General features: G+C 40.2%; 2 protein-coding genes across 3 annotated transcripts; both read right to left on the minus strand.

Moving 5' to 3' along the window:
* Window positions 1-2,458: 2,458 nt before the first annotated feature.
* Window positions 2,459-19,732, minus strand: LOC311049412 (uncharacterized protein; the record flags this gene model as incomplete). The annotated part of the gene is made up of 11 exons (XM_084062984.1): window positions 2,459-3,409; window positions 5,168-5,315; window positions 6,077-6,187; window positions 6,468-6,721; window positions 7,933-8,141; window positions 14,316-14,365; window positions 14,873-15,004; window positions 15,174-15,247; window positions 15,586-15,702; window positions 18,225-18,450; window positions 19,268-19,732. The coding sequence occupies 11 exons, from the start codon at window positions 19,730-19,732 to the stop codon at window positions 3,081-3,083; spliced, it is 2,115 nt and encodes a 704-aa protein (XP_083919110.1). The 3' UTR covers window positions 2,459-3,080.
* A 522-nt stretch (window positions 19,733-20,254) lies between these two features.
* On the minus strand, window positions 20,255-50,001 carry LOC311049240 (nuclear GTPase SLIP-GC-like). 2 transcript variants are annotated; one of them, XM_084062746.1, is made up of 19 exons: window positions 49,883-50,001; window positions 48,814-49,065; window positions 46,808-46,850; window positions 46,305-46,389; window positions 44,841-45,057; window positions 44,517-44,735; window positions 43,266-43,475; window positions 42,898-43,073; window positions 42,428-42,524; window positions 42,141-42,234; window positions 41,846-41,967; window positions 40,933-41,100; window positions 39,477-39,637; window positions 39,249-39,363; window positions 39,024-39,132; window positions 21,488-21,621; window positions 20,804-20,885; window positions 20,602-20,680; window positions 20,255-20,347 (listed from the first exon to the last, which is right to left on the minus strand). In XM_084062746.1, the coding sequence occupies exons 2-19, from the start codon at window positions 49,039-49,041 to the stop codon at window positions 20,263-20,265; spliced, it is 2,424 nt and encodes an 807-aa protein (XP_083918872.1). In that variant the 5' UTR covers window positions 49,042-49,065; window positions 49,883-50,001; the 3' UTR covers window positions 20,255-20,262. The 2 variants fall into 2 exon arrangements, with proteins under 2 accessions (XP_083918872.1, XP_083918873.1); XM_084062747.1 differs by lacking the exons at window positions 46,808-46,850; window positions 48,814-49,065; window positions 49,883-50,001 and adding an exon at window positions 46,582-46,634.
* Window positions 50,002-55,577: the final 5,576 nt, after the last annotated feature.

The following is a 55,577-nucleotide window of genomic DNA, read 5'->3' on the forward strand; positions in this document are numbered from 1 at the left end:
CTAATTATTCATTTATTTACTTGGCCTATAATGATATGCCCAAAATGGGGAGGCCAGGGTTAAAGAGTTTACCTATTCTATTCTGAAGAAAACCTTAAGACTGCCAGAGGTGGCATTACATATGGCATAATGGAAGTCTATTCCGTATTTGGGATTTCAATAATTGGTCTTATCAGTACAGTGCTTCCATCGCACATTACATGAGCAAAGGGCCATTTAGGTGCAGAGGTGGGTGAGTGGGTGCGTGTCATATGGTTATTATAGAGATTGCTGGCTTTTCAGAGGACAGTGTTACTTGAGGTCTGGAGGAGATCAAGTTCTACCAGTTCCACCATACCAATCCAAAAAATAAGTTTGGATTGGTATGGTAACTTCGATAGTTGTGGTTTCTTTTCATTACATATCTTCATGAGAAATCTTCTATCATGACGAGGAAGTCTTAGACCTTGCATAGTTCTGGTGTAAGATTGTGGAACAATGGAAAAAGAAAGGTCAGACTCAAACACATTGTACACCTGTATGTACATGATGAGTGATTTGATCATTATAAAGGGCATGACAGGATTTAAAGGAATGCAGTGTCACAACTACTTTCATGCAAGGGCTCCTAACTTTAATCAACTTGGCTAAAAATAGCCACCGTTTCACTGCGATCAAGCCAGTGTTGCATTGCTGAATTGGAATGTGGTTGCACTCTATTTTAATGACGTCATGCGCACGTCGCTTAACACCTACACTACAGGTCACACAATGGACAATTCATATGCATCTTGGCTCATTCCTATGTTAATTCATCTGGTGTGAGTCGGGAGCCTTTGTAAACTTTGTTGAGGTGTGAATTTAAAGTTGTTTTAAATCTATGCATGTGCCTGCACGTGCTCCTGTTCAAATAGGTTCCTGCACGGCGTGCAAGGCTGTCCCATAAGCAATGCAACCCTGGATCAAGCCAACAGTGCCGGAGATTAGCTGTTCACAGACGGACGGACACACGGACGGACGGACGGACGGACAGGGTGCAAAACATAGTCTCGGTCATGCCTTTTGGCCTGGTGGAGACAATGACCCTCACACCGCCTACACTTGCACAATACGAACAACTTTATTTAGGCAACGTTCCGGTCAATAGACCTCCTTCAGGCATCTCTTTCTTAAGATGCCTATTGGTCTATTGACCGAAACGTTGCCAAATAAAGTTGTTTGTATGCAAGTGTAGACGGTGTGCGGGTCATTTTATTCTATTCTATTTCTAGTAGAAACAATAAAATGAAGGACAAACCAAAAACAGTTCACTTGTTGATTTATTCATTTTCAGAACATTTCAATAGAACTTCATTAAGACAGGTTCAATTTACAAAAAAACAATTGAGGAAGGAGGGAGACCACTGTACAATGCAAAAGAATAGTTTGAATGCCTTCAAACAGCTATATTTTACCACTTTTTTGTTTAGGCAAACAAACAGACTACATAGCTCAGGTTCAATTTACAAACACCTGTCAAGTTGCTATTTGCAAAAGAAAAAGAGTTTCCCGTTTTATCTCAAACTGATATAAAATAATGTAATAATCAGCTGTACAAGGTCAAGCAATCGTCAATCAGGATTACTGACTCTACAGTGGTGAACCCCCTGAACTTATTCTACACTTTCAAGGCTAACAGCGTGACAGCTACCGTGGTTGGCTCAGTGGCCATTTAAGTTTGTGAATACCAAGGATTTATGCTCATGCAAACACTTGTACAAGTGCTTTAGGGTCAAATCTGATCGGACGCACATTTCATGAATGAGGCACACTGTGCTTCAAAGTAAAAACAAAACATAGACAAAGAAAACATGATAATGTACACCATAGGAACATATAAGATAGAAGTATTCCTTAATAGGCAATGCCAATATGGAGCGCACACCCCTCTGTTGTCAGAGTTTAGTGCAGTATCCATTATCATAGTACTTGGATGTCAGTACTATGACACATTGATGACATCAGGGATCTCTATATATGGACATATATGGTACACAGACAGACAGATACAGATACTTGTGGATTTATAGATATTTCTGGACAACCGTAAACAGCTGAAGTTATGCTGTTAGTGTTATGTTAGTCTCGCGTCACCAGACTGTTGCCTCCCACAATTTACAAATGTTTCCGGCATACAGTCTGGGACTCGGAAGCTCTGATAATGTGTAAGGGGAAAGCGGATGCCCCTCCCCTACCCACGTCCGTTTTAGCATTGTGCAGTGGCGCAAAGGAGTCCGACTGGAATCAACGAATCTCATAAACATCGTTTATGTCTACTAGTGTCTTCTTTCACAGTTTTTTCGGCGTTAATTCCATGATACCTTTCTCAGTTTTCTGTGATAAACAATCCTCGCACAAATAACATGAATCTACCATATCTATCTATGACTATGCTTCCGCCTCGGTTCTGTTTCCACTGGGACTACAGGTCCACGGGCACCACATGATTGGTCGCATGTCTTTCCGGTCTGAACAACTTCCGTTACACAGCTTTCGGGAAGTGGAGTTCCAGACTCTATATAGCATTCAGAGATTGTGGAATAGTTGTCTGGTGACGCGAGACTAGCGTTATGTAAACAGCGTAACTTCCATGAGCAGTACTTCCTGTACTTCCCAAGATTAAAACTAATAAAATAACAAAAACTAGAATAAGAAAAAAAAGAATACGAAAAAAAATAGAAACACAAATAGAAACAATAGAAAACAAACCCGGGAACGATTCTGTGTTTACAAACAAACTAAAATCATAGAGAAAAATGCCCTTAGTTTTAGTCTATGACAAAAATAATGTATCTACAATCTCACAACGTGTTACGATGTGACTCGTTGTGAGTTTGTAGAACACTAATTAGTGTTTGGAGAACACTAATAAAAAACTAAACAAAAACTAAGCCTTTTCAAAAATTTAAAATAAACTAGCAAACCTAAAACTAACCTGAAATTGAAAAAAAGTCTAAACAAACATTTTTTTGAAAAAAGAAAAAAACATAATACCCTTGGTACTTCTGCTTAGAAACAATCAGTGAGCGTCACTGCCCAGCGGAGCAGATGGCTGATGATGATCAGTCTGCTCCCTTCAGCACTTCATAAAGGTTGTGATCCAGCTGATGAAGCGCGTCCATCATCTTTGAACGTGCTATGTTGCCTTTTTTCTTCAGCATGTCGAAGAAGCACCTCGCTTCCTCCTCCCTGTACCTCTGGGCTCTGATCGAGGTCATCTCCTCGTCGTTCAGCACCATCTCATCCAGCAGTTGGTCCAGCAGACTGTGGAGCACGGGCTCTGAAACTCGTGTTATGAACAACCGCCTGAACCGCAACGTCTCCTCCACTTCCTGTGATGATGTCATCGCCGTCGGCATGTTTGACCGACTGGCAGAAGCTGGGCGGCAATCTGGAGGAAAAATAATTCCTTGCTGAAGTTGTATTACACACACAGTACAACACGGTGCTTCCTATCTCTCAGTACTTCTGTCACTGTAGCTTTAACTTAACTGCTGTGCTGCCTCGGGATCCCCTGCGGGATCAATAAAGGCCTATCGGCCTGTCTGTCTATCTATCTGCATCTCTATGCTATCAAGTGTATCCTGTGCATCACCAGATTCTTTATTAAATTTGACATATTCCCCTTTTACACATTGTATGTCCCGGTGTTGAATCCTTTTGAGGGAAATGCAGCCACAAAGTGCAGACAATTTAGCTCAGGGGTCTTCAACAGGGGCACCGCCGAGCAAGCTTAGGCGAGCGAGAAAACGAGCACTCCTTTTTCAATATATATATATATATCATTATCAGACCAAAATGTCCCCTTCAACTTTTTGTCAATCCCCAAAATGACAGATGTAAACAACAAGTATCAGGTGAAATCCACAAGAAAAGTGAGAAGCAGCATAGAAGCCAGGGAGCACTAACACAGTCACAGTGTTGTTACTCAGGCTAGTAGTATGCAAATATGACTAGTTAAAATACTGGGTAACCAGAAGAGTAGGCACCTGAGAAATGGTCTGAAATATGTTAAGGTAGGCTATACATGCTTGAACATTTGACATTTAAGGTTGCCTAATTCCAACAATTGCTATAAAACCTGTGGATGTCATTATGGCATGAACAATAAGTTGAAGGGTAACTTTAGCAGAGTTCAAATCATGTTTTGAATTATTTCTTACCAATTTCCAAAGCATACTTTTATTATTTACATTTCACATAGAGGAAATATCTGCTAAACAGCTGCCAATTTCAAACTGGAAAACACACATACACAAAACATGTCTGGTGTATAGTTGAAGAATTGCATTTAATTGATTATGGTATGAATAGGACTTGTTACAACCATGTTACTGTAAGTGTAATGCAGGTGTAAGACCTGTTTTGTTTGTATTGTGTGGTATAGGTATAACTGTGCCTAAATGATTAGTTTTCTATGCATTTCAGGGGTTTTGGGGGGTGTGCCCCCCAAAAACTGTTTCGCCGGAAGTTCAGAGTTGGCAACCCTACCTCCCAGTGCGTCGAATCAGCGAGCTGGAATTGCTGAATAGAGAAAATGACATAGATGACCTTATCTTCTTTCATAAAATATATTTGATCATTCAGTGTAGGTGTGAGTAGTGTGTTCTGCAAAAATCTGTTTTGCCTCCCCTGGTGATTGGGAATTATTTAGTTTGTCACCTTTTTTGAATTGATCCTTGCCTGCATCGTCCTGCATTTGGGTCCTACTCTGTACTCATACACTGACAAAACATGTTTGTGTCTGTAACTGTCTGCTGCTGCTGTCACAAAGCTGTCATTGTTATTAAAGCTGTCACAAACACGCTTTAATAACTATATAATATGCTATATAGTTATTAAGAAGTTACATAGTACAGCTAGCTCCATCTAGGTCAATTAGTCTTCCATAAAGAGCTGGCTGAATAGCAACTGGACCCAATTTGAACCATTACATAGTTTAAATTAAATAGTTGAGTTGTAGCAGGTTCCATGCATATACCCATGTTGGTTCTGTTATTCTTGTGTTGTACATTGGAAATGAATATATTTATTATAGATTTTATTTATGTGTAATAATTAGCTTTGCTACCCTAACAATGCATTTTGACAATGAAGATCATATGTCAATTAAATTCGGGTCAGGTCTCGAGCACTTTAATAACTGTACCTTTGACTCTCAGCTTTTGGTGCTGCCAGACTTTTTTGTCCTCAGGTCCCCGCACCTCCAATGAGATGTCTGCTGTATTGAGATCCATGACCACCTCAAATGTTTGATGGTAATTTGGTCCATACTTCCGACGATAAGGCGCCGATTCCTGAAGACACATTTAACTGTTTTACTATTGCATTGTATTACCGTAGTAGTGCTAGCAGTGGTAGTAGTTGTTCAGTAAGTTGGGGTGGTAGGGGGAGGAGTAGTCCAAGACGATGATGTTTGCAAAATAGTCGTAAAGTAAAATTTAAGCGACGGGTTGAAACAACCGTTTAATTAAATATTTAGTCAGCCTGTGCCATGTTTTCCCATTCAACCCCTGACTGCAGGTGTCAGTAGACTCAATAGGCTGCTCCCGATTCAGCTGCAATGGTAAAACATGGCACAGGCTGAAAAAGCAATTTAAACGGTTGTTTCAACCAACGGTCGGAGGCACCCACACTCAACTATACCACCAGCATCCCTCCCTACCTCTTCTTCTGCTACAAAAATAGTAGATTCTTTCCTAATATAATTATATCGTATTTGCTATTCACCGTGGAGTTGTATTTTCTTAAAGGCGTGGCTATTAATAAATAGCAATTAATAAGCGAGTTGTGGTCCAGCTGTCCAGGTGACTCAAAGCAAGCAGTCATAGACTGGCAGAAGAGCTATCAAACGGGGGAGGAGAAACAGAAACCTCGCTGCTCGGCAAGAGAAGTTGGTCTTTAAAATATCGATACATTGTAGGTGATAAATGTGCTATCCATTGCTCATTCTTGATTACTTCCATAAATGCACCTATAGTACTAGTTTAAAACTTTGCTTTCATATTCGGTAAGTTTCATAGGTGGTTAGTGTGAACATAGCCTTAGTGTGTCATACCTGTGGATTCACTTCATGTGGAGTACTGTGCAGACTGTACACTTCCTTTGGGGTGAGCACACAGTCTGAGGTAGTGTCGATGTATGTATCCTCTTTATGTTGTATTTTCACCTACAATGACACAAACACAACTTGACCAATACATTTTTCAGGCTACAGGCTACTTCACCAGTCTGTTACCGTCAATATAGGGTATTTTTGACATTGCTCTTTTGTCCTTAAAACTTACTACAAACGTTGGTCTTAAATTGATTGTCACATGTGACCACACCTACAGACTAGCCTCTGGTTGTCTATTCAAAATCAGAAACAATTTAATGTCGAATTATAATAAATCTACAGAGATTCAAATTCTCTGTGATAATATGTAAGCAACAGATACATATTTTACCTCTTCAATAGTCACATTTTCCGGCAGCAGAAATACTTTCATCATAAGTCTGTCACTTGGTGGTCGAAGGAACAGCAGAACTTGACTAAAGGATGGTTCGGGGGTAGGGTCAGGTTTAAAAAAGTTGAAAATCCTCAACAGCCCAAAGAGAGACAGCTGGGTCACATTTACAACCACATGAGTCTTGGTCACTTCCACCGGTTTTAAGAAATTCACCCCCTCATCTGTGATGTGGGCCACAGAAAGGTCATCACCTGTGAAAGTTTTTTACATTTTGCAGATATTTAACATGAAACCTATTTTTCTAATTGTGAGGTGGAAGTGAAAACCAGACACAACACTCGTCAATGTGAGCCGAGTGCTGGCCTATTGAGTTTTACTTAGAATTTCCAGAATTGCGGACCATTTCGAGCATAGAAAGGAAACCAAAAATAATAAATACATTTCCCCCCTCATAGCACACACTTTAAGTTGAACATTTTAAGTTTTTGTTGATCTTAACCCATTAACTCACTTTGTGCCTTGCTATGAGCTTGTAATCTGCTATTTAAAAAAAATCGCAACACATTTTGCAAATCTTTGCAAATATGTATTTCTTTAAGCAAACAGTTTTTACTCAAATCTTTGCTTATGGGTGTCCCTGCAACAAAATATTTTTTAGATGGGGGGTCCGCGCCCAAATACATACCAAATTTTGGGCGTCCTTGACATTAAGAAGTTTTGAGCATAACTGATAAAGAAACATAAGTCTTTCAGAAAACTGGTAGGATTTAGAGGACATTTTTAGAATCTGCCTCAGGTCTTAAAGGAGTAGTTCACCCAAAAAATTACTTAGTTTCTATCAATTACCCACCCCATGACGCCTTGAATTCATATATATTTTTTTGTTTTTGTCACATTCCTAAGCCAATAATTTGATGACCGTGGAAAGATGCTAATGTATACGGTAGGAGAATCAAAGAGTCTCCTTTGAGTCTCCTACTGGAGAGACCGCCGGTCATCAAATTATTGGCTTATAGGAATGCGACGAAAAAATAAATAAATCCATGAATTCAATGGTTCATGTGGTGGGTAATTGATAGATTTTTTTTTTGGGGGGGGGGGGGGGGGGGGGGGGGGTTAACTACTCCTTTAATGGGTTAAACATATATGATATTTATTTATTTACGATTTGCATACTTGGCAAGTAGAAGTAAGTGTTCTGTCTGGTTTTCACATGACTTCTCCCTCACTAAGGATCAGGTGAATATTAAATATCGGCAAACAGTATAGATTCCATTTTACACAAAACCTCAAAAGAAGCATGTGATTCTCTCTTTAACAACATGCCTAAACCATCAAATACAACATCCCAAAAATGCACCATTTACCATATTGGATTTCAACATATTATTGTCTGTTATACTGTGTCAATTTGAACAAGAATCTAGAAAACAATTGGATAATGAGAAGAACAGCGCCTCACCGGGTGTAATTTCACAGTGTGGCAGGTGTAGCTGGCAGATGGACTCCTGAGGACACTCAATGCTAAACAAAGGGCCTGCAGGAGTCTTTCCAGTCAGCCATCTTTCAGCCCACTGAACAGTCCTGAAGAGGACTTCTCCTTCCCCTGTTGTTTTAAACTTCAACCGTGTCAGACTGCAGTGGAACAGCCCTGCACAGCGGAACTTGAAGCTGTGACACAAAACAACTATCTTTATTGATCCAATCTGCTGACTTCATTGGTCTCCTTTTGAGAGACAGCGAGATCCAAATCTGGCGGTGGCGTGCGCCGCGGCGGCCGCCGCATCCACCACGACCGCCACGGCGGGTGGCGGCCTTCGTGGCGGCCGCCACAACCGCCGTGGCAACCGCCGCGTCCGCCAGATCCCCCGCCATAACCGCCGCCTCCGCCGCGTCCGCCAGATCCCCCGCCAGATCCCCCGCCATAACCGCCGCCTCCGCCACCGGCGCCGCGTCCGCCAGAACTTCCGCCACCGGCGCCGCGTCCGCCAGATTTTCCGCCATAACCGCCGCGTCCGCCAGAACTTCCGCCACCGGCGCCGCGTCCGCCAGATTTTCCGCCATAACCGCCGCGTCCGCCAGAACTTCCGCCACCGCCGCCGCGTCCGCCAGAACTTCCGCCACCGCCGCCGGCCGCCTCCGCTGTGCCCGCCAGATCCTCCCCCGCCCTTCTGGCACGAGTGCCAAGCAAGCCTCTGCCAGCCTCCGCAGACAGAGCAAGAAGTTTTTTCCGTGCGTAATTACGCACGTGTTCTGCTCCCCCCCCCCCCTCTACACCGATAACTCTTTGCCCAAAATAGCCGATCTCCAAGCTCACACTCCGCGCATATAGTCAATAAGATGGTTATTATTATTCATATTATTATTAGAATGACAAACAGTGCATATAGTCAATAAGATGGTTATTATTATTCATATTATTATTAGAATGACAAACAGTGAATGTCTGACGGACAGAAAGCCTTCTCGAATGATGCCCCGTGAAAATAGCCGATCTCCAAGCTCACAACGCCTCACGCTGCAAGGCGGTCTGTCTGTCTGTCTGTCTGTCTGTCTGTCTGTCTGTCTGTCTGTCTGTCTGTCTGTCTGTCTGTAAGTCTATCTATCTATCTATCTATCTATCTATCTATCTATCTATCTATCTATCTATCTATCTATCTATCTATCTATCTATCTATCTATCTATCTATCTACAGTGTCGGCCCTATGGGGGGGCATTGGGGGGCAATGCCCCCCGCAGGTTAGACTTTGTGCACCCCCAGTTCAGATTGGCCAGATTTTTTAATTTAAAAAAAAAAAATTAAGCAGCGCAGCGCAGCGCAGTATAGCCTGCCTTTTTTTTCTCCCGCTGTGGAGTCTGTGCCTGTGGAGATGCAATGCCGACATTACATTAAAGACATTATAATGCTATAATTGTATTTGTTGTTGGTGCATATAGGGGCAAGGTAAATTAACTGAATTAACCGAAATAGAGTTACAAAGCACCCCAAAAATAAAATATCCATCCAATAACCGTGTGTGTGTGTGTGTGTGTGTGTGTGTGTGTGTGTGTGTGTGTGTGTGTGTGTGTGTGTGTGTGTGTGTGTGTGTGTGTGTGTGTGTGTGTGTGTGTGTGTGTGTGTGTGTGTGCGCGCACACAGACAGACATCTTTCCTCTACAAATGAGACTAACAAGTCAGTCGAATCCCATGCTATGAGCTTGTAGATCTGCTGTTTTTGAAAGCATCTCTCTGTCTTGCGCGTAATTACGCACGTAACTCTGTCTGTCTGTCTGTCTGTCTGTCTGTCTGTCTGTCTGTCTGTCTGTCTGTGGGTAAGTCTATCTATCTATCTATCTATCTATCTATCTATCTATCTGTCAATAATTACATTTCTCTCTATGAAGCGATATCAAGCGAAAATAAAACTTCGTATTTGGAAGGTTTTCTGTCCGACATCTGCTTGTGTGCGTGCGCTCACCACCGTGATGGAGTGTCTGTCTGTCTGTCTGTCTGTCTGTCTGTCTGTCTGTCCAATCCAAAACAGCGTGTGTGTGTGTGTGTGTGTGTGTGTGTGTGTGTGTGTGTGTGTGTGTGTGTGTGTGTGTGTGTGTGTGTGTGTGTGTGTGTGTGTGTGTGTGTGTGTGTGTGTGCGTATGCGCGAGCGTGCGTGCGTGCGATGCGAAGCGTTGAAAGCTTGTAGCCTAGATCTGCTATTTGCACATAGCCTAGGTATAAAATAGGGCTAAAGTGGTTAATGTAAGTCAGTCGAATCCCATGCTATGAGCTTGTAGATCTGCTGTTTTTGAAAGCATCTCTCTGTCTTGCGCGTAATTACGCACGTAACTCTGTCTGTCTGTCTGTCTGTCTGTCTGTCTGTCTGTCTGTCTGTCTGTCTGTCTGTCTGTCTGTGGGTAAGTCTATCTATCTATCTATCTATCTATCTATCTATCTATCTATCTATCTATCTATCTATCTATCTATCTGTCAATAATTACATTTCTCTCTATGAAGCGATATCAAGCAAGAATAAAACTTCGTATTTGGAAGGTTTTCTGGCCGACATCTGCTTGTGTGCGTGCGCTCACCACCGTGATGGAGTGTCTGTCTGTCTGTCTGTCTGTCTGTCTGTCTGTCTGTCCAATCCAAAACAGCGTGTGTGTGTGTGTGTGTGTGTGTGTGTGTGTGTGTGTGTGTGTGTGTGTGTGTGTGTGTGTGTGTGTGTGTGTGTGTGTGTGTGTGTGTGTGTGTGTGTGTGTGTGTGTGTGTGTGTGTGTGTGTGTGTGTGTGTGTGTGTGTGTGCGTATGCGCGAGCGTGCGTGCGTGCGATGCGAAGCGTTGAAAGCTTGTAGCCTAGATCTGCTATTTGCAAATAGCCTAGGTATAAAATAGGGCTAAAGTGGTTAATGTATGCTTCATAATATCGTAATATATGTCTGACAAGTAACTAGTAACTAAATTTTTCAAATAATTGTAGTGGTAGTAAAACTACATTATTTGCCTCTGAGCTGTAGTGGAGTCGAAGTAAAATAATTGGAAATAGCTCAATTAAAGTACAAATACCTCTAAAGCTACTTAAGTACAGTAGCCTACTTAAGTAAATGAGTTAAATTCCAGCTGTCTTTATTATTATTATTATTATTATTATTATTGTTGTTATTCATATATATGTCATGCTATTTTATTATTAATATATGTTATTATTGTTATTATTATTATTATTACCCTTATGACAATTATCACTATTAATATTATGATTATTATTCTTTTTATGGGGGGGGGGCGGGACACCACTTTGGATATAATAATAATCATCATCTGCATAAGATAGGCTATACGTACTTTTATGGATACTCAGAGAGAGACAGAGAGAGAGAGAGAATCTGACTATATAGTGGTTAATTTAATGTACCTGTTCATTAATAATCATCGTATTAATCTTAACACTGACAACAGATACATTGAAAATATTTAATATTATTTCAAATACACAACACACATTTTTTTTTGTAGACATGCATTGGAAAATACAGCCTAATAGCACAACAGCAAATGAGATGTACACATGTATCCATATTGACATGAAACGATGATTCATTTACCAAAGTCACATTGTAAGCGTGGGATCACTCGATGTACATTATACAAAACCAGCACAGCACAATAACACTCTATCAAATCTAAATAAAAAATCTATGGATAACAAGGACTTTACACAAATAAAAATCATGCCATTGGTATGACATTCAAATAAACCCCCCCCAAAAATCCAATAATTACAAATGATGTTTCATCAACCATGTACATTTTCTATATAGGTGTTAAACACTCTTTGACTTGGCTCGTAGCTTTCAGTATGAAATAAAATACAGTCTTGGCAAAACATAGTCCAGTCCTTTCCACGTCACATGTTTGGTCAATGTTGCAAGATGGATGTAGCTGATAGTAATAATCCAAATATTACTAGATCAATTCTGTTATATTAGTTAGGCACTTCATTAAATCAACACTCAGAAAGCGAGCAGCAGGCATTCATCATGGGAGTATTCAACAGTAGGCTACGTCAGTGGTTCTCAAACTTTCTCATGTCAAGGACCCCCAAATTGACACTTAATAGCCCGCAGACCCCCATTTGAAAAGATATGCCAGGGACCCCTATAAGAGAAGATTTTTACGGCTCTATAGCAGTGATTCTCAACCATTTTAATTTTAAGGACCCCCAGTTTGACATGCATTAGGGCTACGGACCCCCATTTAATGGCATTTCCATCTCTGGGACCCCAATTTATATTGTAAAATCAATGTTAATTTAACTCTGAGAGTGTAACGGGTCCATTTGGTTCCATTTGTACACTCTCAGAGTTACAGACCCATAAGGGTCCATTTGGTTCCTATCCATCATTTAGCTGGGTACCCCCTGGAACCCCCTCAAGTACCCCTGGGGGTCCCCGGACCCCACTTTGAGAACCAACGGGCTACGTGCAAATAGCAGATCTAGGCTACAAGCTTTCAACGCTTCGCATCGCACGCACACACACACACACACACACACACACACACACACACACACACACACACACACACACACACACACACACACACACACACACACACGCTGTTTTGGATTGGACAGACAGACAGACAGACAGACAGACAGACAGACAGACAGACAGACAGACAGACAGACAGACAGACAGACAGACAGACACTCCATCACGGTGGTGAGCGCACGCACACAAGCAGATGTTGGCCAGAAAACCTTCCAAATACGAAGTTTTATTTTCGCTTGATATCGCTTAGAGAGAAATGTAATTCTTGACAGATAAATAGATAGATAGATAGATAGATAGATAGATAGATAGATAGATAGATAGATAGACTTACCCACAGACAGACAGACAGAAAAACAGACAGACAGACAGACATTTGTTTTGATATCATTTCAACGGGGCATCAGTTTGTCATTCTAATAATAATATGAAGAATAATAACCATCTTATTGACTATATGCGCGGAGTGTGAGCTTGGAGATCGGCTATTTTGGGCAAAGAGTTATCGGTGTAGAGGGGGGGGGGGAGCAGAACACGTGCGTAATTACGATATTATGAAACATACATTAACCACTTTAGCCCTATTTTATACCTCGGCTATGTGCAAATAGCAGATCTAGGCTACAAGCTTTCAACGCTTCGCATCGCACGCACGCACGCTCGCGCATACACACACACACACACACACACACACACACACACACACACACACACACACACACGCTGTTTTGGATTGGACAGACAGACAGACAGACAGACAGACAGACACTCCATCACGGTGGCGAGCGCACGCACACAAGCAGATGTCTGCCAGAAAACCTTCCAAATACGAAGTATTATTTTCGCTTGATATCGCTTCATAGAGAGAAATGTAATTCTTCAAAGATAGATAGATAGATAGATAGATAGATAGATAGATAGATAGATAGACTTACCCACAGACAGACAGACAGACAGACATTTGTTTTGATATAATTTCAACGGGGCATCAGTTTGTCATTCTAATAATAATATGAATAATAATAACCATCTTATTGACTATATGCGCGGAGTGTGAGCTTGGAGATCGGCTATTTTGGGCAAAGAGTTATCGGTGTAGAGGGGGGGGGGGGAGCAGAACACGTGCGTAATTACGCACGGATAAAAAACTGCATGCTCTGTCTGGTCGGGACCAGGGGCTGTGGAGGCTGGCAGAGGCTTGCTTGGCACTCGTGCCAGAAGGGCGGGGGAGGATCTGGCGGGCACGGCGGAGGCGGCGGTTATGGCGGAAGATTTGGCGGACGCGGCGCCGGCGGCGGAGGCGGCGGTTATGGTGGAAGATCTGGCGGACGCGGCGGAGGCGGCGGTTATGGCGGAGGATCTGGCGGACGCGGCGGTTATGGCGGAAAATCTGGCGGACGCGGCGCCGGCGGCGGAGGCGGCGGTTATGGCGGAAGATCTGGCGGACGCGGCGGAGGCGGCGGTTATGGCGGAGGATCTGGCGGACGCGGCGGTTGCCACCGCGGTTGTGGCGGCCGCCACGACGGCCGCCACCCGCCGTGGCGGTCGTGACGGCGGTTGTGGCGGCCGCCACGACGGCCGCCACCCGCCGTGGCGGTCCTGGCGGACGCGGCGGCCGCCGCGGCGCACGCCACTGCCACATTTGGATCTCGCCCCTCCTGCTCCTTTTGCCACATGTTGCATCAAGTTAAGCTACAATCACAGTGGTTGGTTCAATAGAAACGTTAATGGAAAAGGAAGACTCTGGTGAGTGATCACAGCTCGGCTAAAAGACATAGGTTCTACATTGGTACCAGTGGCTTCTTAAGAAGTGTTACCTGTATTCTATAGTTGTCTGTTCTGTGTGCATACTCGGGGTAAAACGAGTCTGAAAGACAGAAAGCAGTCAGGAAACAAACAATCAGTATTTTTTCTGATGCTTAGCCTGTGCATGTGATTATCCTTTAGAGAAGTTAGTGTTACTCAAACTGGCCCTGTTTGAATGATTGACCTCATCAGAAGATAGTCTATAAAGACACGCATGCGCGCACACCAACACACACACACACACACACACACACACACACACACACACACACACACACACACACACACACACACACACACACACACACACACACACATACACACTCACTTTCTCTCTCTCTCGCTGTCTATCTTTCTCCCTCTGTACATCTCTCTCTCTCTCTCTCTCTCTCATGCTCTCGCTCTCTCCATATCACTTTGCAGGACCATTACAATGGTACTTTTTTTTTATTACTGGGCCCATTGGATAATGGTGGTTGAGTCCAATTGACAAATGTTGAGGACGTAAGTATTGTACGCCAGAGTAATGCAGAGTTGGGATAAAAATATTACTTTTCTGCGTACTCACCTCCTCTCTCCTCTGTCTTCCAGCCGTGACCTGGAAACCTGGTGTGTACAACGACAATAGCTGATCGGCCAGAGATGGTTCACAAGCCTCAAGGCCTAATTGGTCGGTGAGTGAGCCGTCCAAGTTGGCAAGCTGTGGACGACGGAATAGATTATAAATCGTGAACCAAAACGAACACCACACTGTGCATTTCAAGCAGGTGTTGAGCTCAACTTGTTTGGGAATCACTAACAAGCAGCATGGTGTGGGTGTTTTCATAATATTGCACATTACTGCGCTGCAGTGTGGAAGTTACACTTACCGGGATGTGCTTTGCTAAGGTCACATGCCCTGACTCCACTGGCGTTCGGGAGATGCTGTCAAAAGGACACATGTCTGGAGGGGAAAGACCAGAGAAAGAGTGTTGATGAATTTTGAGGAGGTGGGATGAACAGGGTTAAATGAGGTGATAAGGGAGGGTAAGGAGCTGCTAAATTGCATGCCAACACAGGCACTGAACTGAATCTGCTGGAGGCTGACGGAAATAGATTTGGAGCAAGTCTGAGATCTCTTGTGCACATAATGATTAGTCAGCTGGTTGATAATAAGCCTGTTTCACTACCTATGAAATTAAATTACACCAACATTCAATCAGCTCTTCACAACTGAGTCTATTCCAGCTCTGTTGTATTGGAAGTAGAGTAAGATCAATAGAGAATGGTCTGTGTTCTCACCTTCTGCTTGTGGGCGTCTGTCTCCTGGTTTGTCCTGTTGTGGTTGCACTGGGGAGCTGGCAGGGCTGACCATCTCAATGGCTCCTCCACTGAGGTTTTTATACTGACTTGATGACACTGCAGGACAGAATTCAAGTTACTAACTCTGGCATCCTCTCACGCGGGAGTCTTTGTATGAGGCTATTTGCTTTGATGATGGGGTAGGGGAAGGAAGGGGTCCTCACTTGTAGATATGTAAACTATTGAAAGCCCTAGGAGGGAAGGGGGGCTGAGGATGTATTATTATTATTATTATTATTATTATTATTATTATTACGGGGCCAGAGCTCAGCTCTGGACCTGTTTTATTATTAGCATTATTACAGGGCCAGAGCTCAGCTCTGGACCTGTACAGGTACAACTCATGCCCTGTTTGACCTACAGCCATGAAACTTGGATACACATATGCGTCTCCTCATGCTGAACAACTTTCACACTCTGACTTTTGACCTCTGACCTTTAGATCTCCCACCATTTTGAATTATATGAAAAACAGTCATTGGCTCCTAACTTCTGCATTTTTTCACATATGGAAATTCCGCCGCCTAGAAGTTGTCGGCAGAGGTCCAAAGTTTAAGTGTTAAACGTTTCGTGCAGATTGCTCAAAAATCCTAGGATTCCATAGATTTTAACTATTGCAGTTTTATGAAAATTATTCATCTGCGCCTAAAACATACATGCAGACTCACATTTCTTTGAAACTTTGCAGAAATGTACAGGGTCATTCCAAATATCACTGAAACCAATCTTACTCCAATTGGCCAAAGGGGGGCGCTATAGCAATTTTTTGAAAATGCAGACTTTAAACAGGCATAAGTCATGCCTCGTTTGGCCGAAAGTCGTGAAACTTTCTTACACATGTGCCTTGACTCATGAGGAACACACGTATCGATTTGACCATTAAGCTCCGCCCTTAGATTTTCCGCAATTTTGAGCAGTTTGAAAAATACTTGTTTTTGCCAGTTCTGGCTTAACCGTGCATACGCTTTTTACGAAACTCGGCCATATGGTAGATGCTCATGAAAAACTACCAGGAAATAATTCTCACACTCATTCGTCAAAGGGTGGCGCTATAGCACTCAATTGAAAGTGCCAACTTTGAACAGGTACAACTCATGCCCTGTTTGACCTACAACCATGAAACTTCGATACACACATGCGTCTCTTCATGCCCGACAACTTTTGTGGTCTGACTTTTGACCTCTGACCTTTAGATCGCCCACCATTTTGAATTATATGTAAACAGCCATTGGCTCCTAACTTCTGCATTTTTTCACTAATGGAAAATCCGCTCCCATCATTATGTCGGCAGAGGTCCAAAGTTCAAGTGTTAAACGTTTCGTGCAGATTGCGCCAAAATCCCAGGATTCCATAGATTTTAACTATTGCAGTTTTATGAAAATTATTCATCTGCCCCTAACACATACATGCAAGACTCACATTTCTTTGAAACGTTGCAGTAATGTAGAGAGTCATTCCAAATATCACTGAAACCAATCTCACTCCAATTGGCCAAAGGGGGGCGCTATAGCAATTTTTTGAAAATGCTAACTTTAAACAGGCAAAAGTCATGCCTCGTTTGGCCGAAAGTCGTGAAACTTGCTTACACTTGTGCCTTGACTCATGAGGAACACATCTATCGCTTTGACCAGTAAGCTCCGCCCTTAGATTGTCCGCAATTTTGAGCAGTTTGAAAAACACTTAAACACAGGATTTTTCAGCTATTTGCGTGAAACTGTATCATCTGTTTGATCTCCTTTTTCACAGTTCCTTGTCTGTTAGTCCAATGGCGTCTCCCTTAAATGAGTGCCTCACAATCTCAAGGTCGCCAGTTCAAGCCTCACTTGGTGCAGACTTAATTTAAGTTGAATTGCAAACAACATGACTGTATCAATGAATACATGTGCAAATGGTAAAGATAACCTGAAATGCTTATTTGAGGGGACGTTTTTTCAATGTATGACATACTTCATTCTGAAAATAGCCCATCTACAATCTCAAACCTTTTCAGATAGCAACGTGTTTCTGAGCTTGTAGATCGGCTGCTTTCACTGTTTTCGGTTGCGAGGAGACATACAATTCCTCTCTCTCTCTCTCTCTCTCTCTCTCTCTCTCTCTCTCCAGTTTCCATGTCTCTCTCTCTCTCCAGTTTCCATCTCTTTCTCTCTCTCTCTCTCTCTCTCTCTCTCTCTCTCTCTCTCTCTCTCTCTCTCTCTCCAGTTTCCATGTCTCTCTCTCTCTCTCTCTCTCTCTCTCTCTCTCTCTCTCTCTCTCTCTCTCTCTCTCTCTCTCTCTCTCCTTCCCTTCCTCTCTCTCTCCAGTTTCCATGTCTCTCTCTCTCTCTCTCTCCAGTTTCCATGTCTCTCTCCCTCTCTCTCTCTCCAGTTTCCATTACTCACTCTCTCTCTCTCTCTCTCTCTCTCTCTCTCTCTCTCTCTCTCTCTCTCTCTCTCTCTCTCTCTCTCTCTCTCTCTCTCTCTCTCTCTCCTCAGTTTCCATGTCTGTCTGTCTCTCTCTCTCTCTCTCTCTCACTGGCCCCGTATTATCGCTGCTTGCAGCTATATTTATTATTAATGTTCATACAAAAATGATCAAATCACCTTTAATCTGTTCAGAAAACAGGCGATCTTTCACAACGTCTGGCTGTTTTCTGAGATTGTGTTTCTCCTGTTGGGGTTCTGCTTGTGTGTAGACTTGTGTGTTCCGGGCAGACTGCTCCAGGCACAGCTCGCTGCTATGTTGGAACATCTCACCCTCCTCTTCACCAGCCAGCTTCCTCCTCTTACATGCAATCTCGTGATGCTCTTCAGACTCTCTACTTGGTTCCTTTTATGAATTATGATCACAAGGTTATTTAGTCATGCATTTAATCTAAATTTTACATACATGGATTTGATCAAAAGGATAGACTAGCTCTACCAAAAAACACAAACATCACCAGCATTTGATGGTGCGGCACGGCAGAGCCTTCCTCAGCATAATCTCTAAATGTTTATGTGGAGGAAGGCTCTGCCAAAATGCAAAATAAAAATGACCTAAAATACATTTTGCTGGGGATCTTTGTGCTTATATGAACATATTCTGAGCCGTGTACACGGTAAGAGACTATTCATTGAGATTTGAGTCGTGCTTACATTTTCTTATCTCTACTTTCTAACCAGTGTTTAGTATTGTATTGCCATATAGTAAATTGGTTGTCAACCTTTTCTGGATCAGGTTCCCACTTAAACATTTTTAAACTGTTCCCGGCCCACCCATCTGACCACTTAGTGGTCAGACTGGTGGGCCACGTGAATTTTCGGAACATGTTTATTTGAATGAACAATCAATCTATTGTGTTCTGACTTGGATCAATAAGTTCCTATTTATCAGTATCACAATGAACACCCACTTTTCAAGATTTTAAAGAATTTGCAACTACTAATAATTGGAACTACTATATTTTCAATAACATCTTTGTGTTATGGCCAATTATTTGGGGGCCCATTTTTTTTATCCTCACGGCCCACCAGTAGGCCCCTGGCCCACAAGTTGAGAATTGCTGGTATAGTATATAATAGTATATGAAAATAAAAATAAACTGTTTCACAGCAGACATTTATGTCCCAATACTGTAACTAGACGTCTATGTGCAAACTCTCACCTCTTTGATCAACGCCATTCTACCAGAGCTGCACTCCTGCTCTGAGAGTCTTGTGTCTTCATTGATCTGGGTCAGGGTGTGTTTCTGCAGTGCTGGTACGGTGTTGTGTTTTCTGAGGTGATTCTTACAGTAGGAGGCGCTACACGTCAGACAGGTCTTGACGGCTCGGTGGGGCTTGAGGCTGGAGCAAACATCACAAGCTGCTTCAAGCTGCTTCGGCTTCTTCTTCTTCTTCCAAGCTACATCCCCAGATCCAGTCTGTGTGAGATTGGAGCAGTCTGTCTGCTGGAGAACTTTCAGCACAGAGGACAAGGCTACATTAACAGAGAGCTCAGGACGGACAGGGTAACTCTTCTTACACTTCTTACACACGTAGTCTCCTGTGGGGCTTGGCTCTGACCAGGATGTATTAATGCAACGCTCGCAGTAACTGTGTCCACAGGGAATGGAGACAGGGTCCATCATTATGGAAGAACACTTACAGCACCGGATGTGCTGCAGTATATGAGATGAGGTGATGAACTTTCTGGAGCTGAGGAGAGAGAGAGAGAGAGAGAGAGAGAGAGAGAGAGAGAGAGAGAGAGAGAGAGAGAGAGAGAGAGAGAGAGAGAGAGAGAGAGAGAGAGAGAGAGAGAGAGAGAGAGAGAGAGAGAGAGAGAGAGAGAGAGAGAGAGAGAGAGAGAGAGAGAGAGAGAGAGAGAGAGAGAGAGAGAGAGAGAGAGAGAGAGAGAGAGATATGAATAGAAACCTTCCATCTCCATATTTCAATGTATTTTTGTAAATGAATGCCCTACTTTGTCAAAGAAAAGCGAAATTGTGAGTTTGTAGATCGGCTTTAAATTTGAAGTGAAAGTAAACTAAATAATAATTAGGCCTCCATTGGATCCATTTACATTTAGTTCCCAATTTTCTGGAAGTAAATGATCTGGACATTTCCACCCTACGACAACAATATGCTAAAGCTAAACTATATTAGGGATAAAGACCAAGCTTCCTCACCTCAGATCAGATGGATTCATTGACTTGTCGCTCTTCATAGACAGACAGCTGGTAGAGGGAATGTCTGTGCTCTCCTTCATGCTGAAAATCATACAGCAAAGCTGCATGTTAAAGTCTGATCTAAAAAAAAACTGAAGTCAAAGTCAGTTCTACTTTGGCTTGCTTTAAGGGAATTGTCTGGCAAGACAGTCTCATGGATTACATTGTCATAATATAAAAATATATAAAATATATCTAAATATTTTATATCTTATCTGATACAGAAACAGTCATTAATCCTCAACAAATGAATACATTAATTATTAATTAAAATTAATTAATTTTAAATTATTCACCCTGTATTTGCACTCCTTCTGCTGGAGCTCTTCAGTTTATCATATATTATCTTCACTTCTTCATACTGCTCAGTGACATCTGAAACACCATTGTTTAAAATGTATTTTACTAGTGACTGCAATATCCAAATGAACTTGTTTTGTAATATCAATTTCAAATGTCAATATACACGGCTGGTTGGTTGTGAAATCTTAGCGTTACCTGGGACAGAGTCGTCATTTGTCTTGAGTGACTGGTCAATGGATGTCAGCATATCTTCTTGTAATGTTTCCAACAATTTATCCTAGAATGAAGATGAACTGCTCAGTGCCAGAATGAGATGTGTGACGAATTTGAATTTAGCTCAGTGGAATTGTATACATTTTATATTATATTTATATATGTGGGAACTTCAATTCCAAGTTACTACATGGACACACAGTATTAAGAGAGCACACTGAGCTATGGCAGCCGCAAGGCAGACCTACAACAATGCTTGTGTTGAATGGAGAACAGATTTATATGAGCCTTTTGGTGTTCCATAAGTCGCGATGTGATTGACACACTGTCGAATTGTAGATCTCTTCTTTACGGCAAGCTACACCGTCAGTATCAACAGGTGTTGTTTAGCCACTCTGGTATTTCTGACACACTACTACTACTTGTATTGGACGGTCGGACATAACGCTATAGTCAACATGCCAGTGGGACAAATTGACACAGTTTTACCATGTCCTGTGTGCGCGTGAGTGAGTGAGTGAGTGAGTGAGTGAGAAAGGGAGAGAGATAGAGAGAGTATTTTGATTTCTATTTGTGATCAACAACGAGACCCAGAGTTTGAAGAAATGTCTGAGTAGCTAATGGAATTTGGTCTATGTCCGAGATATAGACGAGTGTTAGACAAACCTTCAGACTCTCCACTAGATGCAGCATCCGTTCCTTAGCCTTTACAAACATGGTGGATTTTGATGTGTTAAAATGCAAATGCATCTCTTGCCTCATTTTTTCCAGCATGCCTTTTCCACTGTGCTTTGCTGCTTCTATAGCAAACGAAAATAGAGCATTTTTTATTTTGATCACATTGCTATATGCTGAAGAGGACTCGCACACCACAAACAATTTGTGGATGATTCCTTAGACAGAGACAGACAAAACTTTCTTAATTTTCTTACATGCTCAACCCAAAATTGCTCTAGTGCAAAGTGATAGGACAAAGGTTTAGGTCACAAGATCATCGTCAGTGCCATAGGAATATTACAGTATGCTTCAATCAAAAGGTCATACACATGTAGGATACTGTAATATTCGGGAGCGTACTCAAGTTCCCTCAGCCCTATGTTCCCTCAGCCCTATGTTCCCTCAGCCCTATGTTCCCTCCTATGTTCCCTCAGCCCTATGTTCACTCAGCCCTATGTTCCCTCAGATTGGTAAAATGGGGTATTTTTTTTTGCTCCTGTCTGTCATGAGATATTTTTTAGCAAGATACCTAAAAAAGTGATAGACATATTTTTAACATGGGTCATGGAACTGTTTAGAATCCTACAAAAGGAGTGTGTCAATAGACATGGCATGTCACAAAAGGTTACATTTCTCAAAAATGCATGGACAGGTTTATACATAAAGGTGCTCTAAGTTATATTGTTTTGCTAAAACAAAATGTTGTTTGTTAAAGGTTAAAACACTATTTTCTGACAGTAATTGCTAAAGAGTGTTTGTTCAGTAACAGGGGTCTCCCCGTCTCTCCAGCTCTTTAATAAACAGAAAATACATTTTCAGGTGGCCTACCAATTTCACCCTACCAGGAGAGAGAACCCATTTATCAGCTTCAATTTTATAATGTTCCGATTCCAATTAGTTTTCTGCTCAAAGTTTATCCTGACCTGTACGTATCCTGTAAGAGTTCTCTTTCATGATTGGATGACATTGGTTATCTCGACATGAAAATATATATTCTGTTTGCTAACGTTTGCTAGAGACGGGGAGACACTGAAAGCTCTAGCAGAGGGTACAGTACGCTTATTGGTGTGAGGGATGGTGAGGAGACCCAAGTCAGAAGACCTCAGGTTCCGCGCTGGGGCGTAATCCTGGAGGAGGTCTGACAGGTACCTTGGGGCATGGAGAGCTTTATATGTGAGGCGGAGCAGTTTGTACTGTAAGTGGGATGCAGAACTTAACCTAAATATCACCACTTTAGAAAAGTGTGTCATATGCTGAGGAAGAAATAATTAAATTGTCACCAAAAAGCTGAATAACTTCCAAACAAATTTTCACACAACTCCACAAAACAACTTTCCACTCTGATTAACCAAAAGTCCTTATAAGATGTTTTTTAACCTTATGTGTTAATAAGGCTATACATGTCTTAATAATAGCATTGTAAGTATATATTGTTAGATTATTAGACACTTTTGGAGTGATTTTAACGTCTACTCTGGCTTTCGTGTGCACCCCAGGTGCCAGTTTTTATGTTGCTTTATTCAGTATTTAGATATTTGATATTCATTTTATCAGACACGCCCCTGCCTATACAAATCCATTGTAACTTCAAACTCCATTTTAACCCTGTTAAATTCATTGAAAACACGTCCTTGGTTTTGGTGACTGATATTGTCCTAATGCGTGAGAGGGACATGTTTTCTCCATACTGTATATCTTTTTTTGGGGCGGTGTAACCGCCCCCTATAAGTGAGGTTTGGACACTGACCAATCCTGCACCGTGATTGGCCAATAGTCTACAACGCAGTCTACAACGCTAACCCTTCCACAGTCAATGCAAATCTATACTTTAAAGTCAGCCAATCACATTACAGCTAGTGTCATCACCACTAGCTGTAATGTGATTGGCTGACTTTGCAAATTCAGGACTGTGATTGGCTAGCGAAACACATGACACATGTGCAGCCCTATGAATAGCAGTATGGACTTAAAAAAAACATTTTATGTTTTTTTTCATCGTCAGTGCCAAAAAAAACATTTTATGTTTTTTTTAAGTGAGTCATGTTGTGATGACCATACACCGCCCACTTCACACTGGGTGTGATTTTTTAAATGTTATGTAAATTATAGATAATAAAAATACATTTAAAAAGTAATTGAAAAAACAGGGCTCCTCACGCATTAGCAGGACAATATCATGTTTTAATTGAGTCTAACATGGCTAAAACAGAGTTACAATTGGTTTATATTATGACAAAATGAATATCAAATATCTATATTGAATCAAGCAACTTAAATATAAGTCTCTTAAAGTTGTTTATAATAGCCTTACAAACACATTCAGTCTCTTTAACTTACCTAACTTACCTATCATGACAGTGTTCAACCTTTATTATGCTGTGTTGTTACTTTATAATATAGTTTATTAAGCATTTATTAACGGTTAACTATGCACTTATTAACAGTTTAACTACGGGTTTTGCATCTACCAGGTCTTAAGCGGGAACAATGCCTTCTTAAGGTTTATAAATCCTTAATAGGCTCTGTGCATAACTGCGGTCCCAGATTTCTGGAAGATGGCATACCTATTTCCTGTTCCAGTTCATTTTCCCATAGCTTCTTTTGATTGGCTGATTTCATATTTGAATGATAGCAGTCGAGCCAATCATATGAAGCTATGGGGACAGGGACAGGAAATGGATATGACACTTCCAGGAAACCTTTTTTTCCATCTACTTGGTCTAAAGTGGGAACAACGTCTTATTAAGGTTAACCAATCCTTTATTAAAATATACATTTGCTGCCGTTGCAGAATTGCATATACATAGCATCACAAATAATCTAAAACTTGTTTGAACATTCATGCAGTCATGTAATTATGAGAAAAGGCTATCCTTTTATGTATAAGGAAACCTGGCCTTGGATCAATACTGTCATTTATTTGATTGATTATGACAATTGAGTATCTATGACCGCCTTCCTTGGACACTTCCCCAAATAGTGTTTGGAGTTCCGTGTTTAAGGCCTGTACATCTCCATAAATAATATAAAGTGCTTACCCGGTAAGCACTTTATATTATTATTATATATATTATTATTATTATTTAATATATTATTATTATATTACCCCTACAGTAACATGTTCATGTACAATTCACCAGTGAACTAGAAAGGAGAACTAAAGTCTATTGACTTTGCTTTATTGGCTGTTAGATTAGGTAAATCATATCAACACTATTTAATAAATGACTATATATAAAGTCACTCGTACACAGAAAGTTTATATATAATTGTCCCCTCCATATTCTTTGTCTCTTTTATAAATAATAACCGATGATGAATTGGTAAAAAAGCTCTGTGTCTGTGCAGCACAGTCTATTCACAGTGTCTATTGAAATGACAACGAACACAGCCATAAAAGGAAACGATGCGGAGCAGTTTGTACTGTAAGTGGGATGCAGAACTTAACCTAAATATCACCACTTTAGAAAAGTGTGTCATATGCTGAGGAAGAAATAATTAAATTGTCACCAAAAAGCTGAATAACTTCCAAACAAATTTTCACACAACTCCACAAAACAACTTTCCACTCTGATTAACCAAAAGTCCTTATAAGATGTTTTTTAACCTTATGTGTTAATAAGGCTATACATGTCTTAATAATAGCATTGTAAGTATATATTGTTAGATTATTAGACACTTTTGGAGTGATTTTAACGTCTACTCTGGCTTTCGTGTGCACCCCAGGTGCCAGTTTTTATGTTGCTTTATTCAGTATTTAGATATTTGATATTCATTTTATCAGACACGCCCCTTCCTATACAAATCCATTGTAACTTCAAACTCCATTTTAACCCTGTTAAATTCATTGAAAACACGTCCTTGGTTTTGGTGACTGATATTGTCCTAATGCGTGAGAGGGACATGTTTTCTCCATACTGTATATCTTTTTTTGGGGCGGTGTAACCGCCCCCTATAAGTGAGGTTTGGACACTGACCAATCCTGCACCGTGATTGGCCAATAGTCTACAACGCAGTCTACAACGCTAACCCTTCCGCAGTCAATGCAAATCTATACTTTAAAGTCAGCCAATCACATTACAGCTAGTGTCATCACCACTAGCTGTAATGTGATTGGCTGACTTTGCAAATTCAGGACTGTGATTGGCTAGCGAAACACATGACACATGTGCAGCCCTATGAATAGCAGTATGGACTTAAAAAAAACATTTTATGTTTTTTTTCATCGTCAGTGCCAAAAAAAACATTTTATGTTTTTTTTAAGTGAGTCATGTTGTGATGACCACACACCGCCCACTTCACACTGGGTGTGATTTTTTAAATGTTATGTAAATTATAGATAATAAAAATACATTTAAAAAGTAATTGAAAAAACAGGGCTCCTCACGCATTAGCAGGACAATATCATGTTTTAATTGAGTCTAACATGGCTAAAACAGAGTTACAATTGGTTTATATTATGACAAAATGAATATCAAATATCTATATTGAATCAAGCAACTTAAATATAAGTCTCTTAAAGTTGTTTATAATAGCCTTACAAACACATTCAGTCTCTTTAACTTACCTAACTTACCTATCATGACAGTGTTCAACCTTTATTATGCTGTGTTGTTACTTTATAATATAGTTTATTAAGCATTTATTAACGGTTAACTATGCACTTATTAACAGTTTAACTACGGGTTTTGCATCTACCAGGTCTTAAGCGGGAACAATGCCTTCTTAAGGTTTATAAATCCTTAATAGGCTCTGTGCATAACTGCGGTCCCAGATTTCTGGAAGATGGCATACCTATTTCCTGTTCCAGTTCATTTTCCCATAGCTTCTTTTGATTGGCTGATTTCATATTTGAATGATAGCAGTCGAGCCAATCATATGAAGCTATGGGGACAGGGACAGGAAATGGATATGACACTTCCAGGAAACCTTTTTTTCCATCTACTTGGTCTAAAGTGGGAACAACGTCTTATTAAGGTTAACCAATCCTTTATTAAAATATACATTTGCTGCCGTTGCAGAATTGCATATACATAGCATCACAAATAATCTAAAACTTGTTTGAACATTCATGCAGTCATGTAATTATGAGAAAAGGCTATCCTTTTATGTATAAGGAAACCTGGCCTTGGATCAATACTGTCATTTATTTGATTGATTATGACAATTGAGTATCTATGACCGCCTTCCTTGGACACTTCCCCAAATAGTGTTTGGAGTTCCGTGTTTAAGGCCTGTACATCTCCATAAATAATATAAAGTGCTTACCCGGTAAGCACTTTATATTATTATTAGGTTTCGAGAGCCTATCAGGCTTCGAACCCTATTACATCTGTAAGAATTCATGATCTTCCGCCGGTTTTGCCAGTTCTGGCCTAACCGCCTGGTCACTTCTTATGAAATTCGGCAATATGGTAGAGGGCTATGCCAAACGGCGAAAACCCGAAACTCACAACCATTGGCCAAAGGGTGGCGCTGTAGCACTCAATTGAAAATGCCAACTTTGAACAGGTACAGCTCATGCCCTGTTCGACCTACAGCCATGAAACTTCGATACACACATGCGTCTCCTCATGCCTAACAACTTTCACTGTTTGACTTTTGACCTCTGACCTTTAGATCTCCCACCATTTCGAATTCTATGAAAAGCAGTAAAAAGCAGTAAAAATGTCACTTCTCCTGGGATTTATGAGCAATCTGTACGAAACTGTATACACATGAACTTTGGACCAATGCCGACAGACGTAACTTAGCGGATTTTCCATAAGTGAAAACGTTAAGCTTTTATAAGCCAATGAAAATTGCAGCTTTTTTTAAATTATTCATCTGCCCCTAACACATACATGCAGACTCACATTTGTTTGACACTTTGCAATATTGTAGAGGGTCCTTCCAAGTATCACTGAAACCAATCTTACTCCAATTGGTCAAAGGGGGGCGCTATAGCAATTTTTTGAAAATGCAAACTTTAAACAGGCAAAAGTCATGCCTCGTTTGGCCGACAGCCGTTAAACCTGCTTACACATGTGCCTTGACTCATGAGGAACACATGTATCACTTTGACCAGTAAGCTCTGCCCTTAGATTGTCTGCAATTTTGAGCAGTTTGAAAAACATTTAAATCCAGGATTTCTGAGCAATTTGCATGAAACTGTGTCAAATACATGTTTGAGGCCCTTTTTCACAAGTTCAGGTGTGTTGGTTCAATAGCTTGATCGCTTAATCATCTGCCTTGAAACCATAGGGTAGCCGGTTCGAATCCCACCTCAGGTAGACTTAATTATAATTGCATTGCACACAACATGACTATATCAATGAATACATGTGCAATTGTTAAAGATGACGAGAAATGCATACTTGAAAGTAGTTATTTTCAATGTATGATGTACTTCATTCGCGCTTTTGTTTTGTTTTGTTGGATTCTCCCTTTTCACTGTCTAAGGCTGTGTATTGGATAGCTCCACCAGTAGAGTGTGAGTCTCATGTGCCGAAGGTCCCTGGTTCGAATCCCAGTTATTACAGTTCACATTTAAATTGCATTGTACAAAACATGACCCTGTTAATTCAGACAAGTGCAATGTTTAGACAATAACACGAAATGCTTTTGAGAGTAGTTTTTTTTTATGTATGACATACTTTCTTGTGAAAATAGCTGATCTACAATCTCACACTGGAAGAACCTATAGGACGGAAAAACCTATAGATATCAACAGACACCATCAGGGAGGCCATATCTTTAGCTCAATGAGAAGAGAGGCAGCCTGTGAATCCATAGGTCGCTGGTTCAATCCCTGTCCCCAACAATGTGTTAAAGTGATCATTATTTGGAATTCTTTATTTTACAAATAGTGTTTCTTGAGGTTAGGTCGTTTTACTGAGGTTAAGGTCAGTCAGGGTGGGTATAGAAAAGAGCTATCTTTAGGTTTCGAGAGCCTATCAGGCTTCGAACCCTATTACATCTCTACACTTTCATTAGGTTTCGAGAGCCTGTAAGGCTTCGAACCCTATTACATCTCTACACTTTCATTATTATTATTAGGTTTCGAGAGCCTGTAAGGCTTCGAACCCTATTACATTCCTTGGCTTTCATTAGGTTTCGAGAGCCTGTAAGGCTTCGAACCCTATTACATCTCTACACTTTCATTATTATTATTCTTCCGCCGGTTTTGCCAGTTCTGGCCTAACCGCGTGGTCACTTTTTATGAAATTCGGCAATATGGTAGAGGGCTATGCCAAACGGCGAAAACCCGAAACTCACAAACATTGGCCAAAGGGTGGCGCTGTAGCACTCAATTGAAATATGCCAACTTTGAACAGGTACAACTCATGCCCTGTTTGACCCACAGCCATGAAACTTCGATGCACACATGCGTCTCCTCATGCCTAACAACTTTCACACTCTGACTTTTGACCTCTGACCTTTAGATCTCCCACCATTTCGAATTCTATGAAAAGCAGTAAAAAGCAGTCAAAAAATCACTTCTCCTGGGATTTATGAGCAATCTGTACGAAACTGTATACACATGAACTTTGGACCAATGCCGACAAACGTAACTTAGCGGATTTTCCATAAGTGAAAACGTTAAGCTTTTATAAGCCAATGAAAATTGCAGCTTTTTTTAAATTATTCATCTGCCCCTAACACATACATGCAGACTCACATTTGTTTGACACTTTGCAATATTGTAGAGGGTCCTTCCAAGTATCACTGAAACCAATCTTACTCCAATTGGTCAAAGGGGGGCGCTATAGCAATTTTTTGAAAATGCAAACTTTAAACAGGCAAAAGTCATGCCTCGTTTGGCCGACAGCCGTTAAACCTGCTTACACATGTGCCTTGACTCATGAGGAACACATGTATCACTTTGACCAGTAAGCTCTGCCCTTAGATTGTCTGCAATTTTGAGCAGTTTGAAAAACATTTAAATCCAGGATTTCTGAGCAATTTGCATGAAACTGTGTCAAATACATGTTTGAGGCCCTTTTTCACAGGTTCAGGTGTGTTGGTTCAATAGCTTGATCGCTTAATCATCTGCCTTGAAACCATAGGGTAGCCAGTTCGAATCCCACCTCAGGTAGACTTAATTATAATTGCATTGCACACAACATGACTATACCAATGAATACATGTGCAATTGTTAAAGATGACGAGAAATGCATACTTGAAAGTAGTTCTTTTCAATGTATGACGTACTTCATTCGCGCTTTTGTTTTGTTTTGTTGGATTCTCCCTTTTCACTGTCTAAGGCTGTGTATTGGATAGCTCCACCAGTAGAGTGTGAGTCTCATGTGCCGAAGGTCCCTGGTTCGAATCCCACTTATTACAGTTCACATTTAAATTGCATTGTACAAAACATGACCCTGTTAATTCAGACAAGTGCAATGTTTAGACAATAACACGAAATGCTTTTGAGAGTAGTTTTTTTTTATGTATGACATACTTTCTTGTGAAAATAGCCGATCTACAATCTCACACCTTTTTAGATAGCAACGCGTTGTGAGCTTGTAGATCGACTATTTTCCACTAGTTTCCATTCCGAAATATATTGAGCAGTTTGAAAAACATTTAAACCAAGGATTTCTGAGCAATTTGCGTGAAAGTGTGTCATGTGTGTGAACTCCCTTTTCACTAGTACAGGTCTGTTGGCCCAATGGCTTAATCATCTGCCTTGAAACCACAGGGTTCCTGGTTCGAATCCCACGTCATGTAGAATTCATTATTAGGTTTCGAGAGCCATCAGGCTTCGAAAGCTATTACATCTCTACACTTTCACTATTATTATTATTCTTCCGCCGTTTTTGCCAGTTCTGGCCTAACCGCCTGGTCACTTCTTATGAAATTCGGCAATATGGTAGAGGGCTATGCCAAACGGCGAAAACCCGAAACTCACAACCATTGGCCAAAGGGTGGCGCTGTAGCACTCAATTGAAAATGCCAACTTTGAACAGGTACAGCTCATGCCCTGTTCGACCTACAGCCATGAAACTTCGATACACACATGCGTCTCCTCATGCCTAACAACTTTCACTGTTTGACTTTTGACCTCTGACCTTTAGATCTCCCACCATTTCGAATTCTATGAAAAGCAGTAAAAAGCAGTAAAAAGCCTACTCCTCCTGGGATTTATGAGCAATCTGTACGAAACTGTATACACATGAACTTTGGACCAATGCCGACAGACGTAACCAAGCGGATTTTCCATAAGTGAAAACGTTAAGCTTTTATAAGCCAATGAAAATTGCAGCTTTTTTTAAATTATTCATCTGCCCCTAACACATACATGCAGACTCACATTTGTTTGACACTTTGCAATATTGTAGAGGGTCCTTCCAAGTATCACTGAAACCAATCTTACTCCAATTGGTCAAAGGGGGGCGCTATAGCAATTTTTTGAAAATGCAAACTTTAAACAGGCAAAAGTCATGCCTCGTTTGGCCGACAGCCGTTAAACCTGCTTACACATGTGCCTTGACTCATGAGGAACACATGTATCACTTTGACCAGTAAGCTCTGCCCTTAGATTGTCTGCAATTTTGAGCAGTTTGAAAAACATTTAAATCCAGGATTTCTGAGCAATTTGCATGAAACTGTGTCAAATACATGTTTGAGGCCCTTTTTCACAGGTTCAGGTGTGTTGGTTCAATAGCTTGATCGCTTAATCATCTGCCTTGAAACCATAGGGTAGCCGGTTCGAATCCCACCTCAGGTAGACTTAATTATAATTGCATTGCACACAACATGACTATATCAATGAATACATGTGCAATTGTTAAAGATGACGAGAAATGAATACTTGAAAGTAGTTATTTTCAATGTATGACGTACTTCATTCGTGCTTTTGTTTTGTTTTGTTGGATTCTCCCTTTTCACTGTCTAAGGCTGTGTATTGGATAGCTCCACCAGTAGAGTGTGAGTCTCATGTGCCAAAGGTCCCTGGTTCGAATCCCACTTATTACAGTTCACATTTAAATTGCATTGTACAAAACATGACCCTGTTAATTCAGACATGTGCAATGTTTAGACAATAACACGAAATGCTTTTGAGAGTAGTTGTTTTTTATGTATGACATACTTTCTTGTGAAAATAGCCGATCTACAATCTCACACCTTTTTAGATAGCAACGCGTTGTGAGCTTGTAGATCGACTATTTTCCAGTAGTTTCCATTCCGAAATATATTGAGCAGTTTGAAAAACATTTAAACCAAGGATTTCTGAGCAATTTGCGTGAAAGTGTGTCATGTGTGTGAACTCCCTTTTCACTAGTACAGGTCTGTTGGCCCAATGGCTTAATCATCTGCCTTGATACCGCAGAGTCGCCGGTTCAAATCCCATGTCATGCAGACTTCAACTCAATTGCATTGCACACAACATGATTGTATCAATGAATAAACATGCAATTGATAAATGAAATGCTTATTGAGAGTAGTAGTTTCAATGTATGACGTACTTCATTCCCTCTTTTTTTTTGTTTTGTTGGATTCTCCTTTTTCACTGACTAAGGCTGTGCATTGAATAGCTTGATCAATACACTGTTAGTCTCATGTGCCAGAGGTCCATGGTTCAAACCCCACTCGTCACAGTTTACATTTAAATTGCATTGTACAAAACATGACCCTGTTAATTCAGACATGTGCATTTTTTAAACAATAACATGAAATGCTTTTGAGAGTACTTGTTTTTTATGTATGACATACTTTCTTGTGAAAATAGCTGATCTACAATCTCACACCGGAAGAACCTATAGGACGGAAAAACCTATAGATATCAACAGACACCATCAGGGAGGCCATATCTTTAGCTCAATGAGAAGAGAGGCAGCCTGTGAATCCATAGGTCGCTGGTTCGATCCCTGTCCCCAACAATGCGTTGAGGTGATCATCATTTGGAATTCCCCCTATTCCCATGGATTGGATCCACCCCTCTCACCTGCTCTCACTCATCACCAATCACACCTGCCACATGCACAGTACAATTTTTAGGTACTTTTACTTTACTACTCTACTCTACTACAATTACAGCAGATGACAGCTTTAGTTACTTGTTACTTTGCAGATGTAATTATTAATAAAACACCTACAGTAACCACATACAGCCGATCTACAATGTGACGCGTTATGAGCTTGTATGTATATAATAAGCAACCCATGCTGTATGATAACTTACCACATATGAAATCCAATTCTGTCTATCCAATGGCTCAGTCTGTACTGTGGCCATAGCTGAGTGGTTAGTGAGCCCACCTAGGGAGCCAGAGGCCCTGGTTGCCCCAGGTACGATTCCAGGCCAGGCCAGCAAATGTGTCGATGAAATGAAATTTGTCCCTGAGCAAGACTCTTAACCCGTAATTGCTCACAGGCCCTCATTGGAAACAAGACCGCAAGGACTTTCATGAACGGACCTGGAATTATCCTTATCCTTTACACTGTCTACCGGTCCCTGGTTCAAACCCCAATTTAACCGGTCCAAATATAATTTACTGAACAAAAATCATGACTTTGTTAATTAATGCATGTTCACTTCTTCTCTCTCGCTCTCTCTCTCTTACTGCCTCTCTCTCTCTCTTACTGCCTCTCTCTCTTTCTCTCTCTCTGTCTCTCTGTCTCTCTGTCTCTCTGTCTCTCTGTCTGTCTGTCTGCCTGCCAGTCTGCCACTCTGTCACTGTCTGTCTGTCTGCCAGTCTGCCAGTCTGCCACTCTGTCACAGTCTGCCAGTCTGCCACTCTGTCACTGTCTGTCTGTCTGCCAGTCTGCCACAGTCTGTCTGTCTGCCAGTCTGCCACAGTCTGTCACAGTCTGCCAGTGTGCCACTCTGTCACAGTCTGCCAGTCTGCCACTCTGTCACAGTCTGCCAGTCTGCCAGTCTGCCACTCTGTCACAGTCTGCCAGTCTGCCAGTCTGCCATTATTCTCGAAACCGCTCATTGCTGCTTGCAGCTATATTTATATATATTATTATTATTATTTAATATATTATTATTATATTACCCCTACAGTAACATGTTCATGTACAATTCACCAGTGAACTAGAAAGGAGAACTAAAGTCTATTGACTTTGCTTTATTGGCTGTTAGATTAGGTAAATCATATCAACACTATTTAATAAATGACTATATATAAAGTCACTCGTACACAGAAAGTTTATATATAATTGTCCCCTCCATATTCTTTGTCTCTTTTATAAATAATAACCGATGATGAATTGGTAAAAAAGCTCTGTGTCTGTGCAGCACAGTCTATTCACAGTGTCTATTGAAATGACAACGAACACAGCCATAAAAGGAAACGATGCGGAGCAGTTTGTACTGTAAGTGGGATGCAGAACTTAACCTAAATATCACCACTTTAGAAAAGTGTGTCATATGCTGAGGAAGAAATAATTAAATTGTCACCAAAAAGCTGAATAACTTCCAAACAAATTTTCACACAACTCCACAAAACAACTTTCCACTCTGATTAACCAAAAGTCCTTATAAGATGTTTTTTAACCTTATGTGTTAATAAGGCTATACATGTCTTAATAATAGCATTGTAAGTATATATTGTTAGATTATTAGACACTTTTGGAGTGATTTTAACGTCTACTCTGGCTTTCGTGTGCACCCCAGGTGCCAGTTTTTATGTTGCTTTATTCAGTATTTAGATATCTGATATTCATTTTATCAGACACGCCCCTTCCTATACAAATCCATTGTAACTTCAAACTCCATTTTAACCCTGTTAAATTCATTGAAAACACGTCCTTGGTTTTGGTGACTGATATTGTCCTAATGCGTGAGAGGGACATGTTTTCTCCATACTGTATATCTTTTTTTGGGGCGGTGTAACCGCCCCCTATAAGTGAGGTTTGGACACTGACCAATCCTGCACCGTGATTGGCCAATAGTCTACAACGCAGTCTACAACGCTAACCCTTCCGCAGTCAATGCAAATCTATACTTTAAAGTCAGCCAATCACATTACAGCTAGTGTCATCACCACTAGCTGTAATGTGATTGGCTGACTTTGCAAATTCAGGACTGTGATTGGCTAGCGAAACACATGACACATGTGCAGCCCTATGAATAGCAGTATGGACTTAAAAAAAACATTTTATGTTTTTTTTCATCGTCAGTGCCAAAAAAAACATTTTATGTTTTTTTTAAGTGAGTCATGTTGTGATGACCACACACCGCCCACTTCACACTGGGTGTGATTTTTTAAATGTTATGTAAATTATAGATAATAAAAATACATTTAAAAAGTAATTGAAAAAACAGGGCTCCTCACGCATTAGCAGGACAATATCATGTTTTAATTGAGTCTAACATGGCTAAAACAGAGTTACAATTGGTTTATATTATGACAAAATGAATATCAAATATCTATATTGAATCAAGCAACTTAAATATAAGTCTCTTAAAGTTGTTTATAATAGCCTTACAAACACATTCAGTCTCTTTAACTTACCTAACTTACCTATCATGACAGTGTTCAACCTTTATTATGCTGTGTTGTTACTTTATAATATAGTTTATTAAGCATTTATTAACGGTTAACTATGCACTTATTAACAGTTTAACTACGGGTTTTGCATCTACCAGGTCTTAAGCGGGAACAATGCCTTCTTAAGGTTTATAAATCCTTAATAGGCTCTGTGCATAACTGCGGTCCCAGATTTCTGGAAGATGGCATACCTATTTCCTGTTCCAGTTCATTTTCCCATAGCTTCTTTTGATTGGCTGATTTCATATTTGAATGATAGCAGTCGAGCCAATCATATGAAGCTATGGGGACAGGGACAGGAAATGGATATGACACTTCCAGGAAACCTTTTTTTCCATCTACTTGGTCTAAAGTGGGAACAACGTCTTATTAAGGTTAACCAATCCTTTATTAAAATATACATTTGCTGCCGTTGCAGAATTGCATATACATAGCATCACAAATAATCTAAAACTTGTTTGAACATTCATGCAGTCATGTAATTATGAGAAAAGGCTATCCTTTTATGTATAAGGAAACCTGGCCTTGGATCAATACTGTCATTTATTTGATTGATTATGACAATTGAGTATCTATGACCGCCTTCCTTGGACACTTCCCCAAATAGTGTTTGGAGTTCCGTGTTTAAGGCCTGTACATCTCCATAAATAATATAAAGTGCTTACCCGGTAAGCACTTTATATTATTATTATATATATTATTATTATTATTTAATATATTATTATTATATTACCCCTACAGTAACATGTTCATGTACAATTCACCAGTGAACTAGAAAGGAGAACTAAAGTCTATTGACTTTGCTTTATTGGCTGTTAGATTAGGTAAATCATATCAACACTATTTAATAAATGACTATATATAAAGTCACTCGTACACAGAAAGTTTATATATAATTGTCCCCTCCATATTCTTTGTCTCTTTTATAAATAATAACCGATGATGAATTGGTAAAAAAGCTCTGTGTCTGTGCAGCACAGTCTATTCACAGTGTCTATTGAAATGACAACGAACACAGCCATAAAAGGAAACGATAAGGAGGCCATAAAGGTATCCTTTAGCCTTAGATACACATAAACTTTCTGTGTAGGAGTGACTGTAATGTCTAGTCATTTAAGTGCTGATATGATTTACCTAATCTAACAGCCAATAAAGCAAAGTTAATAGACGTTAGTTCTCCTTTCTAGTTCACTGGTGAATTGTACATGAACATCTTTTCTGTTACTGTAGGGGTTGAAGGTATACAGTTAGTTAAAATCTCAATAACATTGCTCTGTTTTAGCATTGCCTGGGTTTAGTGTTAACCACTTTCAATGTGGTGTCCCTATTTTGGTCATGTCATTATAGGTATAACATTTTAAAAAATACAACAAGTTTTAATTTAAAAAGCAGTGCTTAATTGAATTGTTTGAGCCTATTTTGTACCTAGCTACAATCTTGCAATTATTTGGCAATCACTATGGTCATACATGTAACATACAGTACAGTTGGATTTTAAAACTATTTTGTTACATAATAAGAATCTACATTTACTGTAGCTATTTATACTTGTAAAATATGGTCTGAAGAATTAATAGAGAATTCTGGAAATTTGAGTCTGGACAAGTATGGAATTTTGAAATGGAAAATGTGTAGAAACACAGATTATAAGTGTCACTGACGGCCGGGATTTCTGACTAATAACATTAATAGTTGATGGGAATGGGACACTTTTTAAACATTTTAATATTTGGGCTTGCTGTAAGGTATTAAAGGACAACTTAGTTTTTTTACAACAAGTTTATTTTATTAGTTTGTAATGATAATAATTGAAAGATGAGTCTTAAAAAAAATCATGTTTAGCTTTGTATCGTTACAGTGATTTTAGTGATATTTAACTGGGGGGCGGGGGCATTCTGTCCATTGGTAAATAGTCCGATTTCCGTGAAACTTGTAGCACATCCCTACTAGGCCGAGGAAGAAATACCACCCTACATTTTTCAAATCAGCCTCATGGTGGCGCTGTAACAGGCAGAGACTATTTACCAATGGAATGCCCCCGCCCCCCAGTTAAAAATCACTAAAATCACTATAACGATAGAAAGCAATACATGATTTTTTTTAACACTCAGCTTTTAATTATTATAGTTACAAACTAATAAAATAACCCTTGTTGTAGAAAAACAAAGTTGTACTTTACTTGTGAAAAGTCTCAAGTCAAGAGGGCTCAAGTCAAGTCACAAGTCATTGGCGTTCAAGTCCCAAATCAAGTCCAAGTCTATTTTGTCCCCACCTCACTGTCTGTCAGTCCTTGTCCCTTGTATGACCATGTAAGGAGATTCCTGATGTCATCAGTATATGCCCATATATGGGCATGCCCCCTTTTGTGCCCATATGGAGCAGACTTGTGGTTTGTTTGGTTATAATGTCATAGTGACGTGGCTGTGGTTTGTTTATGTTGTCATAGTGACGTGGTTTGTTTATGGCTGAGTCAGAATGACGTCAGAGCTCCGTCCGCTGGCCCTCCCTCCCATTAGACAATTTTAATATTGGATATTATAATTAGGGATGGAGCTCGTTAATTTTTATTGATAATGGGCACCTTATCGAGCCTGCTTATCGAACCGAGCTTTTATCGAGCCCACTATCGATCTTTTTCTATTATTAAGAAAAAAGGCGTGAGGCGAAAAATTCTGAACAGAACCGGTATCTTTTTTTATTGGCCAGTTGTGACAGTGAGTTTGTGGCTGACCACTATCTAAAATTAAGTGAAGATGACAAAAGTAAAAAATATTTTTGCCTATCATTAAAACAACCATTCATATAATGTGCAATAAGTGTTAAATGACTTTATGAATAGTACTGTAATAATTACTATTACATCTCCATGCCTCTTCAACTTGTTATAAACAAAAAATGCATAGTTATTTTTTCTATTGTTTTTTCTTTGTTTTAACCAAAATATATCACTTGCACTACATTTTGCTAGGGCCTTCAAATACAGTACTTTTCTAACAGACAGAAGGCAAGTGACCTTTTTACTTTTGGAAAATAATATTGAAGAAACGGTTAATGTGTGTACTGTCACTTTAAAAGCGCAATGTATACTTCATCATACGACGGTGTCACGCACCAAACATGGCCGATCTCGAGGCTCACACTGCGTCTGTTCGCACCACGTTGTGAGCTTGTAGATCTGCCATTTTCGGCAACGATAGACTGAGGGACTGAGGGACGGACAGCGCTGTTTGGCACAACTTGCAGCTATCAATACACTTTTAGACCAACATGTTTGTGCCAGCGTGGGTGATTAGATTTATTTCTTGATCGCCTCTTGTTTTGATAGTTGAGACATGACGTCATGGGCCGCTACACTCGATAACAGGCTCGACAAGGCTAAAACTTATCGAAAACCGGGTCTCGATAAATTCATGCCCGGGTATATAATGGACCCGGTTTTCGAGCTCCATCCCTAATTATAATACATCGTTATCACATGCCGCTACTTATATTAGCGAAGCGGCACAATCGTGATGTAAAGACGGGTCTGGTTAGCCAAAAAGGGATGTCGGTGCCCACATAACAAACACATTGGCGCAAAGTTTGAGGTCGTTCGGTTGGACGGTGCCCGAGGTATGCCCGGGACACACAGACAGACTGACTTTTGGGGTGACACCCCGAGTAGAACTAGGGCAGCCCCCCTCCTTCAGGGGATCAAACAGGTGACACCAACAGCACATTATGGCAGGGCCATCTGTGATGCTGAGGGAAGATACAGTAGTGCTGAGGGAACATAGGGTTGAGGGAACGAACATAGGGCTGAGGGAACACAGGGTTGAGGGAAAATAAGCCTGAGGGAACATAGGGTCTAAATTGATATGGGGGAACATAGGGCTGAGGGAATATAGGGCTGAGGGAACATGGGGCCTAATTCGGATGATTTTTTTTTGTTAGGGATTGAGGGAACATAGGGTTGAGGGAACATAGGCCTGAGTGAACATAGGCATGACCCCATTGTTACTCACTGTCATAACATGGCTGCATGGATTCCTGGATTGACTTTGTTAGACTGGAGTAGATATTTTTCTTTTTTTCACGGATGACATTGGCAAGTTTTTTCTTTAAATTCTCCTCCTGTTAAAAGGAACTTAAAAAGTAACTGAACATGCAGAGAAGAAAATAAAGTATAAGCATTAAATAATGTGCCTATAGAACAATTATTGTCATGGTAAAAAAGTAACATGGTATACCTCTGTCTTTAGAAATGTCATTTGCAATGCAACCCCTTCTTGCTTGTCACTGGTGTCTGTATCAAGTGTGAATTTATCGATGGCCTCTTTGATAGGTCCAGGTCTTCCTTCATTCCTGAAATACATGATCTGCATTGAGTTAAAGAAGCCCTTTTTTACACATGCCCTCCCTCTCCACAATAAAGCTGGAAGAAATGATTTTAATGCCTACTAACAGTAGGTACTCACGGGAAGGTCTTGCTGAACTCTTGATCAATGGTTTCTCTCAAGTGTTTGGATAATCTCTCATTGAGATTCACTTCAGTCTTTCTTTTGTTTTTTTGTTTTTTGTAAATGCCATTGTTCTGAACTAAAGACTTCAACATTGAATACTTTACAGTTTTTCCTTTCTGAAATAATTGAGAAGATTGCATTTACAAGACAGTCATATTTTGGTACAGATAATTATTTACATAATATGGCTCTTATCAACTACAACAACCAAGTGAACCATGACGTACTGTATGACGTATTTCACAGGTTCCGGCTTTGCTTCCTTACATTACGGCTGGGTTTCACATAAGATTCTTAGAACCTAATTTGGGCCCTGCTCTTTTTTATTAGTTCTATTTTAAAGGTAGGGTAAGTGAAATTATTTTGTTAAAATAAGTGTTAATTGGCTCTACATTCTAAAATTACTCATAGAGTGTTTGTTCAGTAACAGGGGTGTCACTCCAGCTCTTTAGTAAACAGGAAAAAAAATCAGCGCAGGATACCAATTTTATCCAATCAGGAGAGAGAACTCACACAGGATAATAGGATAAACAAGTGAAATGACACAAAGAAATGATGTTACTGAACAAACACTCAAAGTTTCAGGTTATGGAAGGATCTGGATTGAAAAGAGACAAAACACTTTAGGGCGGTTTCACACTATGGTCCCGGGTGCGCACCCTGGACCACTTGGCTGATGTTGTGGTACTGTGAACGTAGCGAACCGTTCCCCGTAACGCATCACCGTTCCGTACCCGAAACCACCTTGGGAGGTAGTCTCGGGTCCGATTGCTGCGGAGTCGGGAACGGAACGCGGCAGTGTGAATCCATCCGTACCAAGAGAAGGAAGTGGACTGCTAATCATATATCATTTATATATTTTTTATAATGACGCATTATTTTAGCTGGGTTATACCTTCTCATAGTTATACTTGAATGTTGACAAGAAATAATAATCCCGCTAGTGTTTGAGTAGCGCGAGCCGTGAAAAATAATAAACAAAAAACACATGTGTGGCGAACGTATTTATAAGGATAAATACACCAAGGATTAGTCCGTGACGTCACTGCTAAATTGCCAAGGATGCGTCCGTGACGCCAATATCATATTAACAGACGACAGTTCATTTCGAGGTTTCAAAGACCAGTGCACACACTGCTTTGGTTGTGTATTGTTGATCTGTTGTTATTATAACTCGACAACGTCAGGAACACAGTCAAACTTTATTATTCACTCTAGAATGACTTTTCTTCTGTGAATGACATTCTCTCTCCCAAAGCACCATAGTCCACAGCGCCCCCATGAGGCACCTATTTACCATTACTGTTAAATGAAATGGTCTCGAGTCTTGGCCAGTGTGAATGCTGGCCAACCAAGCGTGCTCGGGAACGCTTCGATTCAAACGGACCCAGTGTGAAGCGCCCTTACTCACCGTGACACCCTTTAAGATGCTCTCACATGATTCTAGTGACAGTCGAACCCCTTCATCAAGGCATCTTTTAAAAGCCTCTTTACACTTCATCATGGTTTGATCGACATCATCAATCCAATCCTGAAGTCTCGTTTCCAGGTCTTTGCACACGTCTACTTTGAGGGAACCCTAAAATAAAAATGTGCCACTCAGAACAAATAACCAAATGTGCAGTACAGTATCACCTACAGTACTCTGTGTGTGTGTGTGCGTTTGCGTGCGTGCGTGTGTGTGTGTGTGTGTGTGTGTGTGTGTGTGTGTGTGTGTGTGTGTGTGTGTGTGTGTGTGTGTGTGTGTGTGTGTGTGTGTGTGTGTGTGTGTGTGTGTGTGTGTGTGTGTGTGTGTGTGTGTGTGTGTGTGTGTGTGTGTGTGTGTGTGTGAGTGCGTGCTTGCTTGCTTGTATTACTTGAGGGCCAAATGTCCCCAAAAGTATAGCGGCATTTGAGAAAGAGATAGTGTGAAGACAATTTTCCTGGTCCTCACAAGAAATGGTTTTATGCTTAAAACATATTTATGGAGTTAGGGTTAGGATTGGACATGGGGTTAGAATTATCCCTGATTCATAGTTGCATGCAGGTGTTGCACACACACTGACGTTGTGAGCTTGTAAATCTGCTTTTTTGGCTTTGTTGTTAAAAAAATGGCAAAAGATTAAATAAAAATGGCATTCAAAATATCGCCATCCTAAAATGTTGATGTCCGCACAAGTATAGTACAGTAATACAAACGTGTGTGAGTGTGTGCATGTGTACGTGCATGTGTACGTGAGTGTGTGCGTGGACGCCTGCGTGCGTGCGTACGTGCGTGCGCACTTGAGTACCCATGTGCGTGCGTACATGCGTGTGGGCGTGCATGAGTGTTTACATGTTCGTACCGTTTCTGGTGTATTCGCTGCTTTCATCAGAGAAAGTATTCCATAGGCTCCAGAGACATAATAGTTGGTCTTTGATTGATGGTTATTGAGATCTTTCACAAATTGCTGAAGTTGGGGTATTTCTTGAAAATGATTTGTGAAATGATTTGTATTTACACGTATTTTGCAGTCAAATCTAAAGTACAAAATGTGTGTTTAGCTTAAATTGAAAATACATTATTTTCAATCTGATACAAACTGCAGATCCGGTGAATCCATACTACACATATTTGTAAAGCATAAAGTCCTGTCTTACCAGTGTCATCTTCTTGCAGATACTTTAACCTGTTGAACTCTTTGGAGGAAACTGTGAACACTTGGAAAAAGCCACTGTCACCACTGAAATGTTTCTGAAAAGGAATTAAATTGTAATAAAAAAATACAATTTGACATAAATGTGTTTTGTGTGTGTGTGTGTGTGTGTGTGTGTGGGGGGGGGGGGGGTGGGGGGACATACCAATTCCTTTCCAGAAATTGTCATTTCACCCATTCGACTATGTTTCTCGCCAAAATGCCTGCCCGAAAAAAGGCTTTAAAACATACCTCGATGACCCCCTTTTCTTTGTCGAATTTCTTTCGCACTTGTTCCTTGACTCTTTTGTTTTTTTGCAAAACATAATCACGTGTCTCCTCTTTTGACCTGGAAGAAAATGTACAATCCTACTGTATTGTGTTATAATTCATTTTCATCTAGAACCGTTACTGAAAACACATTAAAAACAACTCCACCCAAGGCGCCCGCTGGCCTAGCGGTCCAAGCGCATACCACATACGCTGGTAATCCAGATTAACACACTCGATCCCGACAACCTTTGCTTTGTGTCACCCCCCATCTCTCTCCCTGTTTCCTGTTAGCCTACTTTCCAGAATCATTAGCTTCCCACTCCAACAATGGGATCAAAACGTCTATCATGAGGGAAATCTGCTGCAGCATCATAAGAAACTTTAACAATGAATCAGCTATCTGTGTTATCAACTAAAAATGTTTGTCATGTTCTGTCATAACATCTTACTTCTTGTATTTGTCATCAATAACATCAGATTTGGTGCAGATGAAACTGATGCTTCGACACTCTCCACCATTTCCAATGAGACTGATGGTCTGGTTTAAGATCTCCCATGGCTCCTTCTCTGAATCTGCTCGAATTGTGTCACTCACAATCCACACAGCAGAACAATCTCCAACAAACTTGAAGAAAGTAATTGAATGCTTTTACACAGATATACAGTAGATATATCTAAATTGAATACATTATCATCATAATATAATGTTATGGCTTCTTGAATACTGTAGAAAAGCGCAAGTGTAAAGTGTAACCTCTACAATTGAATTTAAAAGGTCTCAGAAGTTGTTGTTTTTTAGCTACTGTAATTAACTTACCTTTTTCCACATTTCATCTCTGCTCTTGTTACAGTCTCCAGTTCCAGGAAGATCTATAAGTGCAACATGCTGAAGAAGTTTGCTGGCATTTGGTATTTTAATGGTAACACACTTCACTAGTGGCCAATACCGTGTTGCTGTGTTCGATCCGGTCTCTTCCTCATTGTCTCGTCTTGTATACTTTGCAATTTTGTCAGAGAGCTCTGAGGACTGGAACATACATTCAGGTGAATTAACTCTTATTTTTATTTTCTAACTTTTAACAATGAACAAATGCAGAGTATTTACCTACTGTATAACATAACACTAATTCATAGCTAATCTTCCACAGTAGTATTGAGATTAGACATCAAGGGCCAGTAGGTATGTTATAATCGGATACAATGCAATGATATTTGCCCGCTGTGTTGCCTCCCACCAGACGCGTCGCTAGGTCTCTACTAGGTCGGGGGCTTAGCCCCGCAGGCAACGGGCACATGCACGCGCGCGTGCCCCTCCTCCCGCGCGCGCGCGTTTTTTTACCGCGGATTTCGCGGATTAGGGTGCTTTCCCCCCCGTTTTGGGTTACTTTATTTCGGTTTTAGGGTTAGGGGTAGGGTTAGATTAGGGTGATACATATATAATTTAAAAAAAAAAAAAAACTTTTAATTTTTTAATTTTTTAATTTTTTTTATTGGTGGCTTTGGACAAAACATTGGTGGCTATAGCCACCGAAGCCCACCCCTAACGACGCCACTGCCTCCCGCCCAATGAGCTATAGAGTCGATACTGGATGGTTACCTTTTTGAGAGGCCTAGGTGAATGTTTCTTTAGATCATTGCTCAACCTGCACATAGACCTTAACCCTTAACTGCCACTTGTACTTTCCACTGAGCCTAAAAGCGAGAACCGAAACTAAACACACCCTTGGTTACCAAGAACACATGTATCTTATCTGAACATACATACTGTATGCCTGTTTAGCGAGAATTCATGTATGTACCATCCAATGTGACACTTAAATTTGTGAACACATGCATCTGTAACCTGTGTGACTTCCAAGAATAAATCACAGTAGACTTAAACTTGAACACTGTAGTCCTGTCTGGGCTCAGACTCGTCTGTTCTCCGGTGCAACTCTATATTGCTGCTAACTGACTTCAACCGGGGTCTTTTTCTCTCTCCCACACACATCATCATTCTTCAGCCTGAGTGACAGATAGTGGAGCTTATCCTGAGAAATATCACATCATAAACGTTGTCTTAACTTACTGTTTTACATTTCAGTATCTTCTTTTGGGACTGGTGAAATTCTGGAATCTCTCTAAAATTCTTGTTGTCCATGAAGTCTGCAACAACTCCAAAGTTCTTAGCATCTTCTCCATACAGTGCTGAGATCTTTTCCTTAATATCATCATCGTCAGAATCACCTTCCTCATTTTTCTCGGAATCAGGATTCTTCAAAAAATCCCACAACTCATCTTCCCATTCCTAAACAATTTAATAAAATCTCATTAAGAGTACATGATAACATCACTTTTGCATAATTTCGTGTTCCACTTAGCTTTACGTATAGTAAGAACATGTTAATTTTACCTTTGCTGGGATGAACTCGATCTCTGCTATATATTTGGAGTCTATCATATTTGCCTGCACTTGAATCATGACTGAGGTACAAGCACTGAGATCTCCAGAAGGCAAGAGATCCTCCTCCCCAATAATGGCATTTATTAAGGAGCTTTTCCCAGCTCCTGTTCTACCAAAGACACCCACCAGCTCCATTTTGCTCTTTTCTAAATCACAAATCTTTCCCCTGTTGTGATAAAACAACAACAACAACAACAACAACAACAACAACAACAACAACAACAACAACAACAACAACAACAACAACAACAACAACAACAACAACAACAACAACAACAACAACAACAACAACAACAACAACTTTAAAACATGGTTACGTGTGTGTGTGGGTATAATAGCAATAGATCCTTCTATTAAAATTGCCTTGTGAGTGGACAGCGGACAGTAGACAGTTGTCATCACAATTAAACATCACAAATACATCAAAAATCACACCCAGTGTGAAGTGGGCGGTGTGTGGTCATCACAACATGACTCACTTAAAAAAAACATAACTGTGTTTTTTTTAAGTCCATACTGCTATTCATAGGGCTGCACATGTGTCATGTGTTTCGCTAGCCAATCACAGTCCTGAATTTGCAAAGTCAGCCAATCACATTACAGCTAGTGGTGATGACACTAGCTGTAATGTGATTGGCTGACTTTGCAAAAGTATAGATTTGCATTGACTGTGGAAGGGTTAGCGTTGTAGACTGCGTTGTAGACTATTGGCCAATCACGGTGCAGGATTGGTCAGTGTCCAAACCTCACTTATAGGGGGCGGTTACACCGCCCCAAAAATACATCACGAACACAGTGGACAGTGGACGGTGGGCATCACAAACGTAACATGCCCATAAATGGAGACTATTCTGATTTGCAGGCAGTTTTATAAACCTGGTATAACGGGTACAGTGATAATGTCACACTCTGACTGTGATATCACAAGCTTAGCTCACAGAGGTTACCATGTATGGAGATTATTTTGGTATGGGGACAGTTTGGCGTGCGTTATCGCAGAGAACCCAAGGGAGTATAGGACTGGGAAGTTGAAGGCAATGTGAATCACGTCCCACTGCCTTTCCTCCGTCAATCATTTGACCTTGTGAGCTTGTACACTAGATCTGCTATTTTAAAAATACTCGAATCATAAAATAGGGTTAACGATTTGAACCCCAGCACCACTATTATTGGCGGAACATTTGCCAAAAATAGCAGATCTTCAAGCGCACAATTGGCCCCTTTTCCACCAAAAGAACTTTGATTCTAAAACTAGTACATTCATACAATTTTAACATAGGCTACTTGACAAGTAAAATAGCAAAGAACAACATGGGTACTATATTTAATAATAATAATTGTTAGTATAAGAATAAAGTTGGACACTGGACTTTTGTTTAACAAAATGTCATTTTAGTTGGAGGCTATACTCACTTTAGAAATTTGTTGAGCTCTGTCTCCTGACTGATTTTATCATGAACATGTTTCATGATATATTTCACCTTAGAAGATTCAGCTTCTGTAAGAGATGAAAATGATAAATTCAACTTGAACCAGCAATACATGGGATAGCTAAAGAGCTATTTTATACAGTAGAAACAGACTGAATTTGAAAGACTGATTGCATTATATTGTTTAATGTACAATGCCATTATAACATTTTATTATTGGATGTTGAGGAAAAGCTGTTAATGCATCTGTGCAGGTATACCATCAATTGTTGCATTGCCATGGTGTTGTTTATAACTTAGCTGCATTGCATTCTGCTCACCTGAAAATGGACGCATTTAAACAGAAAGTATAGCCAATCTCAAAAAGCCATCAAACATGACAATTAATAACATACACAATGGTCATTTTAATCTGTAGCAGGAATATCCTTTAATCAATACTGTATTGTTTTAATTATATATAGAAATTGTAATGGGGGTCTTTACCTTGCATCGGTTCCATATCAATATTACTGGTAGAGGCCCCAATCTGAAGGTTAATACACTTGTTAAGTGAGCATTTCATGAATGCATGGTTCTAGGCCAAAATTGAAAGAGACCTGGTATAGCGCCACCATGAGACCGATTTGAAAAGTTTGCGGTGGAAGAATTTGACACATTAAAGTATAATGAGAAGGTTGTATTTATTTTTGAATGAATGAATTTCGGGTGAAAAATACGGACCAGCATGCAAGCTACTTTATGATTATTTTAATTGTGGAGAGACTTCCTGCATGCTTCCATGTGTACCTGTGATTCATTAACACATTTATCACTGTTCACCTAGTCTCGCGTGGCCAGACTGTTGCCTCCCACAATTTACAAATGTTTCCGGCATACAGTCTGGGACTCGGAAGCTCTGATAATGCGTAAGGGGAAAGCGGATGCCCCTCCCCTACCCACTTCCGTTTTAGCATTGTGCAGTGGCGCAAAGGAGTCCGACTGGAATCAACGAATCTCATAAATATCGTTTATCGTCTACTAGTGTCTTCTTTCACAGTTTTTTTCGGCGTTAATTCCATGATGCCTTTCTCAGTTTTCTGTGATAAACAATCCTCGCACAAATAACATGAATCTACCGCTCCTATGACTATGCTTCCGCCTCGGTTCTGTTTCCACTGGGACTACAGGTCCGCGGGCACCGCGTCGTGATTGGTCGAATGTCTTTCCAGTCTGAACAACTTCCGTTACGCAGCTTACGGGAAGTGGAGTTCCAGACTCTGTATAGCATTCAGAGATTGTGGAATAGTTGTCTGGTGACGCGAGACTACTGTTCACCTGACCTTTGTAATGGTTTATGCCATAAACCATTACAAAGGTCAGGTGAACAGTGATAAATGTATGGCATTCCACTTCCCTCTCGTTCAAACTCACTCCCCTCCCTACCTTCCAATGTTGCAATCCTTTGTTTTTTTGTTGTCTTTTGTTAATTGTGGTTTAGTTTACTGAAGCATAACATAGCCTATAGTTTTGTATACAAAATGGTCAGGAATAATATGAAAATTGGAAAATAGATTTCTGTCAACTTAAGGTGCGTTCACACAGGAGGCGAAGATATGTTTACGTTGCTTAATCATTCACATGATTTTGGTTGCGTGTTCAATGCGTGTACGCCTATTCTTGAATTCTGTCAATCACTGTACAAATACTATTTCAGTCAGACAACTCTTACATTGAATTTAGAATATATTTCTATAGAACATAATTGAGCATAGATATATGAAGTTTTGGCGTTAGGGCTCTGTCTATATTCATTCCCTGTAAGTATGGACATTTTAAGTTCTATTTGCCAAATAGAATTACAGGGAATGAATTAAAAACAGAGCCTACAGGTTGATGCCGGGGAGGCGGTGGGTTAGCAAACTTCATGGGCAGCAGCAGACAGCGAAGCAAGGCAGCAGACAGCAGAGGAGACGGCAGAGAGGCAGCCAGCAACAGCAGCACAGCCAGGAGAGAAGCCAGAATGTTTGTTTATCTATTAGGACAGGTCCAGAATAGGTACACTAGGGTTCATGTGGCTAAAAAACAGGCCTTGTTGACAAGCAAGGCCACATTGCGACACGTTGAGAGCTTGTAGATCTGCTATTTTTGCCGAATGTTCACCAGTTTCATTGAATGTTCACCTAATGTATGATGAGGATGTGATTAAAAAACAGGCCTTGCAGAAAAGGTCTGAGTGTGTACTGTGGTCTGTCATCACTTGTCGTTATTGTGTGTTATTGTATGTACTGTTGTCTGATACATAGAGTGCCATGGAAAGGAATTTCCCCTTGGGAACAATAAAGTCTAAGTTCAATACTTTGTAAAATGGGTAACATCAGTTGAAGTTGCAGTTACACATTGCTATCTGCAAGATTTTACATAGGGGAATGGGGGTAGGGTGTGCATGTGTGGCATGTACATGCAGGTGCCAAACCAAAACCTTTTTTTCTCCCCCATAAAAGTTACTCTACCTGTTGGTGGGTTTTTTTTAATTTGCCACTGAGATCAATGTCAGCATGATGAGTTTTGATGTGTCCTAGCATATTTGTAGTGCTGCCTGATGCCGACCGAGGAATTATTTTGTGACACATCTTACAAATTGTTTGTGTTTTGTCACCCCTTATCGGAAAACCAAAATATTTCCACACTGGTGATGTGGCTTTGAATGGGGGATCTGCAATCTCAGGATTACTGGCCATCTTGAAGTTTTAAAAAGGCTGAAACTGCAAAACAAACACAGCAGTCATAATCTTAAAGGACCATTTTCAACCTATCTTCATATAATTGGTCCTCATTAATGCTCAATATAACATGGTACCATTTTTGTGTCTCAGAGGAGGGCTGTGTAGACCGTTAGAAGCCTACCAGTGACATTATCGATAGGCAGATTTGGACATTTCAGACTAGATTTCAAAGTTTTTATTTAGTTTTTTATTAATGCAAGAACAATGGCTTCTATTATAGCATGCTAACTTTTCAGGAAGGGAAAGTCTGGAGTTTCAATTAGCTTGGAATCGTCATTGATGATGTCACTGGTAGGCTGGTTTTCGAACTGTCCACACCCCACTAATGAGATGCAGAGTGAGTAGATTTAAATTGTACCATATTATAATGAGTATTGGGGGTTGGCGAAAGGGCCTTTCTGTGCGGAGTTTGCATGTTCTCCCCGTGTCCCCTACCCTCACAAAAAACATGCAAAAATCCTGGTCTCTATACTGCCTCCCCCTGGCACTCCATCAGCGCCTGATGGAGTGGAAAGGAACTAGTTGGAATAACGTGTTTCTTCCACGCGCTACGTCCTACCGGGGATATTATTGTATAGTTAGAACCAATTACATGAAGATTGAGGTTGGAAATGGGTGAAGTGCTCCTTTAAACATAAATGTCTTCCAATACAAAATAACGCAGTACAATAAAAGATAGAAACCGTGATCACCTGTTACCTTTGCATCCAATTCATGAATAAAATTGAGAAAACTAGATTAGAAATGTCAACATACCTCTACATATGTCAACAAAAATGAAATATAAAATAAGTACCTGTACACACAATGCTCTCGAAAAGGACAAGATATTTGCCGGTAACATCGACGACTTCTGATGTGAGTGCCTGTACATTGACTGGTACTACTGAACTTCGAGCTTGCTGCTTGGCATAAAACACTGAATGGAGTGAGCAGTCAGGATGGTGTCATTGCTACTGTAGCAGTGCAGGCACTGTACAGCCCATCCTCCAGCCTGTTTTCAGGAACTCGTTTGACAGAATCGGCACTGTTTTGTGTCTGTTTGCTGTCTGCCGCCATCTTCTGGCGGAACTGAAAACAACGTGTGCGCTTGCAGAGAGCAGATCATAGAAGCCTCACTATTCCAGCCCACAATGGTGCCAGCGTGTCTGAGGAGGATATGGGTCAGTAAAGTAGCCTATAAGTTCATTTGTATAGCATATTTATATGAGATACGATTAAATCAAGATAAAATTAAACGGACAATTCAAGAAATGTTTTTTTCTTTTCTTCTGATGGCATGACCAGTTCCTGTCTGACGCCTGGCAGTGGTTCGGGGGTGAACTGTCTGACTGGCCCATTGGGAAGACAAGTATTATACAGCAACATTGGGTCAGACTCTATTCGTAGTCTCATAAAACAACATAATTTCAGCCTGCTGCCTCATCGGTGCAGAACAGCCTGGTCTCGACTACACAACACGTAAATAAATTACCACACAACGAAAACGTGCATATTGCATACCGTAGAATGTAGATGAAGTTAATTAGGCCATGAAATACTAGGCTGGCTAACATATTTACTACTTAGATTTGTGCTCAGCCTTTATCAGGGGGGGCTTATAAAACCCTGCTAGCGTCCGCCCCCCCGCCCCCCCCCGCCCATCATTGTGCTCTGAGCAGATACACATGGGCACGCATGTGACTTGAGGACGCGCTCAGGTGACTCGTTTAGGTGCCGGAGAAAATTCCAATTTAGGCTCATCTTATTGCCTTAAACGGTCTAATGCTATGGTGCCTAATTGTAGTTATGTTTTTGCTATTTGGGTTATGCGCTGTGCACAGACAGTATATCATGGATGGAAAGTGATTGTTGGTACCTGCAACAGCTCCAACACGCACACACATGCGCACGCAACCAATGTCCTGCTTCCATGTGTTGTTGTGGTTTGGTAGAAGTGAACAAAGCGCATCCAGTTACAGTATATTGCTTGGCAACGTGTCGTCACCACGGGGGGTGGGGGGGGGGCGTGGCATAGTAGCTGCAGACATATTGGTGGAGTAAAGAGTCAATGTTAAGTCAAGCTGTTTATGACCCACCAAGATGTCCACCGCTACCAAATGACACTTGTTGACGCCCCCTTCAGGATTTTTTGCACTTGGGACTATACGTGCTCCTGCATCCCATAGCCTGGGAGAGCGTAACCTGGACAACAGACACCGTGGCCGCTAGCACTGTTGTACATCCCAATCAGTGTTACAAGGTCTGCTTATTATAAGCGATGTTGGCCATGTTTTTCTGTGAAGTTGCTTGTAAATAATGGCAGTTGCGTGTTGCTGTGGTGAGCTTGTAGATCGGCTTTTTTAAAGCTATATGTTAGAGTAGGTTTTTTCCTTATCAACCATTTATATAGATACTTTTGCATGGCAGAACATCACATCAGTATGTATATAAGTACCGGTAACTTTCAAAGGCGACAAAGAAAAACCAGACTCAGGACACAGGCAGCCATTGGATGTAGTGAAATATCTTGTATTCAGAGAGAGAGAGTAATGGAAGGTTACAGTATCAGCAGGTTCACGCATCATCGGTCGTCGCCTCTCTCTGCCTTAAACAGAGAAAGCACTGGACTTTAACAGCGTCCAGTAACATAAACATATGACATCATTGAAGATACATCGAGCGTCCAGCCGTTAGAGGTGTCCTCCTACTATTGGTGGATAGTGATGATTACGTCGTCGTCAGATGAGGATGATGATGGTAGATGATGAAGATGATGAAGATGGTGTGACAGTTTATCTTTGAACAAACAGCGTCCACATGTCTCGAATAACACGTTGACCTCGGGTCTGACCGGTCACTGGTCAGTGATGACTTCAGTGGCGCTGAAGGAATTGTTAGCGCAGAGAACACCGAGATACAGTGTTCTTAAAACAACTGATAGCCACAGAACAGGCCTGTAACTACTTTGACCTTGCATAGACAGAGAAATAGCAGAATAGTACATGACAGAGTTTAAGCCAATATGAGCAGCTATTATATTAATTTGACATTTAAAGCAGGTTAAGGGCACTAGACAAATTATGATCAATCAAAATAACTCCATCAAGCCTACATCTTATCATGATTTGGATAGGGTCAAAGGGCAAGCTGATCAAGTCTTGTACCTTGTGACATTATTCAAACCAAATCAGACACAGACAAACCTTACAGTGACTAGGTAAGGACACAGAGATTTCAAATGACTTAGGGGCAAAAATAAATGGTTAGTTATTCAGATAACATACACATTTTTACTTCTTCAAAAGGACTGTATAATTTATTCAGATATTAATTCAAAATTGTACTTCAAAAGGACTGTATATAATGGTTATTTTATTCAATTAGAAAGCAAAACAGGGTTATATTTCATGACATTTTAAGACACCACACAACAAAGTTTTCCCCTTGCAATTTGCAAATAACTTTATTATAATTCAAAAAATCTCAGCTAATGTACTGTCCCAAACAAACCTTTTCAAAATATGTTTCGATTTGATCAATTTTCAGCACAGTTAATGACATTGGCAGCTTAGCCTGAGAGTGAGAGAAAACTGACCAGCCTGACGTTTTCAAATTGAACTCTGACCAGATACCTACGTGTCCGGTCCGATTCTGTGCATGTCCATGGAAAAGTTACCCTCCTCGTGTGAAACTGCGGTCATGTGCTTTATTTAACAAGTTGACCTGTAGGTCCAAGTATTTGGAAAATGGAACGGTACACTCCTGATACCTGTATTTATTACATCATTTTACACTTTATTTAGGGAAAAACTCACGTGGAATGGTCTTAAAACTCAAGAAATACCTCCCGATTGCATCATGTAGGCATGGGGGCATCAAACATCTATCCAAGACATTGGTTGAAATCTGTAAGATAGATGGAAATCAAATTTACTGTTTGGCATGAGACCTACAGTTGACTATAGTATGAAACAGAGTTTAAAACAGTTTGGAATAAAATTAAAGTTTTAGCCCTGTATGTCACAATTAGCAGGTATTGTGACCTTATTGTTGTCCAGGAATTGGTTTACATTCTCGTTCTAAAATGAAACAAAGACAAGCAAAGCATATTAAACATTTAAATCAAATCATTCATCAAACTCCCCTCTATTTGACACTCATATATCTGTAATATAGTGTGTGTCAGAGGATGAATCTGTTGATGAGAAAGAAAAAAAAAATCAAACTGAAAATCAAAAGAAAAAAATTAAAAAAAAAAATCATTTTTTTTTATTTTTTTTTTTTAAAGTTATAATTAAAATATTTAAAATTAAAATATAACAATGAAAAATAAGGAATAAACATCTTTGTTCTGAAGAGTATATTAGAGTTAGGTAAAGTACACCAAAATAAATCGAAATTAAATTTTTTCCAAAAAGAGCAGATCTACCAGCTCAAAAAAATCTTAAGTTAAAATGATAAAATATTTTCAAAACTTTTTAAAATAATTCAAAATGACTTTATAATAAACTTAATATTATAGTTAATTTTTTCCAATATCGATATTAGAACATATTGAATCGTATTAGGGTTAATTTAACTGAGATGGGTTGAATGAAGTTGAACAATGGAGGAGGTCGTTGCCAAGCAACGTGGCAGTTAGGATTACTAACACTTCCTGTAAGGAATTATGGGTAATATAGTTTTAGAGACCAGAGTGGCAAACTAATTTTAACTGACTGGAAAATGACTGAAATTTGGACTAAAATTGTTAGAGAACGAGCAAGACAGACAAACGCATTCAAACATTCACGCATGCCTGCATAGCTGAATCGCTCACACACATAGAAAAGATAAGAGAGATAGAAACTTTCACCTTACGCTCTCTCACTCCCTCGCACTCACACACCGTAGAAGACAGACACACTGGCGGACCCACAGAGAGAGAGAGAGATAGAGAGAACAAAAAACAATCGTTCATTAATACACACAGACATACCGAACCTAGATATGGTAGCGATAAACTAAATTTGGAATGAGAAATATTTTACTGACTGGGTTCAGTATAGGCTACTTATTAGTTTAAATTATATTAAAAATATTTAAAAGAATTTAAAACTTGGAATTTTCAAACTTAGGATTAAGGCAAAATATATTCACTGGTTGAAAGGAATATAAAATGTATTATTAAGGCATTTAAAACTTATTGTTTAAAGCTCAACATATTAAATGGATGGATGATTTAACCTACAGTGGTCAAAATAAAACCGGTCTGTGTTCAATATATATAACTTTGACTGGTGACAGAAGAAATCAGAGAAAAAATATATATATATTTAACAAACCATATAAGACAAAACAAACAAACAAAAAAATGTACTGACAAAGTAAGTAAAACACAAACTTCAAACGGACTCGGGCCGATGCAGAAGTTTCTGAATTACAAGGGAGGCAACCTGGCAATGCCGTACGGGAGTATGCAGCTGCCTATTAATGTTTTGTACTCGCGGACTGGGGCCGATGGTTGGTACTAACATAGAAATACAACTGCATACAAATGTGTTACCTGTAGCTAACAGGTAATATGAGGCCAGGGGAAGAGCAACACTGAAGTACCCTTGAACAGCTGATTTGAGACCCGATAAGGCGGACGTTTTATGCCTGTCTATCTAAGGCTAGAACAGTAGACTAGAACATTAACCCACATACAGCCGATAGGCAGTGTGTAAAGGGGTGGCAGGGGTTAATCTTAGGTCAAATATCAGTATAGAAGGAAAAATGAGTACATTATGACAAACCTGAAATAGTATATATTCATGTAGGCACCACACAGACAACCCCCTCCCACCTAGTGTAAAACTATTATTAGATAAATCTAATCGAACCGAACACCAATGACGTGATAAAGTGGTAATTCGAGGTACAAAAAAATTAATCCATATGTTTATATATATGGTCACGAATACATCGAAACACCCAAGTTTGGATTGTGGGTTATTTCTGGATGCATTTACATAAATATATATATAAATAAAGACAAATAACTGTAAGTAACAGCTGATAGCCAAACATCAGTGTAAAAAAACGTTGAGGATGGATGTGTCTGGTGGTGATCAATATATACAATGGACAAGCCAGAAAATAAAACAACATAAATAAAGACCACTGTATTCTAAATAAGAGGATAATTTATGAGACATTCAGGGAATGTCCTCCCAGGTGATAAAACATTTTGACTTGACTGACTCCCTGGCGGAGCTGTGTTAAACAGTAATTTAAAAACAGGCTGATAATTTATGAGACAAATCGTTCGGTAAAGACAATAAAATAAAATAAAAGGTATACTCATCAGATCAAGGTTCACAGGGAGAAGTTACGTGGAGATCCCAATCACTGGACCATGGTAAAATAAAATAAAAATATATACATACCGAATCAATGGTTCGGGGATCTTGACTCCGATGGCTGGACCATGTGGAATTTGAGACATGTGGGAGTCAAAGGGCAAGTCCAAAGGTCCAGCGATCGCG

This window comes from Gymnoscopelus microlampas (assembly GCF_963454915.1).
Source record: "Gymnoscopelus microlampas genome assembly, chromosome: 7".
NCBI classification, from domain to species: domain Eukaryota; kingdom Metazoa; phylum Chordata; class Actinopteri; order Myctophiformes; family Myctophidae; genus Gymnoscopelus; species Gymnoscopelus microlampas.

Coding starts and splice junctions, on each gene's coding strand:
- LOC311049240 (XM_084062746.1), bottom strand. CDS start 49,041: ATGGCCAGTAATCCTGAGATTGCAGATCCCCCATTCAAAGCCACATCA. Junction 39,638..40,932: donor GCATCTTAAAGGGTGTCACG/GTGAGTAAGGGC, acceptor CAATTATTTCAG/AAAGGAAAAACTGTAAAGTA. Junction 20,348..20,601: donor AGAAGGAGTGCAAATACAGG/GTGAATAATTTA, acceptor TATGATTTTCAG/CATGAAGGAGAGCACAGACA.